The sequence below is a fragment of the Artibeus jamaicensis genome, unplaced genomic scaffold, assembly GCF_021234435.1.
Source record: "Artibeus jamaicensis isolate MK-2021 breed Jamaican fruit bat unplaced genomic scaffold, CSHL_Jam_final contig_241, whole genome shotgun sequence".
Classification (NCBI taxonomy): Eukaryota; Metazoa; Chordata; class Mammalia; order Chiroptera; family Phyllostomidae; genus Artibeus; species Artibeus jamaicensis.
The window spans coordinates 7,622,501-7,678,316 of record NW_026521509.1 but is presented as its reverse complement, the minus strand read 5'-3'; the positions used below and the strand labels follow the sequence as shown (position 1 = coordinate 7,678,316).

General features: G+C 36.4%; 1 protein-coding gene across 3 annotated transcripts; it reads left to right on the top strand.

Moving 5' to 3' along the window:
- Positions 1-4,676: 4,676 nt before the first annotated feature.
- On the top strand, positions 4,677-32,407 carry GPR174 (G protein-coupled receptor 174). Of its 3 annotated transcripts, none has more exons than XM_037132195.2 (5): positions 4,677-4,728; positions 6,083-6,139; positions 12,003-12,042; positions 13,150-13,242; positions 26,244-32,407. In XM_037132195.2, the coding sequence occupies exon 5, from the start codon at positions 26,766-26,768 to the stop codon at positions 27,765-27,767; it is 1,002 nt and encodes a 333-aa protein (XP_036988090.1). In that variant the 5' UTR covers positions 4,677-4,728; positions 6,083-6,139; positions 12,003-12,042; positions 13,150-13,242; positions 26,244-26,765; the 3' UTR covers positions 27,768-32,407. The 3 variants fall into 3 exon arrangements, with proteins under 3 accessions (XP_036988090.1, XP_036988089.1, XP_036988091.1); XM_037132194.2 differs by lacking the exon at positions 4,677-4,728 and adding an exon at positions 5,720-5,838; XM_037132196.2 differs by lacking the exons at positions 4,677-4,728; positions 6,083-6,139; positions 12,003-12,042; positions 13,150-13,242 and adding an exon at positions 13,249-13,387.
- The last annotated feature ends 23,409 nt before the right edge of the window (positions 32,408-55,816 follow it).

Here is a 55,816-nt window from a genome sequence, read left to right as displayed (position 1 = left end):
TTTTTTAATACATAATAACACAATCATTTCTTATTTTGGGCATTGTGTTCTGGACCATTTAATTTTTCCTTTATTTCCTAGATAAAGAATAAAAGTTCAGTGGATAAATTCAACTTCTTCACTACATGGGTTTTGCAAATGAGCATGGTTTTGAGTAAACTGGCTTTTTGTGTTTGACCACTGGGCTACTTGTCAGGGATAGAAGAACACTTTTCACCAATTTCCCTGTGCTTTCTTTCTGAATTTAGTGAATTTCTGTAAAGTGAATTCTGTAACTGCACTTTCTTCCATGATCAAGACAAAGGCTCACCTTGAAAGAAAGATAAAACATGCAGACATCAAATATAACAAAACTTTGTCAAGAAAGGAGTGGAAAAGGTTATCTATGCTGAGACTGCCTGAACTTTTGGTACTGAGAGATATTTTGTCATCTGTTTAGGACTATGTGGGAGGTCCCTGAATATAGAATCTCCTTTATGGCATATTATCATAATGCCAAGGTTGTGAGGATTTTTCTCCTGGCCCTGTATATTTCTTGCATCGACATTTACAGGTTTTTATTTCATTATCTGTAGTCTATGTGGACAGCATGTTTGGCCCAAGGCAAAACATGATTAATATAATATGGTTGCAATAGTATACTATATACTTTATCAATAGGCCGACAATAATAGTTTCTGGCTCGAAATCTATCTTTACTTTATTTTCATTGTTAACACTATTACAGATGTCCCCATTTTCCTTTCTTCGCTGCCTATACCCAGATCCGCCCTTACCCTTCCCTCTGGCCATCACCATACCAGTTTTCTGTGTCTACGGGTTATGCATATGTGTTCTTTGCTGGATCCCTTCCCCTTCTTTCATTCAGTGCCCCTCCCTTCTGACTGTCAATCTGTTCTGTGTATCTATGCCTCTGTTTCTATATTGTTATGTAGTTTACTTTGTTTTTTAAATTATTTTATTGTTGTTCAATTACAGTTGTCTGCATTTCCCTCCCATCGCTTCGCCCTACTCCAGCAAAACCCACCTCCCTCCCTTGCTTCCACCCTCCCCCTTGGTTTTGTCCATGTGTCCTTTATAGTAGTTCCTGAAAACGCTTCCCCCCATTGTCCCCTCCCCCCTCCCCTCTGGCTATAATTAGATTGTTCTTAATTTCAATGTCTCTGGTTATATTTTGTTTTCTCTTTTCTTTTGTCGATTATGTTCCAGTTAAAGGTGAGATCATATGGTATTTGTCTTTCACTGCCTGGCTTATTTCACTTAGCATAATGCTTTCCAGTTCCATCCATGCTGTTGCAAAGGGTAGGAGCTTCTGTTAATTAGATTCCACATATAAGTAAAATCTGTCTTGAAATCTCAGTTTCGAAACTTCAAATTAACTCTCAGCATTTATGGACTGTCAAAGCTATATAACTTGGAGAAAGTTACTTAACAAATCTGGGCTTTGTTTTTCAACTATAAAATGGGAACAAATAGTACCTAAAACACAGAATTATTTGGAGGAATAAATAATAAGATTAAAGATGCAAAACTGGTAGTACAACTAGCACATTGCCAACTCACAGATGATAAAGTATTCTCCCCTTCCAGAACAAAAGTAATTTACTTAAAAAAGGATGACTATAATTAGTGCTTTAAGTAGTAATTCCTCAAAGAAAAGAATTTAGGTAACCTGCTTTTAAAAATGTTTTTAATCTGTTAATTGCAGCACTATGAAGTTTTATTGATGATGAAGTGTTAATTCTGTACAATTACATAACAAGGCATAAAGCACTTTGCAAATTATAGAGTGTTAAACAAATGCTAAACATGATTAAATAATAATCAATAAAAATTAAAACTATAGAAAATTCTTGAAAAGGGGAAGCTCATGGTATTTATTTGTTTGTATTTTTCATGTTTACTTAAGTCTCTTACATCTTAAAATGTCACAAAGTATTTCTATTAATTTAGAATTTCAGATTTATGCATATTTAGTTACAAATTAAAATTAGTTCACATGTACTTATAACTTTGCCCAAAATTTACTTTAAAATGATTTTACTGAATACCTGAACATCTTATCTTAGAAAAACACAGTTGAATATTTGTTCAACACTATTATTTTATTCTCAGCATTGTCTTGAAATGCCCTTTCATATTATTTAGGTTTTTATGTATCTTATTTGGACAAATGCACTGTTTCCTTGAAGGTTATTAACTCATGAATCCTGTGGGGTAAATTGCAGATGTGATGGGGTAAATATGTTTATAAAAACTATATTAATGATAATTTATATTGTATCATGTCATTTTATGTACAAAACAACAAAGAAAATAAGCCAAAAGAATAATTTTAGAATCATAAGGTAAGCATTAAGTGATTGTGAAACATTTATTTAAAAGAAAATTATCCGGGGGAGGCTGGGATGGGAGAAATAGACAAAAAAAACTGTACTTGAAAAATAACTAAATAAAAATTTTTTAAAAAGCTATTAGAAAAAATGAGAATAATACATCATCTCTGTAGTATTCATTCTCCCCAGTAATGCATAACATTAGTTTAATCATGAAAAAATATCAGATTAACCCAAATTGAGGGTTATTCCACAAAATTCCTGAAGTAGTCATCAAAAGTATCAAGGTCATAAGAGATAAGGGAAGACTAAGGTTACATTTGAAAAAAACTAAGGACTTGTGATCACTAAATGCAACATGGTATACTGGATTAGATTCTAGAACACAATAAGGACTTTAATGGAAAAAAACTGGTCAAATCTGAACAAAGTCTGTAGTTTACTGAATACATTGCACTGATGTCAATTTCTTATTTTCAATTGTTGTCATGTAAGATGTTAACCTCAGGGGAAGTGGAATGTAGGAAGGGCATTAGAGGAATTCAATGTACTCTATCAACTATTCTGTAAATCTATCATTATTTCAAAATAAAAAAGGTTTTAAAAGCTAAAAAAAAGAAAATTATCTCCTCAAACCAATAATAAAAGCTCAAACATTTCCTTCATTTCCATTTTAATATATTTTTTAAAGATTTTATTTATTTATCTTTAGAGAGGAAGGAGAGAGGGAGAGAAACATCAATGTATGGTTGCCTTTCATGCACCCCCTGCTGGGAAGTGGCCTGCAGGGAACTGGTCTGCAACCCAGGCATGTACCCTGACTGGGAATCGAACCATGATTGTCTGGTTTGCAGGCCCGTGCTCCATTTTAATATTTTTTACATTTCAGAATTACACTACTGAAAAAAGATAAAGAATCATCTTGATCTGTCTATATCCTTAATTTGAGTGGGCTTTACCCTTTTCTTTTTAAGTAGACCTAAATAAGACAAATGTCCACCTCTTTTGTGTGTAAAGACAGAACCATAGAACTTAGCTTTTGAGCCTATTGTTATTTGACCTTTCCTCCCTGGGTAAGACAAAGTCTTGTCACCAATGATATAATGGCAAATAAACCATCTAGTTCATAGATGTAATGCAACTGGCCAGAAGGAAATGACTTTTGTGAGGATATTATTCTCTTAAAAGAAAAGAAACCTGGGTTTAGATCCCAGCTTTATCATTAACTCACTATATGATACAGGAACCAGGTTCCTTCTCTCTTACCTTCTTCATCATTAAAATGGACGCTTAGACTAAATCATCACTCATATCTCTTTCAGTTATTATGTACTATTATTATTATTTAGCCAATTTGTAGTGGAATTTAACAATGTTGCTATAAGGGTGTTCTTTTGATTTTAATCAGGCTAATGTTCCTTGACCTAAATAGGAAAGATAAATGCAGTCTAGTTCAGGAAATTTCACCATGGGGTGTTTTATTTCAAAATACATGATCATTGTCTCTTAAAGCACATTTGGAGGAAGCAGACAGGAAGAAAATGAAAATAGTAAAAGGTGAGCTTGTACAAAGCAGCAATATTTATGGGTTCTTAGAAACTTGAATATCATTATTTCTTTTACTTATTAAAATGCTGCTTTTCTTAACAAGTTCAGTCCAAACTCTCCTACTCCTGGAAGACTTGTCTGACTTCAACCCTGAAATTTCACTCTTTATCCCAGTCCTGTAGGATCTCTGACCCCCTTTATGAAATCTTGCAGTGCTAGATATGACATTATTAGGAGGCCCTTACCACATATATGTTGCTTTATATTTGAGACAATTGCATAATGTCTTATCCACTTATCTAGCTTCTAAAAAGCTGCTGGGAGGTGACACCCTTTCTTTTACCATCACCCCCTCCCACAGTTTTTCCCGCATTCTCTCTTCCCCAATTGTATTTGATTCAGTTGTCTGTTTTTAGCAGCGATTCAATAGATGTTTGCTGAAAGGAGCTAAGGCTGTGTGAGGGAAGAGAACATCAGAATAAACTCTAGACACACCAAAAGCAAGTGGGAAAAATTCTTTAAATAAACAAAGCATCACCCACATGTTCTGCCAGAACCAAGGATACAGAATAAAAAGACAAAGCTCAGGCAATATAGTTTAGTCTATTGTCAACATGTCTGACCAAATGCAAATTCAGATTAATTTACATTTTCCCCATGTATTTTACCACACTTACTCAGCACTGTTCTCACCATAACTAGAGTAATACAAAATTATTAAAGATTGCTTTGGAAGTTCAGTTTTCTTATCCTGCGATCTCTTCAATTTTCCTTTAGATCCTGCTCCTACCATCTACTCCCATCTCTCCAATTTTAATAAACCCAATCACACCAAGGTTTTCAAGTAAGTATATTTCTAGGAGCATCAGGATTTGAAAATCAAGACTAGGAAGAAGGGAATGCTTACCTCCAAATCACTGATGTTTCAGGTACTAGTGAAGGAAACATTTTGAGGCAGAGAGCCTTACAGGTACTCTTTATAATATACCACAGAGATATGTCCTAGTATGAGGCTGGACATATACTAACATACTTCTTTGTCCCATGGTCTGTTTGAAAAATACTCTTGTTCTGATCTAGAAGTACTACTCAAGTCTTGAGAATTGCTTCAGCTGCCTTCTGCTCATCTTGTAGCAGTTCTGGTGGGGTGTTAGGTGTCTAATAGAGTGTAGTGCTGAGCTCTGGGGCTCAGAGGCTCCTTGGAACACCATCTTCAAGAGGCTGTGGCTACGGGTCTAGGCTACAGGAAACCAGCTCATTTTCACTCAATCCTCCCTAACCACTGAGAGGAAATGGGAGCTTACCTACACTTCCTTGTCACAGGGACTCTCAGGGGAAGGCAGAGTGAGTGAACAGGAAGTTGGGGGGGTGAGTTTAGATCTCCAAATTCCTCTTAAAAAGTAGGGTATTTATTTCATTACCATGAATTTGAAGGTATATACATGAAAAAAATACCCTAGGCAGAAGTCTACCCTGTCTTGACTTCTTATAGTGGGAATTACCTAAGCGATATCCTTAAACAAGGAATATCCAGTTTGCTACCTAAACACAACAACTGAGGAGTATGAGAAAGGATCATAATCAAGACTGTAGTGGTCCACGAACTGTGGAAGGGACCAGAGGGCACTTAGCTTAAACAAAGGGCTCCATAAATAAATATAGTGTGTGTATTATTACAAACTCAATGCTCAGTGCAACCACAGGATTGGAAGATAATATCTGCTAACCCTATAAATATAAATGAGACTTTCCTTGCTAAGTGTGAAGATTTTCAGGTTCAATGTACAGCCCATAGTGTAGCCCTGCACCTTGCATCATTAATGAGAGAGAGAGAGAGAGAGAGAGAGAGAGAGTGCTGCCCTCTGGAAAACGGAAATGTTCAGTGTGCACAGAGTGGCTTGCATATTTCACTCTGACATCTCACTACCATGTTTTTCAACATGGTAATGGTTAGGTAATGCTGATAATTTTATTTCTTTTTTTCCCTTTTGTTTTCTTTATTTTTCTTTTGGCTTCCTTTTTTGTTTTGTTTTGTTTTGTTTTACTCTTTTCTCACTTCCTCTTTCTCTCCCTTGTTCACTCCTTTCTTTCTCCCTCTTTCTTTCTTTTCTTTTCCCGATAGTAAAGGGAGATTAGATTGGTTGTTCTCAGAACAGGGAGCTGGAATTGATGTACAGATCAGTATCATCCTTTTGCAGTGGCTGTCAAATGAATTCTTTGGAGACCTATGGAGAAAACAGAAAGAAACTAAAACGGTAGGTTCTAGTTTTCAAATGCATAATTAGCATTTTCTGTGCCTTTTTACCCTTGATATCTGGAATTTGCCTCTTCACATCAGATTCTGGGTAACGTGTCAGATCTATGGGTGGTATGAATATAATGAACCCAGACCATCCCCATATGTCATTTCCTTGGTATTTGCACAAACAAAAATAATTATACAGTTGGTTGCCTGAGATGGGAGAGGGGAGGTAACTTTGAACTTGGAAAAATGTAAGTTTGATATGAAGAGGTTTTTTCATGATGTTTCACTCAATTCATATTAAATAAGATAGGCCTGTGAACATTTGTAATTTAACCAACTATGTTAAGTAAAGTTACTTGCATGAATATGTAGGATTTAAAAAAATCTACTCTGCTATAATTCTTTAAAATTGATGTTTTTATTTTGGGGGTGATTAAAATGGTTAAATTGATGTTGTGTCATTTTGAAAACGAGCTCTTATTTAAAAAGAATAAGAAAGCAGTAATATCACAGGACCTTTATGAATATGAATGCATGTTTTTATCAGCTGTATAACTTACATATTCTTACTATAAAAGTGAATTGTAATTATTGTTAGCAAACAGAATCTGCTTTCAAAGAAAGAAATCCAAGGAAAAATTTATATTGAGAGAGAGAAGAAAAAGAAAAACAGCAGACACAGTTGCTCTATTTCTCATGGATAAGCTATATCAGAATAAATGAGTACATTAAAAATCAACAATGAATAAAATGATATTAAGTTAAATTGACATTTTTGGTACTTATAATTGACAGGTTATTTTAACAAAATGTAAGTGAAATTATTTTCTGATTTGCATATTGTTTCTCTTCTGTGCTCAAAGAGAAAATATTAAGGACGTTTTCTTCTAACTTTTAACTCAATGATGAGGTTATCAGTGTCATGATAAGTGTTAAGAGTAGCGTTCAGAGATTATAAAAAAACGAAGGGCTGGATTTTCATGGTATGACATGACCAAGTATTAAATCTCAAGTAATAAACAATTTTCCTGCTCCTTTCTCTGTTGTCAACAGTGGTGTGCACGAACTTCATTTTATACTGCTCTAATCTTTGTAGAGAAGCAAAAGGTTATAATTTTATGCAATTAGCAGAGTTACTATTTGTTAGAGAGCTTTGGTCATTCAGCAAGGAGTATTTCTTTTCTGCAAATCTCAAATATGGTAGCAAAGGTATCAACCTTATTGATAGTATTCAAATTTTTAAGCCCAGGGAAAGATTCCATCGGCCATACTAGCAAATATTTGGATTACGTTAAAGCCCCCTTCCAAGAAGGTTGTGTAAGGGGGAGGGCATTTCTTTTAATTACATAAAATGTTCTTTACACTTGTGAACACATGCACTGCTTTGCTTTACTAAATGTTTACAGTAACATTTCTGTGAGACAAGAATCATCTAGTGTATTTACTCCATTGAGGCCAGTGTAATATGGTCCTAAATATTGTAAAGGTGAAAAAACACAAAGTAGGACATTGACTCCTCCAAAAACCTCGCTGAATTTCCACCAAGAGACTCTTAGGAATGAATGAACTCAATTATCACCATTTGCTCTAGGTAAGCTGAAATGCTTTTTGCCTTACTCTCATAGACACTTTTGGCACAATCAGATGCCCTGAACCAAAAAGGGAATTTAACTCCTCTGACAACTACATATTGCTGTGAAAAGGGATCACAAAATAGTTCTGTTTCCCTTGCCCATTAAAGTGACCACCCAAAAGTGTTCCTCTTGTGTCCCAGGTCTCAAGACTCAGTCTCCATATCCCTAGTCAGAGGATAAAAAAAGATTAAAAACGATTCAAATCCTTCCACTCAGAGGAGCAATGGCAAAAAGGGTCTGAGACTCTTCTATGCTTTGGAAAGTGACATAGATTGACAGTTTTCATTTTACAATTGGAAAAACTGAGGCTCAGGGTTGAAATGACTGGGCCAAGTACCTCTGTGAATCTGTGGCAGAAAAAAAGTTAGAACCTAGATATCTCGATGTCTCAGCCAGTGCTTCTTTTTCGTCTCCTTATTGAATAACAATGCTTGAGGATTAAGGAAGACATACATTATTCATTGGCAAATGTTAAAAGATGTCATTTTGAAATTACTCAAGAACCTCTCAATACCAGGGGCATACTTCAGGCTGTTCCTAAGGACCCCTGATAATGTAGCAAACTGTGATATGGAGGTTTTAGCACTGTTTCCTGCAAGAATAGGAGATAATTGTTTCTACTGTGCCCACAGAAAAAAATCCCAAAATGCAAATTGATACACACTAAATGCTGTAATACAACAATATTACATACTGGATGCTGTAATTACACACCAAGATTTTTTAGACATACGTTTAGTGGTTCTCAAGTCCTCCTTAAATCTCAAGATGTGAACTTTAGTCAGGGCCAAACTCACCATGGGCTGCGGGTCAACACTAGGTTTAGGCCATCTCTGAGCTATTGATTTTCTCCCCCAAAGAACTTATGCCTTACTCTAAATTGAGTATCTTCCTAGTAATGACTCCAGAAAAAGCTTTAAAAATATCTAATCAGTTGTAATAGCATAATCAATGAAATATAAGTAAAAAATAAATGTCTAATAAGTTACAGAGAATTTAGCATTCATCAGGTTTTGAGAGCATATCTAATATTGGCTCTAACTTTGATTTTGGATTCCCTAATATTAATATTTGAAGGCAATAATGATTCTTATTTACTGTATACTTATGAGGTACTAAGCATTTGGCAAAATCTCTTATATTTTGAAAATAACTCTATTTAATTTCATCATTTATAGATAATAGATGAGGAAACCAATGTGAAGGAAACAAATAACTTTCCCAAAGTTGCACAACTGCTTTTGTTGACTTTGAAACTCAGTTCTGTTTATTGCCAAAGCTCATTTCATCATGCTATGCTGTCTCAATATCATACAGTCATGTTTCACTATATTATCCTTTTCCATTTTAGAATCGAGAGATTTTATAATAGAGGGAGTCAAAAGTGCACTTGTTTAAAAATAGGAACTGTTTTTATTAGATTTAGTCTGGGTGACCTAGGAAACGAGAGGGCGATAAAACACATATAACACCAGGTAAAATGGATAATCAGGGGAATCATAGATAAAACATTTTAATTATCTCTAACCAATATTTATAGTATTTTATTATTTTCTAGTACAGAAGGGGTAATAATAGGAATTATATAATGTACAGCCCCAGCCCTCATGGAGTTTATTTACTTGGGGAGGACAAACTAGAACATATTAAATATGACTATAAAATAGGAATTTAGAAGAAGAATGTGACTTAATGACACGTTTTGTCTTAGGGAGTCATAATCCCCATTTACATACCGTAGTTGATATGATGCAAAAAGGTCATGACATTAGATACTAATACCTACTAGGTGCTTTGCATTCCTTTGGTCATAGTTCCTCTGTACAATTTGCAAAATGCCATGGGCAATTGCTTTTAAATCACACTTGGAAAATTAAGTTGTACCTGCCTCACACTTGCCAAGTTCCCTTCAGCACTTTGGAGCATTATGTGTGGTCAAGCTTGCAGCTTAAATGTGTATAAGGAGCAGAATAGTTATAAGGCTTACAGCTGAATACAGGAGAAGAAGTAGGATTTTTATGAATTAGTGAAATCACTGCCTTTAGAAATGCCAGATGGACTGTCCCAGCCATATTAAGGTTTGTATCTTAAATATATGGCAGCTTTCTATAGAATTTAGCATTTCACTTATTCAGTTTAGCAACTGATTTTACTCATTTCTCTCTTGCCTTTATGTTGTATCACTGCTGCTAGTCTATAAGTATTCAAGGAGAAAGGCCATCTCCTTTCTTTTTATCTCCAGTGATATCCAGCATAGTGACTTGATTTACAACAAGGTATTGCTCATCTCTTCATTTTCCCCCCTAGATTGATAGTTTACAAAACTGTAGCAGTGGGAAAGAGCCAAAAAGGAAAAAGAGCATTTATCCTATTTTGGTTATTTTCTCCCAGTCTTGCATGACAGTGGAAATAAATGTCTGTGTGTCTGTGTCCCTGTATGTAAGGGAGGGTGGTGAGGGAGAGAGGTGGGAAAGAGGCAGAAATAGGTGTTGATTTTTTCTGCACATAGTAAAAACAATGGCTTCCATGCCATTGCAGAAAGAAAATGAAGGACACTTGTTTCCAGGTATTTGTACACTGATGTTTTAGAAATTTGACATAATTTAGTAACATAAACAAAGCTTATATTCAAATGATATGACTATAGATTGGAAAGAGAATTATCCACATACATATTAGAGAATATGTACTTGGGAGGAAGTGTGATCTGGACAAAGAAACACAAGGCTTTTGAATTGAAACTTAGATTCTAGTCCTCTTTCTGACATTAACTTGGTATGTAATCAGGATGAATTCCTTCCTTTCTCTAGGTCTCAGTTACGTTCTTTGTAAAGACTAAAGATCAAAAGAGATTAATATATTATTAATAAAAATTTAATAAATATTTCCCTGGCTGGTGTGGCTCAGTGGATTGAGTGCTGACCTATGAACCAAAAGGATACTGGTTCGATTCTCAGTCAAGGCACTTGCCTGGATTGTGGGGTAGGTCCCTAGTAGGGGGCACTTGAGAGGCAACCAGACACTGATATTTTTCCCCATTTTTCTCCCTTCCTTCCCCTCTCTAAACATAAATAACATCTTTAAAAATGATTTAATAAATATTAATGAAGTCCAATATTTGTTTAAATGCTCAATCAGTTCTGCCAGCAATTGAAACATTATTTAAAAAGCTCACTGAACCATTATTTATGGCAACTTTGGGCTCACCTATGAAAACAGCACGCTCAATAGCTTCGCTCTAACTGAATTTGTCGCTGTGTAGGTTGCTGAGCAGTCTTCAGTGTATGATATGAGAGATCCAACCTGTTTATAACATTTCCCTCACTCTCCTCCCAAATCACTGTAATCCTTTTTGCTTGGGTCTGCAATGGTTCCCATTATTTCTTAAAATAAGTCTTCTGGGAAAATGTCTGCACACATCTTTGAAGGCCTCGGCTAATATCTTCTACTTCTCTGTCATCAATGCATTAGCTTAAATGAACTTATTAAAATCTCAGTGGTTTTGAGAGCTTAAATGTAGACATATTGGTCCAAAGGAATGTTTTAATGGGTACAGGACAGGAAAAATTCTGTACCAACCAGAAAAGGCTTCCCGAGACTGTGGGTTTGGATTGGATATTAAGATTAGGCATTTTGGGTTGTGGTATGAGAATTCTTTATCAGACCTGAGATGATAAAGCATTGGAAAGGAAAGACACATATTTCTTTATATATTTTTCAAATTTTATCTCAAATTGTGCCAATTTACCAGTTCAAAATTTCTACAAGATTTAGACTATTAGAACTCAAAGGAACCTGAAGGATAACTTAGTCCAACCTCATTTTGCAGATGAAGGACTGAGGCCCAGAGATAGGAGGGACTTTCCCCAGGTAATACTACTAATTAGCGATAAGTCTAAGACTAGAAGCTTATGTCTTTGACCAGTGCTCTTTCCTCTACAGCCTGCTTTCTACCAAGAGGCCTGTGTTGGGAATTGAAAACAAAAACAAAAACAAAAAACACAAGTAAAACACAATGTCTTTAGTGAATGCATTGGCTGTTCCAAAAGAAGTTGGTAAAGTAACCCCCTAAGCCAAACCCCATTGTTTGAACTTGCCTGACTCCTATCTATGAAATATAATAAATAAAATGACTTATAGGTTGTTGAAAGGACTAGCTTGAAGCAAATTGGTTTAGATGACAACTATTATGTTGGCTGCTTGTCTTTTATTTTATTTGCCTTCTTCTCTCTTTTCTAGAATTCCCTGCCAACACTTATGATAAAATCTGGATTTTCAGGTAATCTTACTATGTTGCAACACTTAAGACTGTCCCCCTCAAGGTTCCTGCACGTCCCTTATTTTACCAAATAAGATGTATCTTTCTTGTATTTCATCCCACTCTCTTTCTATGGTGAAAACTAGTTTAGTGTAATGGATTACAGTTAATGGGTTAATGTAAAAATCTTCCTTGTAGTATTTTTAATTTTATTAGAAGATTGTTGGAGACAAAGTTCCTTAAAGTATTGTATTTATAATGGAATATTTCAGGAAAGGTGGCAAGCCTGTACAAGAGATCATTGGGTAGAGTGAAGCAGAGAAGAGCGAGGTGTGGTGTTTTGATGCCCCTAAATCACCCCACATAGGAAGCCATCTACAAGCATTACAAGGGGACCTATATGGCAGTTTTGTGTAGAAGATAATTTACCTCTTAGCATCAGCTTTGCTGACAGCCAGTGGCTAGTTGGGTCTCCATCCATGTATATTCACTAACTAATGAAACAATTGCGGTTGTGAGAACTCAGAAGAGATACCCAACTGAGAAAGAGGCAATTTCTACCCTCCAGCTGTGCTGTGAATTTGATTAGAGTTGTGGAATTTTTCTGAGATATCTCATCATAGTTAAGAGCTGCTGGTGGCTAGGGAGTGACTTGTGAACTCTGCCACTGACATTCCTCCCTTCTCTCACCCTTCCAAAGTCTAACAAGTCAAAAAGAAATGTGAAATGGTAAAGGAATTCCCACTCATTCTACTTTGCTACTACTAAGGGCTGAGTGTAACTCTCTCCATACTCTCTTTTGCTCATGGTATTACTTTGGGAGATTTCAGCTTCCACCTGTTGCAATTTCCCAGCCCTCTGTAAAAATCTCCTTCAAGATTCAATTGGTCAATCTGACAGTGACCAGAGGCGAGGGGGGAATAAAGGGAGGGAAAGGGGAAGGGTCATCAAAGAACATGTATAGAGGACCCATGGGCATGAACGACAGGGTGGGAATTGACTGTGGGAACAGGAGGGGTGGGCAGGACAGGGGAGAGAAATGGGGGGGTAAATTGGGACAGCTGAAATTGAACAACAATAAAAAAAAGATTCAATTGGTCACTGTTCTTCTATTGTATGTTCTTTCAGGAATGAATAAATTGATCCAGCCAGATTCCCCATGGCTTCCTCAGTAAACCCTATTACTCTGATTAAGAAATTCTACCAGCACTGGAGAAAACAGTTAAGTAGTCAAATATGGTCTTGACCTCTGTTTTGGTATCATCCCTGAAAGGGTGCTGTTTCACTCTGTGGGCCCTGGGCAGGTACCGAGAGCCCTCACTGGCTACCAGTCACACATTTGCTTGTCCACTTGATGAATTACCAGGTAATGACCAGGTTTTTACAGTCTATGAATATCATCCTATTGAACATGAAAGCCTGTTATTTCTGGAATATTTGGCAGAATGTGGTATTTAATACTGTCCTGTGAGTCATATTAAAGTTTGAGGGAAAAGGAAAAATTAGTCATACTGATCTTATGTTTATTTACTGTTTTGATATTATGGCCATCATAGATTTGCATTAATTTTGATTTAAAAAAATATTGCACTAAAATATTTGTATCTTTATTACTGAGTTCTTTGGCAACTCCTTAAATTTTGTGTTACTCACCTCACCCTAATTTTTTATTGGGTCTACATACAAATTATACAGTGATTTCAAAGCTAAACTTTACACACACACACACACACACACACACACACATATATATATATATATATATATACATATACTACGCACACACACACACACACATTGGCCACTTTAGTCATACAGTAGAGAATAACATGTGAGTTTGTGTGTGTGCTGAGGAAGGGGATGCCAGTTAGGCTACTGTTCACTGATTAGCCAATGAATCTAAGGTTAAGGACAGATTTGAAAGTTATAGATTTGGGAGAAGGGGAATTATTTGTCATGTTTGCTTTTGGTTCCTTTGTATGGGTGCCTATAGTTAGAAGAAGTATATTACCATTGCACCAACCTAGATATCTAACCATTGAAAGGGACATGTCGAATACCTTAAGCTTAGTTTAAAAACCCATGAGCAAAATGACTGCATAGATTACTTAAACATGAAGAAAATAGTCACATTCAGATTAATCCCTAATCAGGAGGTCAGGGTTTTAACAATTAATACACTTCTTTATAGTGCAATGCTCTCTGTATGTGAATACAGAGTGCTCATGTTTAAATTAAATATTTAGTATAAGGGTTTATGCATATCCAGAAGCCAAATTTAAGCCACTCCATTCTTTCTTTCTGTTTGCATTTTTTCATAAAAATGAAAAGAGCCTCTCTTCAAGTCCACTCAAGATATTTCCCCCCTGATGTAATCAGGATGAGTATAGCTGAAGAGCTCAGTGAAACAAGGAGAAAAAAATCAGGCACCTGTTCAAAACATGTTATGCTTGCAACAGTCATAAACTAGTGATTAGTAATGGATGGAGTAGACTACAGAGCTAAGGACATACATCTATTGTCAAAAGTAATTATAGGTTGGCTCAAATAAAGTACTATACATCCCTTGGAGGTATTAACAAATGGGAGTGCTGATTGAGCCTGAATTTCTGTTGTGATATGAAATTCAAATAATTGGGGGAAATTCAAATGCATTTTAATTTATCGATAGCTATGAAAGTCCCTAATCAAGATACAACCTCAGACTTAAGAGAAAGATAAATATGATTCTAGTACTACTATCAAACAAACAAGAAAGTGAAGCAAAACAATACAAACATTTTATTAATAAAAATGTAAATAAACTTCTGTAATTTGTTTAAATGATTTTGTCCAGGAAACATTAGCTGGCAATCTTTTTTTGGCCACAGCATTTATGTATGCATATAATATATGTAATAAAACATTTAAAAACATATGATAAACATATAATTAATAAAATTTTAAACATATAAACAATTAAAAAGTTTTAAAATCAAGAAATAATAAAATTTCAACTCATTGATAGAGTCCAGGAAGATAATGTGTTTGTGTATGTGTATTATGTTGCTTTGTGTTTCTTGAGTGATTTTTCCCAGATGTAGAGATTCCAAATAAAGAATACTATTCATTCTTCAGGAGAAGAATACTGTTCTAGTGATGAATAACTTGGCGAGATATGTAGGATATGTTGATGGCATAGTTGGAGCAGTTGTGAGAGTTATTAAGGAAGTCAGACAGAGCTAGAACTAAGACAAAAATAATGTAGATAAGAACAATGTACAGAAAAGATCATATGAAACAAGTAACAGTCTATGTAGGAGGCAGAGAAGAAAAGCAGGGGCAAGGAAATTAAAGAAGATTTTAAATTGGAAAGTTTAAGTTATTAGTGATATCAGTGATATTCTCAATATTGGGAAAGACAGAAAGAAGAAAGTTCTCAGTTTTAGATAAATTTACCTTTAAGTTTGCTAGTCATTTGTTTTAACCTTCTTATAATCCCACCTGTGATGCCTTCTCTAAATGACTGATATATGGATAGATAGATTATAGGTAGATAAGTGGTCAATCACAGAATAATGAAAGAGCATTAACAGCATTAACATTGATGGTCATCTTAAAAAGAATACCCAGACTTCACATACCATCAATTACTGTGTTACTGACATCTATCACTGAAACAATTGGCTCTGAAAACTGTCAAAGAGTGATTTCTCCAATCTCTTTGTACCTGACATGTACTTAAGTTGGTAAATACAAGGAGTAGGAGACATCTAAATTTGAACTTTTGTCATCTCTTCAAGCAAAATGTCATTGTTATAACACTTGATAAAATGTCACTAAGAAAAACAAGAGGAAAATGCAGTGAGCTCAATGTAACTGAATTTTGAGAAGTGGCTAGTCATTTAGTTATTCCAGTGAAATCAAGAGCCATCAAAATCTAAGCAAATATTGCTGATAATTTCATTTTTATTCAGCTTTGTAGTATCCACTGGAATATTACTTAGACATTAAAAAAGCATACAAACTTGTCATTTGCCACAGCATGGATGGACCTAGAGGGTGTTATGATAAGTGAAATAGTCAGACAGAGAAAGACAAATACCATATAATGTAAGAAATGCCTTATATGGAATCTAAGAAACAAAATGAATGAACAACCAGAACAGAAAGAAACTCATAGTTACAGAGAACAAATTGATATTCACCAGATAAGAAAGTAGTTGGAGAGATGGCCAAAAAAGGTAAAAGGTGCTAAGAAGTACAAAGTGCCAGTTAAAAAATAGTCATAGGGGATCGAAAATACAGCATAGGAAATATATTCAATAATATTGTAGTAATTATGTATGGTGCAAGATGGGTACTAAATTAATCATGGTGATCACTTTCAAAGATACATCAGTGTCTAAAACTAATACGATAGTATATGTCAAGTATAATGAAAAAATAAATGAAAAATAATAGTGCTGTTCTCTGAAAAAAAATCTTTTTATTTATTGTCACTAGTTTGGGATTAAAAGCACCTTTTTTTCTTTAGGCTTTCACAAAATGCATTTAAGGGAAAGAAATTAGAAATGAATAAATAATAAGCTTATGCTTAAATTTTGCCTAGACTTACCCTAGGCCAAATTAATCCTGTAGGTTTAAAGACGTCCAGAAGTCCAGCTTTGTTCTCTGAGTAGATATGACATAGAAAGGTAAGCTCTTAGACTGTATCAAAAGTAAAAGTGCACAAACCAGCAGGTAAATTTAATTATATATGTATAATATATATATAATTTATATATATGTATATATATATATATATATATATATATATATTATCTTTTTACAACAGCAGGTTTGGGGGACAAGTGCCTGTTTAACATATTTTGGGTACTTTCTCACTCCCCTGACCATGGTAGGGGAAGGACTTGTCATTTCCTGCCATAAGAAGGCAGCAAGCTGTGGTAAAGGAAGTAAAAATAGCACCACATTGCCACAAAGAATTGTGCTGTCCTCCATTTTGGCATGTGTGTATGTGTGGTGGGGATGTGATATGTTTTAAAACTGACCTTCATTTGTACTTCTTTTGATCACAATACAATGTAGCTGCTTAAATGTATATTCTCAACAGTTTAGATTTCTTTTAAAAAGGGAAGGAGTGTGTTTTGAGTCTTGTACTATACCTTAGATCATTGACTGCAGATAAATATGGGAAATTTGTAGTTGGGTAGTTTTTAAAATGTCAAATGGACATTAAACTTGTGGGGACCACTGTTACTGTGAAGGATGTGTTTTCTCTTTGATTGTTTCTGAAGTTTCTTTGATTTTATTTCGAAACACTTTTAGTGAATATGCAGTGATTATTTTGGGAAAAACGTGGAGGAAATCTTAGTTCAATGGGATGGTATTCAGAGTACTTATTTTATTCATTGGCAAATTACCAATAAGGAAGAGCAAATTTTCCTGTTGAGAAAAAAGATAATTTTATAAAGAAAAGTATGTAATTCTTAGTAAACAAAAAGGAAATGTTCTTCAAAAAGTGTCCTCTGTAATCTCCAAATGCTTTACAGTGCTGAATCTCAATGATTAAAACAATAGCTAGAAATTACTATATGTGCTTAGATTTTATAACTTGAAAAGTCTTTAAATGACATGTTGCAAAAATTACACATAACTAGATCATTTAGAAAGTGGTTCTGAAAACATACTGAGACATTTGTACTATCTATTTAATAGATATTTCCTACATTTCTGCTAAAGGACACTTATTTAGTATAGGTCTATTCTAAGTGTTGTGAGTGATACACAGATGATTAAGACAAAGTCCCCACTCTGAGATAACTAATAATCTAGTGGAAATATAGACAACTAATTATACCATTGGACAGGATGATACACATCAGGCTACAATAGAGGTACAAATAATGTGCTGTGGGAAGTCAAAGGAAAGAAAGGTAATTTCGATTTGAATGACTCAAGGAAGTCTTGGAGGAGGATATGAAGTAATCCAAATTATCCTTTATATCAAGGATTTACCTATGAAAGTGGGAAGGTGGATATGGGGAAACAGAACATAAAAACATTCAAACTAAAATAAAAGACAGAAACATAAAGGTACATGATATATTCAAGGACAGCCTGGCATTGCAAAAAGCCTAAGAGACTTTGGAAGGGTATAGGAGACCTGGCTAGAAAGAGAAAATAGAGGTTTGAATTTCAGAATTTTAGTCCATCACAATGTGGACACTTGGAAAATTTTGCACAAGTGCATGATATGCTTGAGCCTGTATCTGGTAAAGACATCTGCAGAAATATGTTAGTCTAACATAAGAAAGTATGCTATTTAACATAATAAAGGAAGTATGCTCATTACTCATGTCAAAGAGTAATGTGTTATAAACAGAGATAAACTATGAATGTTTGTTCCTCCTTCTGAAATACTGCTAGATGTTACTGATACTGTACTGGAAAGGTATAAAAACTTTTCATTTGCCCAGTGAGATTTCTTATTTGCTTGCCTGTTTATTTTAGGTAGGAGTTGCCACCCTGTCCTTGAGTCAACCCAAAGTAAAAGCTCTTAGTATTTCTGTAAGAGCATCTGCAAAAAGTTTGGTAAGAGGGGATTTTGCAAGCTTCATACATACATTTCAACTCATACTATAGACTGAAAAAACTCAAGAATGGGTATATATTGTACTTTTAAATACAAAGAACAGGATCTCACAACGGTGGCCTGTCCAGTCCTCCTTGATTATATCCCAATCTTGAATTGTATTACTATTCACTCCAGTAAAATAAAGAGTTATCAAAATGAACCAAATGTAACAAATAATGCCACTCATTGAAAAATTACTTTATTTAGTAATGGAGCATTAGACAGTGAACACAAGTATGCAAAATTCCAGTTAAATATTGCCTTACACGATAAGCTCCAAGGTCTGACATGATCCCAGGTTTGACTTAAATTGGGTCTGTGATTTTTAAGAAGACATCTCAGTCTTGTCCTATAGGAGAGTAAAATTTCCTGGTCTTTGAGAATCTATTACCTAAAAGACAGGTGTGGGAAGAAGAGAGGGTGTCATAAGAAATGGTCTCATCAGACTCAATTTTTACCATCTCCTTTCAATCAATATACTTGATGTTATCTCATAGAAATGTGACAACAGTTCTAATGAGAACCTACAAAATAATTTGATGTCTGATGTTTCATACCTGGAACATTAATTATTCCAGACTTGGGCTGTAGAGACTTCCAAGTAAATATATCATGACCTGGGTTCTTGAATCATTAGTACAGTGGATTTGGCACTAGAGTCTTTGAGGTTAGTTTAGGACATTTCCTATTGTATCTCTGTAGCCCTGCTTTTGGAGACAAATCCAAGGCAACAGACCCCTCCTACTCTAACACTTCATAGTTATAACTCTTTTCCCAAATATAGTGGCTAACAAAGTAAGAAGAGTCTGTGTTAAAAGTGATGTGCCACTCTATCTGCTTCCACCTAAACCAGGAGGCATGTGCCTGTCATTGAGTTTCTATCACTGGTGGAAGATTAGTCAAGGAATCCATCCAGTCATCTTTTTTTTATGACACTTTAGTGCCAGTAACCAGAAAGATGCCTCTAAGGGTCAAGTTTTCAGAAGACTCAGTTTGCTTCTACTAATCAGGAAGTTTGTACTGCTGGAAGGAGAAGTGTAGGACTGCAGTAATGGTTCCTGGCATGTGATCACTTCTAAAGCTGTGACTCCAGGACTTGGGAGGTTTACATTTTGAAGAGATGAAGAAAACTCTGGATAACTTACAGGATCACTTTCCAAGCACAGAAAACATGGTAGAAGATTGAAAAGTAACCATCCAGAATACTGTTTGGTTGAAATACCAGATGTCATGCTGTAAAGAACCAAAAATCAAGACAGGTCCAGTGAAGACAAAATTTCTATGAGGGGAATCTTATATTCAATCACCTGGAATAACAGTGTTCAGTGTTTTGTACCCTTTGCCCATGTCTGATTTGAAGCCTGATCTAAGGACAGAATCTGTTATCTGTCATCTAAAATCCAAGAATGAGATCCCCATATTTTAGATTAATTGTCTCTCTTTTGGGGTATTAATGTTCTATGGGCATTTTTAGAGTAATTATTGAGGATTCTGTGAGTAGTTTTTAGTGTAATCACTAAGGGCTAACCACTTCTTTTTGCCACTTGCACTTTAGTATTTAAAATCTTAAATTTTAAATAATTTTTGTCAGGATTATGTAGTTTCTGAAGATCCTACTGTCTGCCAAGAGGTTCCACATTACCTTTTTGTTGCTTAAAACAAAGTTTTATAGATTTGGGATGATACAGTGTGGAGAAAATTGTCTAAATATAAGTAAACCACAAATAAATATGGCAGGCGAACTATTAAACACCAAGACAGAAAAAGCTTTTATACTAACTGAGCTGAAAGGCAGGGTATGCAGAAGCTCTGGGATGTATTACACATGATCCAGAATTTTTGAGTTTGTAAAGGGTACTGACATTATTCAAGAAAAGTGGCCAAGATTAAGTGGCGGGATTCCAGCTTTAAAAGTGGGACTCTGCCCTGGCTGGTGTGGCTCAGTTGATTGGGCTTTGTCCTGTGAACCAAAAGGTCAATGGTTTGACTCCAGGTCAAGGCACATGCCTGGGTTGTAGGCCAGGTCCTCAGTTGTTTTTCTCCCTCCCTTCCCCTCTCTAAAAAAACAGATAAATAAAATCTTTTTAAAAAGTGAGAGTCTGGTATTCCAAGCTTAGACTCTCTCTGTAGAGCAAAAGACTTATACATAAGAAAAATGAATTTAAGCCCCAGTCAACAAGTGCAAAGGAACTTCTGTCTTTTTTCTTTTTTAAAAATTATTTTATTGTTGTTCAACTACAGTCTTTTTTCTTAAATGAGTTTTTTTTGGCAACTCTTGAAATCACACCATGTTAAGTAGCTACCTACACTCAAAATCAAGACCAACACAAATGTGAGGACCCAGAGACTGGTTTAATTTTTCAATCCACTCTTGCTGTTTTTAACCAGAATGTATAAGGTTGTTTTATATCTCCACTTTTTAAAAAAGATTTTATTTATTTATTTATCTTAGAATGGGAAGGGAAGGAGAGAGGGAGAGAAATATCAATGTATGGTTGCCTTTCTTGTGTCCCCTGCTGGGAACTGGCCTGCAACCCAGGCATGTGCCCTTACTGGGAATTGAACCTCCATCCCTTGGTGTGCAGGCCTGTGCTCAATCCACTGAGCTACACCAGCTAGGTATATCTCCACTTTTGTGTTCTCTTAATCCTATGAAGCAGTAGAAAGGGCTCACTCAAAGAAAAAAGTGCAAGAACAGGACTGCAAAACAGTATAAAGGGCCATAAGGACCTGATTATCTTGAACCTTAGTTTATTTGATGTAATCTTGGAAGCTTATAACTTTCCTGAGAAGCCCTTTTATTTTTTAAATGCTCATGTCTGGTCTGAGACACAAGGTTAACATTCAGAAAAACTGCAGAAAACTTCCACAGCCATGTCAGCACCAAGAACAGGAAATACTACTACATGCATTAGTTTTCCTACTATAACATAACATAATTTTCTCATCACTTCTACCAAGTGAAAATACTAGAAATTTAATGTGGAAAATGGAACTTTGTACATGGCAACTTGTATTTTTGATTAAAAATTAAAATTCAAACACCCAAAGTGGTAAAAACAGGTGACACTGACATCCAGATATCTGGCCACATGTAATTCTAGATTGTGTGCTATCAAAACTTATTTATGACTTTTTTTAGTATTTTATCTATGTATAAATAACTATTTGATATCCACTATGAATCATGAGTTAAACAATAGTAAACAACATGGAGCTATATTAAATTGTTTACAAAAAGGAATCATCCTGTTAGATTGAGCTCTGCTCTAGATGTTCAAAAAACTTAGTTGAGTTGAATCTACTTGAGTTCCTACTGCATACAAAGCAGTTGAGCATTTTAGGGGTAGGAGATTATAAAAGTCCGTAAAACATAGAACACATTCTTAGCAGGTAAGGAACTCACAGTTTTGTAGGATGTAGTATAAGTATATTTCTAATATAAAGTACTATGGAAAACAATGAGAGAAAGATACATCAATCAACCAATTATCTTGAACAAATAGTCAAGTAGTAGAAAATACCAATTAAGATCCTTTTTAAAAAGTTTTAAATGTTATTTTTCAATCACAGTTTACATTCAACACTTTTGTATTAGTTTGAGATGTACAGCATAGTGGCCAATCACATGCTGTACTTTACAATGTGGTCCCTCTGATATTAGCAGTACCCACCTGGCACCATACATAGTTATTACAATATTATTGACCATACTCCTCATACTGTACTTCAAAGTCCTATGACAATTTGTAACTACCAATTAGTTCTTAATTCTTTCACCTTTTTCACTTTGCCCTCCAACTCCCACTCCTGTCTGTTAACCATCAGTCTGTTCTCTGTATGTCCTGTGTTCTCTTCATTGCATATTCCTTTATGTAAACTAACTCCTTTATGTAAATATCCCCCAAATTCTTTTATTTCTGCTTGTATGTTTATGAAGATTATAATTATCTTTTCAAATTAAGATAAGATCTCTTTATAGTTTTGATCAAAATTTTATTACAAGTTAAAAGTAGTTTGGCAAGAATTTCAAGTCCGTATATATTGTATTCTTATCCAAAAATAATGCATGGCTTTAAATTTATTGATATACTCTTTATGGCTTTCAAGAAGTTTGTAGTTTATTTTTATATAGATCTCACATATTTCTTGTTCATTTTTTACTAAGTACCTTATATTTGATATGAGTATATAACTATACTTCAATTATTTAATACTAGTACACAGGAAACTTATGTCACTTTCTTTACAGCCACTTATTGAATTTTCTTGTTAATTTTACTAATGTTTCTGTTTATTCTTTTGAATTTCCTAGCTATGTAATCATATTGTTCATAAAACTGATAATTGTATTTCTTTCCTTATATTTTTACTTTTGTTATTTAACTTCTATTTTTGATTAAATTGTATTGGTTAGATCTTTCAAAAAAAAGGACTATGGGAGTTTACAGGTAGGTATGGTCACAACTAGGCAGGGAATAATGAAAGCTTCATGAAGAAGGTAATTTTTTTGTATTGCCTTTGAAGGATAGGCAGGATTTCATTAGGTAAAGATGGGGTAGGACATTCTAAGCAGAAGAAAAATTAAGAACACAGGCAATGAAGATAATAAAGGACAGGAAATACATGCAAGGATCTAATTTGGCTATGAAACTTTACAAAATAAATTGATATTGGTCTTGCCCTTTATAACTCAAGAAAGACTCTCAGATTTGAATGCTCTCTGATTTGGTTCTCTGGAAAGACTGTTATAATGTAGACAGCTTGGCTCCACTCTTTGGTAATTAAGATTCAGTACATCTGGGATTTTCACTTTAATATGCACTACAGTTAGCCCAGGGACCACATTTTGAGAAACCCTGTTTAAGAAAAAGGAAAATAATAAAAATAGAAACCTCTAAATCAAGTGAATGACATCAAGACCCTGAGAGATGAGACCTGTGAAAGAACAAACTGATGAACATATTTTTAAATAAGTGGTAGGAGCAAGGAAGTGGGTAGGTATTTAAAGAACTTGTTAATTATCGGTACAGATTTCAATAGCCTCTGGAGTTACCAGTCCTGAAAACCCATCGGTGTGCCCTGGTCTCCAGGATATGAAATAATTACAAACTAGGATATCTGAGGAATGGCAGTGTGACTGAGCCTTATTCACTAGGGATATGAGGTCGAGTGATGCCCATCCTGGTATTTCCAAGTAATTAAAAGAGTACTGTTCAGAGCAAAGGAACAAGATGCACCACCTGCTGGAAAGGAAATGGGCTTCAGGTCTCAGTGGAGATGTATTGACTCAGCTAAATAAAAGAATTTCCTGGAACAATGACACTGTTCACAATAACTACATTGCCTGTTCACACATAGGTATTTTCTCCCTTCATGAAGTTGGCCTATGGGGGAATCATAGAAGGTGTCAAAAGTAAGGGAAACTGGGAGTCTGAATGAATGTGGTATATGGGTAGAAAACCACCCTTTCAAATAAAAAAAATTCTGATGGAACATTCAGTGGGACAGAACTGGCGAATTACCTAGAAGAAGTAACCAGGCAAAGACATTCTCTACTATTTTATGACTATGCTGTAGTCAGCTCTTTACCTTGAGGCAATTACTGGACAGGTTTACTGGAAATATTGTAAGCTAATTGACTTTGAAGACTTTCAAAACTGAAAAGGAAGTTTTGAGATTTTTATGTGTACTGATCAGAATCAAGAAAAATTTGTTCTACTTTTCCCTATCCAATATGTACACACCTTGTTCAGCCCTGTATGATTTCAGTCACTTGGAACACTAATGCTACTTTTTCTTGGCTTCCCAAAGTGTTTACCAAACCAGAACTCCAAAATAAAGATGGATTTTGAGTAAGTGGTTGCTTATGGCTTGTAATCGGACAGTTGCTCAACAGGGTTACATATCCAAAAATATAGTCTCTACTTGCAATTAATATGTCTCAAAGAGCAGCATCAAAAATTAGGTCATTTGATGATGTAGCATTTTAATAACTTACTTTCCTTTATTAAAATACAGAAACACATTTTGATTGGGGAAGTTCTAACATCTTTATAGATAATAACATTTTGCTCAGAGCAAGTAAAAGATAACTTCGCTTTAATAGTTACAGTGAATTTGAGATGATGATGAAATATCCAAGAGTAGAGGTCTTACATATAATTGGAAAGAGAGCTATGGCTCAGATGAGATGATATAGATTTAAGACTCATTGGCTGTGATAGGAGAAGTGAATAGATGTTCAGTAGAGGTTGACTAGACAAACATTTGTAAACTTCTAATGTCTAATCAGTGACATTAATTGGCAATGCCTTTTGTATAAATAGTTAAAAAGGAAGTTCAAAATCCAGGGCTTTTCACTTTTTGGTATGCTACCTACCTAATTTGTCCCGTCATCTACAGCATAATCACTACCTCTGAAAATATTTTAAAGAAGTATTTCAGTTTGGCAGCTGAAGGACCTCTAATTTTAACCACACTTTCAATATTGAAGTTCTTTACAGTTGTACTTCCTTGTATTTTACAACACCATCTCTATACTTCCTTTACTTCCCTATCTGAGAAACCTCAAAGTGTTTAACCTGAATGCATTGTTCATGGTATACATCAGAACTTTAATTAAAGTGAGCACCATATCGCTGAATAAAAAATGCTCTTTTACTTAATAGGAAAGAGTCAAAATAATAACTACAATGCCTTCAGAGTTTGAATCAAGCACTTTAAACCACATGGGTTTTATAGTACAAACCAGGATGTTTCATAATTTCTATTTCATTTTTTTCTTCCCCCATATCTTTAAAGTCAGTTAAGTCCTTCTGGATTTCAGTGGCCTTGAGGCAACTCTCCAAGTCCCTATGCTAAAATTTGTTTACCTCAGAACACAGGTCATGGACCCAGCTGAGTCAACTTTTGGGGAATTTTGATTCTTTTACTGGTGCTATGGTTTGTTGTTTTGGATAATTGAGAGGTGACTAAATGACCCATGTAAATAGAAGCATTTAAAGAGAGGTTGGTTGCCCATTTCTTCTCAGACATCTGGGAAGGATATAGATCAAATCAGTGGCCCTTTAATAATGGCTCAAAGAGAAATGTTGGGTTGCTGTATTTGAATCATATGGGGAGCTTTTAAAAAATACAAATTTCAGACCCTATATGTTGGATCAGAATCTCTAGAGGAGACACCAAGAAAGCTATGGAAAGGTTTATTTTTTTAAAAATGTCCTTAGATGAGCCTGATGATTGGTGGGGTTTGTGAAGCAATGGTTTAAATCAGAGCCTCACAAATGCTATTATGCAAAACAAAAACCTGTAGTAATTGTTAAACTGTAGATCCTAATTCAGCAGATATCTGTTGGGGCAGGAGGTTTTTCTGTATTTGTTCTGTATTTCTAACAAGCTCTCAAGTGATGCTGGTTCAGGATGACATTTTGAGTAGCAAGGGGCTAGATTACCTCTTAGAATCCTCCTAGCTATACTTTCCTGTGATTCTGAAGTGCCTTGTAGAAACATCAGAACTTCCTATGTAAACTAATATTTTTTCTACATATAGGCTTTTTTTGAAAAAAAGTATCAGACAATAATTTTTTCTTCATTTTTTTAGCTTTCAACACATAACAGAAAAACTCCCAGAAAAGGTGGTGTATCTACATTGATCATCTCTGAAGAGCTGCAGACCTACTGAGTACTTAAACAAACCTTTCTTTTATGTGAACCATAAAAAGGAAAAACAGCCTGCCAAACACCTGTAAAGTGATGACTATTATCATATGAAAGTTAAAAGAACTGCTATATGACATGTTCATGATTCAAACAAGAGAGAATCAACTGTTGTGATGTCCCAGAAGGCCTTATGACGAAGTAAAGAAAGGGGGAAAATTATAACAGCTTGTCATCTCTCTTTGTACATTAGACTTCCATGTAGTTACCGTAGACAAATCAAAGCAAGCATGAAAGTAGTTCTTTGAAAATCATATCTAGAGGCTGAGATCTACACATAAGAAATTTATCTTATATTTAGCCTATCCAGCTCATCAATAATTAATCTTTAAGAAAGAGCAGCAATTGATCGTGAATATAGGTTTTGAATTGCCATTTGGCAAAGACAGTTTCTGTGGGAAGAAAAATGCCTACTAATGACACATGTGCTGAGCCAGATGGACACATTACAGATTTACGATACTTTATCTACGCAGTGACATACACTGTCATTCTTGTGCCAGGTTTCATAGGGAACATATTAGCCTTGTGGGTATTTTATGGCTATATGAAAGAAACCAAACGAGCTGTGATATTCATGATAAACTTAGCCATTGCTGACTTACTACAAATTCTCTCCCTGCCTCTGAGGATCTTCTACTACTTGAATCATGACTGGCCATTTGGGTCTGGCCTCTGCATGTTTTGTTTCTACCTAAAGTATGTCAACATGTATGCAAGCATCTATTTCTTGGTCTGCATCAGTGTGAGACGATTTTGGTTTCTCATGTACCCCTTTCGCTTCCGTAACTGCAAACAGAAATATGACCTATACATCAGCATTGCTGGCTGGATGATCATCTGCCTTGCCTGTATGCTCTTTCCTCACCTGAGAACCAATGATGACACCTCAGGCAACAGAACCAAATGCTTTGTAGACCTTCCTACCAGGAATGTCAATGTGGCTCAGTCCGTTGCCATGATTACCATTGGCGAGTTGATTGGGTTTGTCACTCCTCTTCTGATTGTCCTATATTGTACCTGGAAGGCTGTTTTATCACTGCAAGATAAATATCCTGTGGCCCAAGACCTTGGAGAGAAAAAGAAAGCCTTGAAGATGATTCTAACTTGTGCGGGAGTATTCTTAATTTGCTTTGCACCTTATCACTTCAGTTTTCCTTTAGATTTTCTGGTCAAGTCCAACAAAATTAAAAGCTGCCTAGCCAGAAGGGTGATTCTGATATTTCATTCTGTTGCCCTGTGTCTTGCTAGTTTGAATTCCTGCCTTGACCCAGTCATATATTACTTTACCACTAATGAGTTCAGAAGACGGCTTTCAAGACAAGATTTGCATGATAGCATCCAACTACATGTGAAATCCTTTGTGAGCAACCATGCTACTTCTACTATCACAACCGAATTATGCTAAATAAAAAAATAAATGTGGCTGGAAATGAAAAAATATCAGAATACATTTGTAATGTCCCAAGCTACTAGAAAGTAATCACAGGAAGCACTCACAGATTTTTTTGTTATGTTCTATCTTACCTATGTGAGGAATTCACATCTTTATATCAGAACCTATTTAGAGCATTATACTCTACCATCGTTGATGTCCATGCAGTAATTTGTCACCATGTCTTTAAGACTTGAACTATAAAATTTCAGTGACATCCTGTACACATATGCTCTCAACTAGAGTTAGTAGTTTTATCTGTGAACCTAAGACACAAAGAGACAATTACTTTGGTGTCATTATAAGCACTTAGTTTGTTACAATGGACACAGTATTTAGAGGCAATGTAGTTGTCTATACTGGTAACTACAGTTTATATTCCAATATCGTATTTTGGTTATATATTAAGTAGGATGGACAATATATTATTATGTGAAAATAAAGTGTTACAAACATGGGATCACTTTTACCTCCCATGTGTGATTACACTCTAAGGTTTGAAGACTCAAATAGCTATTTTATTCACTTCAGTGTCAATATGAAACATCATCTGTCACACCTATTCATAGAATGAAAATCTGAACTTGGGCCTTTATTATGTTAATAGTAAGGACAAGAAACAGATTCACCTAAAATAACTTTCTAAACTGCCATATGAAATCCACCCAGGGCAGATAGCTTGTCAAAGTCCATACAATGTGACCTATATAAATGTGACCGAAATTACCTCTATAATTCAGGAGACAGCAGATAGGTCACAATCACAATTTGGTTCCCTTAAATTATTTCTGAATATCACCTCTGGAAATGCATGTACCTGCCTTGTAAAGGGCATTTCCACCATGCTTCCAGAGTGATGTTGAAGTACCTCTGACAGATTACTGCATTTTTGAGCCTATGAAATAAGCAATGCATTAATTAATCACCAAGCTTAGATCAGAGGAAAAAGAAGTAGAGTGGGTAGAGCTCTTAAAATCCTTACCATATTGTATTTCTTCTTTTAAATTAGGTGGCAACTGTTAAGCTACATCCATTAGCAAGAGTTGGGTTTGAAAGCAGCTAGGCATGTGGGTCCTAGTCTTCAGTAATTTGTCTGGTCCACCTTCACCTCAGTGGTACCATTCTGAGGTCAGTATAGCCTACCTCCCTGCAGCTAGAGAAGTCATTTTTTTCACCTTTAAAAAAAAGTGCATAAGATTAATTTTGGCAGCATCGGACACTCCTCACAATGCCTTGCCTGCTACCTGTTTGGTACTAGTATCAGGAAATAGAACCAGGATGTGAATAGTAATTAAACCTGAGATCTTAAATATTTCAATACTATAAAACATGTTTTATCAAAAAGCTCTAACTTAAAAAATGCTCTACTCAAAAATGTGTGCTGTATAATAAAGACACATGCTACTTTGGAAGGACTATGGAAGTTAACCCATGGTTTCATCATATTTAGAAGAAAGGAGTTGTTTTAGGCACACAGTTATGATACTAATATGTTTAGGGGAGGGAAAGTGGTGGAATATCTAAGATAAATAGAAAATTTTCTAATGTTTTCTCTGGACAAGAGTTGGTATTGTTTGTACTTTGTTATTAAAATAATACCTTATTAGAAGACTGATGTTGTGCTGCTAGCAGTAGTGTATCTATCTCCTAATTATAAATTGTAAGGTACATATTTTGATGTGTTAAATAAGTGTTGTGATTTTAGAAAGAGTAACTATGTCTGGTCTGTTTGCCTTAAAGTGATTTGTGTTTGGATATAATTTAGTGTTGTAATGGGTTCACAATTAAGAATTTGTGGGTACTTGGAATGGAAGAGTCTTGCCTATAGTATATGTTTTTACTATTTTCTACATAAGCATGAATTATTCTTCTTATTGTCATTTTGTGAGATCAGTAACCCTATTTTATTAAAATATTAATTTCTCTTTAAACATATCATTTTTAAAGGGGAGGGTAAATATTATCAGGGGATTATTAAACTTTTTAGAGAAATGGCTGAGGTTGAAGCCCACTTACTAGACAGCCAGAAAGCCCTGGCAGATCATTTACATCATTCAAGGAGATAAGTGTCCAGTATTCTTAGGCTGCTTAGCTATGACCACCCTTTCTCTTCAGAACTGTCCATCTGAATTTGTATTCATTGCTCTGATTTACTTTATCTACTCCTCCTCCCCATCAATATGTTTAGTCTTCTGTCTTATTCCTTTGTTCTGCATATCAGTAATCTGGTCAAATTATTCACACTAAGATGCTAATGTGCTAATGTTAGCTTAGTATGAATTTTCCAAGGAATATCTAAATTTTAGGCCTTGGAAATAAACCTTAACTCAAACTATTAATCCCTCACTTTTAATGGAGGGAATTAAAAACATTGAAACAGAGTGGAGGAGAAGATACTTTGAAGAAGTGGGTTTTACAGCACTGTTTTTCAGATTATATATGTAGCAAGTGTTCACCTACTTGGTTTATCATAATGGGGATGCCAAATTCTAAGACATGGATCTACAAGCATGGCTATCAGTTTCTCAGATCTCTGCTTTCTTTCTTTTTAACTTTTCCCTTTCCAACTCTGGACCTGATTTTCAGGGGAAAATCTAAACTAGGAGAGAAGTACTGCTATAGCTGGTATCCAGACAGCAGCTTCCTCTCTGAGCTTCTTTCCTTGGAGAAACTTTTCTCTGAACCTCCATTTATCACTCTCCAGGTTCAGCAAAATCAGGGTACAAAAAGTTAATATCCTGAACTATAGTAATATACAATTCAAGATAAATAAGCTCTCATTTTCTATATAAAGTTATTTAAGTTCTGATTCCACATATATGTGTGTGTATGTATGTATGTAATTATTCCAACAAGACAGATTTTGAATATGAGGGATTTATATGTTACCATTATTCCCATTATTATAATTATTATTTTATTCATATGTTTTATATGTTTTCATTTTTACTCAGTTAAAGAACTAATTCTATTAACCTATAATTCTGTGAGAAGAGCCATCTGCCATAGGAACAACAAATCAAGTTACCTTGGTCTGAAACGGTGCATAAGCAGAAATCTTGTGCAACTTCACTTTTATTTTATATTTTTGTTTTTTACTCCCAAGACACTGTAAAAATGTTGCACTTGGTATCTAGTTATTTATGCCTATAATTTAAAAATATACATTTTAATAATAAAGATGGTCTCTGTAATTATATAGACGTTTTCTGCCTCCAGAAGTCAATTTGTATTTAGTCACTTCTTAAGCTCACTGATATACATGGGGATCTTTGTCAGTGTTCTCACACATGGATGAATACTGTGAGGTGCTACTCTCCTTTTCTCTCCCTGAAGAGGTTAATGCTTTCCTCCAATGGAAAGATGAGCCATTTCCCCCATCTTACCCTACCATTTATCCATACCTTGCATAGATAAATTCATTACCATCCATACCCTACTAAGATTATTCTCCACTGCCAGGTTTTGACCAATTTCATTTGAATGACTTAAAACCCTATATTTTCTAGAGTATACAATCTGTGGGTAGAAAAGGAGATGAGGTGACAGAGGAAAGGTTTTTTGCTATAGTCTTAAAGCTTGTTAACAATTAAGTATCTGAGTTTTGTTGTGCATTGGCAGAAAGAAAAATCTATTCCCTATCCCTGTACTTTACTGTCCCTGTCTCTTCTTCTGAAAACAGTTCTATTTTTTTAAGTGAAGTCAAAACAATTGTCTCTGAATCTCTTTTCATCTTAGTTATCTTTTTGGCACTTTGTATCCCCAGTAGTTTCAGATATCTTCTGTAAAAACCAATATGTTAGGAATTATGCATTTCGGCTGTTGCAGAAAGATTTTCCTAGGAAGTGGTAAATGTTTTCCTAAGGAGAAATTTCTGATGTGTTGGTAGATCTGAAAAAAATAGTGGGATATAAATATGGGATCTGCTCCATGCTCCAAATGTCCTCAAATCATATATATGCCTCTTCTGTGCGTTCCCAAAAGTAACTTTACTATATTCACTATCATACTTGGGTGAGGGGAGTGAGTAAGAGATAAACTGTCAAGTGAATGTGACTATTTTAACTCACTTATTCCTCAGTTGTTAAAGAATGTAATGTGTGTTTGGAGAGCAGGCAGTTATAACTTTCTTAAATTTCACAGACCATTTCCTCAGCAGAATTTCCTCAGCCTTAACCACTCATTTCACTTTGCCAAGATCATATTTCTTCTATTTGTTGACTAAGTTTTCTTCATGTAACCCCTTACTGCACATTTGCTGGTTCAGCTATAGGCACACTACTTCCTTAAAGTCTTACATTTTCCTTCTTGGATCTCTTCAAACAACAGAGAAACTGCCCTTTGGGGGGTGGTGTCTGTTGTTAAGCCTATCTCCTTGACCCTAGTTTCTTCTATTTTGCAGGAGCTTCAGAAGCAGAACTGAGGCAGAACTAGGATCTTTGGTCTTCAAGTTTAACTCTGGCCAATAATTGAGAGATTTTTTCCCAGCCTTTTCTAAACAATGCTGATTATACACAACTTGTACAAAGATTGGTATATTTCATACCTTTGAAATATAAATCTAATCAGGATAAACATAGACAACTCAAAATAACAATGGCCCAAGTTTTAAGTTCAGGGAATAAATGCATGAAGTAATTGGTCTATTTTAGACTTTAAAAAAATTTATTTTGAGTTTACATTGAATATTATCTTGTATGTTTCTTTTAAAATTTTTTTATTTAGTTATTTTTCAAGTGCAGTTTTTTGTCTATTTCTCCCATCCCAGCCCCCCCGCCCCATGCTCCCCGCCTCCCTCCCATTTCCTCCCTCCCTAGTCCTCATCCCTGTGTCCTTCATACTTGTTCCTCCAAATCCCTCCCCTTCTTCCCCCTTAAATTCCCTTCCCTCTCCCCTCTGGTCACTGTCCCCTTGTTCTCTATTTCAGTGTCTTTGTTTTTATTCTGCTTGCTTGTTTGTTTTGTTGTTTAGCTTCCTGTTAAAGGTGAGATCATATGGTATTTGTCTTTCAACACCTGGCCTATTTCACTCAGCATAATGTTTTCCAGTTCCATCCATGCTGTTGCAAAGGGTAGTCACTCCTTTTTCTCTGCTGCATAGAATTCCATTGTGTATATGTACCACAATGTTTGATCCACTCATTTATTGATGGGCACCTAGGTTGCTTCCAACTCTTGGCTATTGTAAATTGTGCTGCTATGAACATTGTGGTGCATAGGTTCTTTGAAATTAATGTTTTAGGATTCTTGGGATATAATCCTAGAAGTGGAATTGCTGGGTCAAAAGGCAGGTCGATTTTTATTTTTCTGAGAAAATTTCATACTGTTTTCCATAATGGTTGTACCAGTCTGCAATCCCATGAACAGTGAACTAGGGACCCCTTTTCCCAACACCCTCTCCAACATTTGTTTGTTGCTTTGTTTATGATAGCCATCCTGACTGGTGTAAAGTGGTATCTCATTGTGGTTTTAATTTGCATCTCTCTGATAGCTAACGATATTGACATCTCTTCATGTGTCTCTGGATATTCTGTATGTCCTCTTTGGAGAAGTGTCTGTTCAAGTCCTTTTCCCATTTTTTAATTGGGTTCGGTGTCTTCCTAGAGTGGAGTCGTGTAAGTTCTTTGTACATTTTGGAGATTAAACCTTTGTCTGAGGTATCATTGGCAAATATGTTTTCCCATACAGTTGGTTGTCTTTTAAATTTAATATTGTTTTCTTTAGCCATGCAGAAACTTTTTATTTTGATGAGATCCCATTTGTTTATGCTTTCCTTTATATTCCTTGCTCTAGGGGACATATCAGTAAAAATGTTGCTGCTTGGAATATCTGAGATTTTCTTGCCAATGTTCTCCTCTAGGACTTTAATGGTGTCATGGCTTATATTTAAGTCTTTTATCCACCTTGAATTTATTTTGGTGTATGGTGTAAGTTGGTGCTCAAGTTTCATTTTTTTGCATGTAGCTGTCCAGTTCTCCCAACACCATTTGCTGAAGAGGCTATCTTTACTCCATTTTATGTTACTGCCCCCTTTGTCGAATATTAATGGACTGTAGAGGGTTGGGTTGATTTCTGGGCTCTCTGTTCTGTTCCATTGGTCTATGTGCCTGTTTTTATGCCAGTACCAGGCTGTTTTGATTACAGTGGCTTTGTAATACAGTTTGATATCAGGTATTGTGATCCCCCCTACTTTGTTCTTCTTTCTCAAAAGAGCAGCTGCTATTCAGGCTCGTTTATAATTCCATATAAATTTTTGAAGTGTTTGTTCTATGTCTGTGAAATACGCCATTGGTACTTTAAAAGGTATTGCATTGAATCTGTATATTGCTTTGGGTAGTATGGACATTTTGATGATGTTAATTCTTTCAATCCATGAACACGGTATATGTTTCCATTTGTTTGTGTCTTCCCTGATTTCTTTCTTCAGTGCTGTGTAGTTTTCTGCATACAGGTCTTTTACCTCTTTGTCTTTTTTAGATAGGCCTGTATTGCTATGAACTTCCCTCTCAAGACTGCCTTGACAGTGTCCCATAAGTTTTGGGTTATTGTGAGTTCATTTTCATTTGTTTCCAGAAACTTTTTTATTTCTTCTGTAATTTCATTCTTGGCCCATTTATTGTTTAATAGCATGCTATTCAATCTCCATGATTTTGAGTGTTTTTTATTTTTTTCTTTGAGGTTGATTTTTAGTTTCAGTCCCTTGTGGTCAGAAAAAATGGTTGATATGATTTCAATTTTTTTGAATTTGCTGGACCTTGTTTTGTGTCCTATCATGTGGTCTATCTTTTAAACTGTTCCTTGTGCATTTGAAAAGAACGTGTATTTAGCTTCTTTGAGATGAAAGGCTCTCTCTCTACATATATCAGTTAAGTCTATTTGATCTAGGACATTGTTTAATGCTGCAATATCTTTGTTGATATTTGTACAACTTTTATATCTAGTCATCTATCGATGGGCATTTGAGTTACTTTCAAATTTGGGGGATTGTAAATAATGTTGCAGTGAACATAGGAGTGCATATATCCTTTCAAATTAATGTTTTGGATTTATTCACATATATACACAGAAGTAGAATTGCTAGGGGATATGACAGTTCCATTCTTAATTTTTTGAGAAAATTCCATACTGTTTTCCACAGTGGCTGCACCAATCTGCATTCCCTCCAACAGTGCACAAGTGTATCCTTTTCTCCACATCCTCTCCAGCACCTGTTGTTCGTTTATTTGTTTATGATAGCCACTGTGGCAGATGTGAGGTGATTTTTCATTGTGTTTTTAATTTTGCATCTCTCTGATGATTAGTGATGTTGGCCATATTTTCACATGTCTATTGACCATCTTTATATCCTCTTTGGAGAAGTGTTTGTTCAAGTTTTGACCATTATTTTATGTCAATTTCAATTGGATTTTTTGTTATTTTTGTGTTGAGTTATATATGTTTTTAAATAGATTTTGGATATAAAACTCTTGTCAGCTGTACCATTAGCCAATATCTTCTTCCATTGCATAAGTTCTCTGTTTTGTCAATGGTTTTCTTTGTTGCGCAAAATTTTTAGTTTGATATAGTCTCATTTGTTTATTTTTTCATTTTTTTGCCTTGCTTGAAGAGATACATCAGAAAAATAATGCTATGAGGAATCTCAGAGATTTTGTTGTCCATATTTTCTTCTAGAAGTTTTATGACTTTGAGTCTTACTTTTAAGTCTATAATCCTTTTTGTGTATAATAGTTTAAGGAGTTAGCCTAGTTTTACTTTTCTGCATGCATCTGTCCAGTTTTCCCAACGCCATTTTTTGAATAGCTTGTTTTTACTCCATTGTATGTTCTTAACTCCTTTGTCAAATATTATCTGACCACATAATTGTAAATTTCCTTCTGGGCTCTCTGTTCTCTTCCAGTGATCTATGTATCTGTTTTTATGCTGATACCATGCTGTTTTCAGTACTATAGATATCAGGTAGCACGATACCTTCAACTTTGTTCTTCTTTCTCAAAATGGTAATGACTATTTAGGGTGTTTTGTGGCTCCATATAAATATTTGAATGATTTGTTTTATTTCTGAGAAATACACCACTGGTATTTTGATAAAATAGTCTTGAATTTATAGGTTGCTTTGGATGGTATGGACATTTTAATGATGTTAATTCTCCTACCCATGAGCATGGTATATGCTTTATTTATTTGTATCTTCTTCAATTTCTTTATTCAGTATCTTATTATTTTTCTGAGTGCAGACATTTTACATCCTTGGTTAAATTTATTTCTAAGTATTTTTTAAAATTTTATTTAGTTATTTTTCAAGTATATTTTTTGTCCATTTCTCCCATCCCAGCCACCCCCACCCTGTGCTCTCCACCTCCCTCCCATTTCCACCCCCCCTAGTCCTCATCCCTGTGTCTTTCATACTTGTTCCTCAAAACCCTCCCCTTTTCCCCCCTTAAATTCCCTTCCCTCTCCCCTCTGTTCACTGCCCACTTGTTCTCTATTTCAATGTCTCTGTTTTTATTCTGCTTGCTTGTTTGTTTTGTTGTTTAGCTTCCTGTTAAAGGTGAGATCATATGGTATTTGTCTTTCAGCACCTGGCTTATTTCACTCAGCATAATGCTTTCCAGTTCCATCCATGTTGTTGCAAAGGGTAGTCGCTCCTTTTCTCTCTGCAGCATAGAATTCCATTGTGTATATGTACCACAATTTTTTGATCCATTCATTTACTGATGGGCACCTAGGTTGCTTCCAGCTCTTGGCTATTGTAAATTGTGCTGCTATGAACCTTGTGGTGCATAGGTTCTTTGATATTGATGTTTTAGGATTCTTGGGGTATAATCCTAGCAGTGGAATTGCTGGGTCAAAAAGCAGGTTGATTTTTATTTCTAAGTATTTTTGATGCAGTTGTAAATGGAATTGTTTTCTTAAGTTCTCTTTCTGATAGCTTATTAGTGGTTGTATAAAATACAATCTATTTCTGAATAATAATTTTTTAATTCTGTTTCTTTACTGATTTTTCCTTATCAGTTTTAGTAGTTTTTTGGTTCAGTCTTTAGGGTCTTCTATTACAGCATTGTGTCAATTGCAAATAATGGCAGTTTTACTTTTTTATTTCCAATGTGAAAAACTTTTATTTCTTCTTCTTGTGTAATTGTGGCTAGGACTTCTACTACTTTGTTCAATTAGAGTGGCAAAAGTGGACACCCCTGTTTTGTTCCTGATTTTAAGGAAGACAGTTTTTCCTAGTTAAGTATGAAATTAGCTATAGGTTTTTAATATATTGCCTATATTATGTTGATTTATGTTCTCTTTTTTCTCACTTTGCTGGAAGTTTTTTTAAATTCATAAATGGGTGTTAAATTCTGTGACTGTTTTTCCAGCATCTATTGATATGATCATATAATTTTATACTTTATTTTGTTTATATGGTGTGTCACTACCATATTAATAGATTTGTGGATATTGTACCAATTTTACATCCTAGATATAAATACTACTCAGTCATGATGTCTGATCTTTTAATTGTATTACACAATTTTGTTTGCTAATATTTTGTTGGGGATTTTTGTATCTATGTTTATTGGGGATATTGACATAGCATTTTCTTCCTTTGTAGTGTCTTTATCTGGCTTTTGAATTAAGATAAGATGGGCCTTATAAAATGGGCTTGAGAGTCTTACTTCTTGAACTTTTTGCAATAGTTTCAGAAGGATGGGTGTTCGTTCTTCTTTGAATGTTTGGTAAAATTTGTCTGTGAAGCCATCTGGTCCAGAACTTTTGTTTTCTAGGAACTATTTGATTACAGCCTCAATTTCATTAGCTGCAATCAGTCTATTCAGGCTTTCTGATTCTTTCTGATTTAGTTTTGGAATTTGTATGGTTTTGGAAATTATCTATTTTTCCCAGGTTCTAATTTTTTGCCATATAGTTGCTTGTAATATTTTATTATAAATCTTTGTATTTCTGTAGTCAGTTGTAACTTCTCCTCTTTCCTTTCTGATATTATTTATTTGAGTCCTCTCTGTTTGTTTTCTTAATGTGTCTTTTAAAGTTTTTCAGGCCTGGCAACATCAGCTACCCTAGCCACGGTTTTCCTGGTGTAGTGCATGGAGGACTCAGCAGGCTCAGAGGTTGGACTTAAGTGCGGGTCAGGAAGCAGTACAGGCCGGCGGAGCACCAGGCATGCCTTACTCGTTTTGATATGCAGATGATCTGCAAGGATGTGGTTCTTAATAGCAGACATTTAAAACAGTATCAGATTGGAGGGAAGATGGTGATGGAGTAGGACAGAGTGGATTCTATTTCCCCATACCCATGGGAGAAAATCCAGGCTGATCTATGGAGGAACAGCGCAAACAGCCAACAGTTCCCCAGCATATATGAAAATAAGAGACCAGAAATTGTAACGAACACTGAAAAACCAGATGGTAAGGAGACAGCTGCAGGACAGTAGGATCTCAGGGACTGGAGCAAAGACAGGAGTAGCAGAAGCCTTGGCCAGCACCCAGCATCTGGTGTGTCTACCACAGACTCTTTGAGAGCCCTGGGCCTGTTGAAGGGACTTTGAAAGAGAGCTGGGTCATCAGCTCCCTCCCTTTCTGGCCAAGCAAGGTTGGGCAATACTGGGGAGAGACCTGTTTGCTTCAGTTTACAAAAGGGGTGATAAGAACAAAGGGCCATGATCAACCTCGGACTTTGTGATAGCCATCTTGGGAAAATTGAAAGGCACAGTATTGAGCTCTGACTCCGATAGTCACTGATCTGGCTGGGGGATTAGGCTGTGCTGAGAGGCAGGCTTTCTTAAGGACAAATTTTTTGGAAAGTAAACTGAAGGATTCTCCTGCGACAGCTGCTTGGCCTGCTCCCCACCCAGCATGGCAGTGATCCTGAGGTTGGGCGGAGGGCCTGAAGTTCCCCCACAGAACTGGGACAGGTCTGCACCAGATCCCTGGGGACCCAGGCGTGCACGTGCCCACACCCCAGCCCATAATGAGGACCCCCAGGGAAAGTGCTCTGAAAAGAACCTAGATCTCCTTTGTGGGGCACTGGGGAGAGGCGCCAGGTTAGCTCTTGGGAGAGCGCTCTTAGAAAGACCACAGGAATCACCCCTCAGCCTGCTGCAGCCAGAAAAAATGGCTTGGCCAGTTTGAAACCAACAAGAGTTTTTTTTTTTTAAGTAATCTTTTATCTTTTTAATTTTATTATAGTTGTATCTTTCAATACTTTTTTCCTCTATTTTCTTCTTTCCTGTTTTATTCCTTCTTCCTTTCTTTCCAAACTTAGTGCTTTTGCCTCCCTTTTCATGTTTTTTTTTTTTTTTTTTTTTTTTTTTTTACCCACCAATGACACAACTTGGAACTGTGAAAAGACCAGTGTTGGACCCAAAGAGGGGACATCCCAACAGTAGAGACAGAGAAAAATTTTACTTTTCTATAGCTGAGAAGCCACAAGTTGCCGCATATTTGTATTATTATTTTTCATTATTCTCACTTCTTTTATATTTTAATAATATCTTTGTATTTCTCCTCTTTCTGTATAGGCTTCTTTGCCTTGGTTGGTTATATTCTATCATTTGACAGGTTTCCCCTGTTCTCTTCTCCACAGTGTATTGCTAGTTCTCTAAACTTCACACCACTTGTTTTCATTTAGCACATTACCCAAAGCTCTATACCCCCTATTCTTGTTATCCAGAACACATAGAGTCTGTCATATGATTGGCTCTCTAATATTATTGTAAATAATAGCTGTTCTATACAACTGTAAATTCTTCATGACACATCTCCCAGATCTCAGCCCATTTCAGTTTCCTGAATTCTATTACTGGAGTGATTAACTCTATTCGCTCACACACTACACCTATTTACTATCATTTACTCTCACCTTACCTCAGAATCTGACCTCCCGCAACCTCACCGCTTTCTAGATCCAACTGACAAGCCTTCCCTCCCCAATAAGACACTTATCTTTTGTCCATCCTTTCTCAAAAGTGGCAAGTTGGGTGGAAGATTACAGTGAACACTATATATAGCACAAACATCTTCTATCCCTTGTCCACCGGCTGTGACTATGAATATCATAAAATACGCTCCCACTGTCATGAACCATTTTGTCTCCCCCTCCAACTGATCACAAAAAAAGGAGTAGGTGAAAGCAGAGAACACCAGGATACCCAAAGGAGACTACACCACTGGATTTCTCAGGTATTCTACCACAGAAGTTCACACCATAAACCCAAGGAGTAAGAACGGATCAATTTAAGAAGCTGAGGCTAACAAGAAGAGTCTCACAAAAAATGGAAAGACAAAGAAACAATCCCCAAATGAAAGGAAAGGGGGAAGCCTCAGAAAGAATGTTAGATGAAATAGAGGTAAATCAACTTTGAGATATTGAATTCAAAGCACCGGTTATCAGGAAATTCAAAGAGCTCACAATGAGCTACCAGAAACTACAGAAGAACTATAATGAACTCACTCCAAACTATATCAACATGAAAAAGGAAATAGAAATTACCAGCAAGGGCCAAGAGGAAATGAAGAATACAATTTCTGAACTGAAGAACACAGTAGAAGGAATCAAAAGCAGGATCAATGAAGCAGAAGACCAGATCAGTGAGTTGGAGGACAAAGTAGAAAAATACACCCGGAAAGAGCAAGAAAAGGAAAAGAGGCTCAGAAAGAATGAAGAGGGATTAAGAGAAATGCAAGACAATATGAAATGTAATAATATCTGAATAATAGGGATACCAGAAGGAGAAGAAGAAGAACAAGGTATAGAAAACCTATTTGTTTTTTTTAATATTAAATTTTATTTAGTTACTTTTCAAGTACATTTTTTTATCTATTTCTCCCATCCCACCCCCCCACCTGGTCTCCCCCCTCCCTCCTATTCCCCCCCCCCCAGTCCTCATCTCTGTGTCTTTCATACTTGTTCCTCAAAATCCCTCCCCCCTTTTCCCCTTAAGTTCCCTTCCCTCTCCCCTCTGGTCGCTGCCCACTTGTTCTCTATTTCAGCGTCTTTGTTTTTATTCTGTTTGCTTGTTTGTAGAAAACCTATTTGAAAAAGTAATGAGGAAAACTTCCTTAATTTGACGAGAGAAAAAGTCGCACAAATCCAGGAATCACAGAGTCCCAATCAAGAGGAACCCAAAGAGGTCTACTTCAAGACACATCATCATTAAAATGGCAAAATTCCAAGATAAAGAAAGAATCTTAAAGGCAGCAAGAGAGAAAAAAGAAGTAACATACAAGGGAACCCCAATTAGGTTAGCTACTGACTTCTCAATGGAAAAATTCCAAGCAAGAAGAGAATGGCAAGAAATATATCAAGTAATGAGAACCAGAGGCCTACAACCAAGGCTACTTTACCCAGCAAGGCTCTCAATCAAGATAGATGGCCAAATAAAGAGCTTCCAAGACAAAAGAATTCTAAAAGAATATGCCTCCACCAAACCAGCTCTACAAGAAATACTAAAAGGACTGAAGGAAAAGAGAGAGACAGAGAGGAACACAGGCACAAAAATGGCAATGAATAAGTACCTATCAATAATACCTTAAATGTAAATGGATTAAATGCTCCAATCAAAAGACACAGAATAGCTGCATGGATAAGAAAGCATGACCCTCACATATGCTGCGTACAAGAGACCCACTGCAGGGCAAAACACCATCACAGACTAAAAGTGAAGGGCTGGAAGCAAATTTTTCAAGCAAACAGACAAGAAAAAAAACCAGGGTAACAATTCTCATATCAGACAAAATAGACTTCAAAAAAGGGGCCATAAAGAGACACCCAGAAAGTCACTTCATAATACTCAAGGGAAGAATCCACCAAGAAGACATTAACATCGTAAATATATATGCACCCAACATAGGAGCACCCTCATATATAAAGAAAATCTTAGAGGAATTCAAGAACGATACTGACAGCAACACAATTATAGTTGAGGATTTTAACACCCCACTATAAAAAATGGACAGATCTTCCAAACAAAATATCAACAAAGATATTGTGCATTAAACAAAACCCTTGATGAAATGGACTTAACTGATATATATATAGAGTCCTTCATCCCAAAGAAGCTAAATACACATTCTTTTCAAATGCACATGGAACAGTTTCAAAGATAGACCACATAATAGGACACAAAACGAGCCTCAACAAATTCAAGAAAATTGAAATCATACCAAGCATATTCTCTGACCACAAGGGACTGAAATTGGAAACCAACCCCAAAGGAAAAAACCCAAAACACTCAAAATCATGGAGATTGCATGGCATGCTATTAAACAACTAATGGGTCAAGAATAAAATTAGGGAAGAAATCAAAACATCTCTGGAAACAAATGAAAATGAACTCACAATAACCCAAAACTTATGGGACACAGTCAAGGCAGTCCTGAGAGGGAAGTTTATAGCAATACAGGCCTACCTAAAAAAAAAAAAAAAATAGAAACATTTCAAACAAACAACCTAACCGTACGCCTACAAGAACTTGAAGAACAACAACAAAACAGCCCAGAGCAAGTAAAAGAAAGGAAATAACCAAGATCAGAGCAGAACTAAATGACATAGAGACTAAAAGCACAATTCTAAGGATCAATGAATCGAGGAGCTGTTTTTGGAAAAGATACACAAAATTGACAAGCCTTTAAGTAGGCTCATCAAGAAAAGAGAGAGGACTCAAATGAACACAATCAGAAATGAAAGAGGAGAGATTATAACTGACACCATAGAAATAGTAGGGATTGTAAGAAATTACTATGAAGAACTGTATGCCAAGAAATTCGAAAACCCAGGTGAAATGGACCAATTTCTAGAAAAATATGATCTTGCAAAACTCAATGAAGAAGAAGCAGAAAGCCTGAACAGACTAATAACAGCAGATGAAATTGAAGTAGTAATAAAAAAAAAAAAAACTGTGATCACACAAAAGCCCTGGACCACATGGTTTCACAGGAGAATTTTACAAAGCATTTAAGGAAGAACTAACTCCTATCCTTCACAGACTATTCCAAAAAATCCAAAATGATGGAAGACTCCCAAACTCCTAATGAAGGCAACATACATCACCCTAAACCCCAAACCAGATAAAGATACAACAAAAAAAGAAAACTTCACACCAATATCACTGATGAATGTAGATGCTAAAATCCTCAACAAAATATTGGCAAACTGTATCCAACAATACATTAAAAAGATCGTACACCATGACCAAGTGAGATCCTTCCCACAGATGCAAGGATGACCATTCGCAAATCAGTAAATGTAATACACCACATAAACAAAAGCAAAGACAAAAACCACAGGACCATATCAATAGACGTGGAAAAAGCTTTTGATAAGGTACAGCACCCATTTATGACAAAAACACTCAGCAAAGTAGGAATAGAGGGAGCATTCCTCAATATAATAAAGGCCATATATGAGAGACCTACAGCCAACATCATACTCAATGGGGAAAAACTGAAATCTTTTCCACTAAGATCAGGAACAAGACAATGTTGTCCACTCTCACCACTTCTATTCAATATAGTATTGGAAGTTGTAGCCACAGCAATCAGACAAGAAAAGGAAATAAAAGACAACCAAATAAGAAAGGAGGAAACAAAACTGTCATTGTTTGTAGATGACATAATAGTGTACATGGAAAACCCTATAAACTCTACCCAAAAACTGCTTGGCCTAATAAATGAATTTGGCGAAACAGCAGGATACAAAGTCAATATCCAGAAATCAAAGGCATTTTTGTGTACTAACAATGAAACAGCAGAAAGAGAAATCAAGGACAAAATCCCATTTGATATAGCAAAAAGAAAAATAAAATATCTGGGAATAAACCTAACCAAGGAGGTAAAAGACGTGTATACAGAAAACTACACAACACTGAGGAAAGAACTCAAGTAACACATGTAGAAATGGAAACGTATACCGTGTTCATGTATTGGAAGAATCCAATGAATTTTGATTAGCATCATAAAAATGTCTATACTACTCAAAGCAATTTACAGATTCAATGTGATATCTATTAAAGGCATATTTCACAGACAGAATAAACACTTCAAAAATTTGTGTGGAACCATAAACACCACCGAATTGCAGCTGCAATTTTGAGAAAGAAGAACAAAGTAGGAGGGATCACAATACCTGATACCAAAGTGTACTACAAGGCCACTGTAATCAAAACAGCCTGGTACTGGTAGAAAAACAGACGTGTAGACCAATGGAACAAAACAGAGAGCCCAGAAAAAAACCCAAGTCTTTATGGGCAATTAATATTCGACAAAGGGGGCAGTAACATAAAATGGAGTAAAGATAGCCTCTTCAACAAATGGTGTTGGGAGAATTGGACAGTTAAGTGCAAAAAAAAAAAAAGAAACTTGAGCACCGACTTACACCATACACCAAAATAAATTCAAGGTGGATAAAAGACTTAAATATAAGCCATGACACCATTAAAGTCCTAGAGGAGGACAGTGGCAGGAAAATCTCAGATATTTCACACAGCAACAGTTTTACTGATATGTCCCCTAGAGTAAGGGACATAAAGGAAAGAATAAACAAATGGGATGTCATGAAAATAAAAAGATTCTGTGTGGATAAATTAAACAGTATTAAAATAAAAAGAGAACCAATAGTATGGTAAAACATATTTGCCAATGATACCTCAGACAAAGGCTTAATCTCCAAAATATACAAAGAACTTACATGACTCCACTCTAAGAAGACAAGCAACCCGATTAAAAAATGGGAAAATGACTTGAACAGACACTTCACCAAAAACATACAGAGCATCCAGAGACACATGAAAAGATGCTCAATATTGCTAGCTATCACAGAGATGCAAATTAAAACCACAACGAGATACCACTTCACACCAGTCAGAATGGCCATCATAAACAAAGCAACAAACAACAAATGTTGGACAGGTTGTGGGGAAAAGGGGACCTTAGTTCACTGTTGGTGGGATTGCAGACTGGTACAACCATTATGGAAAACAGCATGGAATTTTCTCGGAAAAATAAAAATGGACCTGCCTTTTGACCCAGCAATTCCACTGCTAGGAGTATATACTAAGAACCCTGAAACACCAATCCAAAAGATCCTATGCACCCCAATGTTCATAGCAGCACAATTTACAATAGGCAAGAGTTGGAAGCAACCTAGGTGTCCATCAATAAATGAATGAATTAAAAAACTATGGCACATTTACACAGTGGAATTGTATGCAGCACGAAGAAAGAATGAGCTCCTACCCTTTGCAACAGCATGGATGGAACTGGAAAGCATTATGCTGAGTGAAATAAGCCAAGTGGTGAAAGACAAATACCAAATGATCTCACCTTTAACAGGAAGCTAAACCACAAAACAAACAAGCAAGCAAAATATAACCAAAGACACTGAAATACAGAACAGGCTGTTAGGGACCAGAGGGGCGAGGGGAGGGAAATTCAGGGGAAAAGGGGAAGGATTCACAGGAACAAGTATAAGGGACACATGGACATAAACTAACAGGGGTGGAAATGGGAGGGAGGTGAGGAGCATTCGGGGGGTGGGAGGGGATGGGAGTAAAAGAAAGAAAACTGAATTTGAACAATAATTAAATAAAAAAATTTAAAATTAACGGTTTTCAATATTGTTTATTTTTACAAAAAACAACTCTTAGTTTCATAGACATTTTCAATTGCTTTTATACACTTTATTTCTGATCTGGTCTGTATAGTTTTTTTCTTCTACTCACTCTGGGCTTTGTTGTTCTTTTTCTAGTTTCTTTAGATGTAAATGTAGAATTTTTTTTGAGATTTTACTTATTTCCTCAGTTAGGCCTGTAATGCTATGAATTTTTCTCTTGCCTGATTTTAATGTGTCCCACAGTGTCCTTGTATTTTCATTTTCATTCATTTCAAGGTAACTTTTTATTTTTTCCTCAATCGTATTTTTAACCCTTTCACTGCTTAGTAACGTGTCATTTAGCCTCCATGTCTTTGTGTGTGTTTCAGGTTTTTTAATTGTAATTTATTTCTATTTTTATACCATTGTGTTTGGAGAAGATTCTTGATATGATATCAATTTTATTAAATTTATTGAGACTTGTTTTGTGTCCTAACATGTGAAGTATCCAAGAATGTTTCCAGGTGCACTTGAACAAAATATGTATTTTCTTCCTTTGGGGTAAAATGATATAAAAATATCAATTAAATCCATCAGGTCTGGTTTGGTATTTAAGAATATTCTTTCCTTGTTGACTTTTGCCTGGAAGATCTATCCATTGAAACCAATAGGAAATCAACATATTCTACCATGAGAGTATTACTGTCTATCTCTCCCTTTATGTTAGTCCAAATTTCCTTTATATATCTAGGTGCTTATATCTTGGGTGCATAAATGTTACCAGGGTTATATCTTCTTGTTGAATTGCTCCTTTACCATTATAAAATGCCCTTAATTGTCTTTTATTGTAACAAAGTTTTAAAGTCTATTTTGTCTGGTACAAATATTTCTACCCCAGATTTATCATTACTAGTTCCATGAAATATATTTTTCCGTCCCTCTACTTTCAGTTTGTGTCTTTTATTCTGAGGTGGGTCTTTTGTAGACAGAATATATATGGGTCTTGCGTTTTTGTTCTTCAGCTACCCTATGTCTTTTTATTGGAGCTTTTAAGCCATATACATTTAAAATGATTATTGATAGGTATATACTTATTGCCATTTTATTTTTTGTAACTATGTTCCTCTGTTTTTCTTTTAAATCTTTTCCTTAAAGAAGCCCCTTTAACATTGTTTGTAATACTAGTTTGGTGGTAATAAGCTCCTTTAGCTTATTCTTCTCTGGGAAACTCTTTATTTTATTTTATTTTTTTCCATTTTAAATGGTAACCTTACTGGGTAGAATAGGCTTGGTTGTAAGTCCTTGCATTTCATTTCTTTGAATGTTTTGTGCCATTTCCTTCTGGCCTGAAATATTTCTATTGGGAAATCATATAATAAGGGCTTGGTGATGATGAACTCCTTGAATTTGATCTTATCTGAGAAGCACTTTATCTGTCCTTCTATTCTAAACGAAAGTTTTGCTGGATAGAGCAATCTTGATTGTAGGTCTTTGGATTTCATGATTTAGAATACCTCTTTCCAGCCCCTTCTTGCCTGTAAGGTCTCTTTTGAGAAATCCGCTAACAGTCTGATGGGGACTCCTTGTAGGTGACTGTCCCCTTAGCTCTTGCTGCTTCTAGGATTCTCTCCTTCATTTTAATTTTGGCTAATGTAATTATGATGTGCCTTAGTGTGTTCCTTCTTGGGTTCAACTTCTTTGGTACTCTCTGAGCTTCCTGGATTTCCTGGAAGTCTATTTCCTTTGCCAGATTGGGGAAATTCTCCTTTATTATTTGTTCAAATAAGTTTTCCACTGGTGGCTGTGCCTTTCCCTCTTCTGGTACCCCTATAATTCGGATGTTGGAGCGTTTAAAGATGTCCTGGAGGTTCCTAAGACTCTCCTCATTTCTTTGAATTCTTGCTTCTTGACTCTTTTCTGTTTGGCCATTATTTGCTTTCTTCTGGTCCACTCCATTGATTTGAGTCCCAGTTTCCTTTTCATTGCTATTGGTGTCCTGTGCAATTCCATTCATTTCAATTAGTTTCACCTTCATATATTTGTCTAATTTGTGGCTATAATCAATGAGTTCTGTGAGGATTCTGATCACCAATGCTTTAAACTGTGCATCTGAGAGTTTTGCTATTTCTTCATCGCTTAGATCTATAAATCAGCTGACAATCTTATGGGAACCCTCTACTGGGTAAAATAATGGTGTTTCTCTTGCTGCTTTTATTTTTAATCTTTACTTTTTAAAGAAAGATTTTATTTATTTATTTTAGAGGTAGAGGAAGGGAAGGAGAAAGTGAGGGAGAGAAACATCAACATGTGGTTGCCTCTTGTGAGCCCCCTGCTGGGCACCTGGCCCACAACCCAGACGTGTGCCCTGCTTGGGAATTGAACTAGTGACCCTTTGGTTCTCAGACTGGCACTCAATCCACAGAGCCACAACAGCCAGGGCGACCTTTGCTTTAAAAAAAAATGATGCGTCTTGGTATGGGCATTTTTTTGTTTGTTTATCTTGTTTGGGACTCTCTGTACTTCCTGGTCTTGTGTATGTTTTTTCTTAACACAGTTAGGGAAGTTTTTAGTAATTACTTCTTCAAATAGATTCTCAGTCTCTTGTTTTCTCTTTCTTTTTTTTTTTTTTTGCTACTTCTGATACAGATGTCATGCTTGATGGTGTCCAACAGGTCTTTTAATTTACCCTCATTTTTAGAAAAATTCTTTTTTTCTATTTGCTGCCATATTTGGATGTCTTCTGCTACATTTTCTCCCAAATTGGTGATTTGATTATATGCTTTTATCTAATCTGCTGCTAATTCCTTCTAGCATAATTTTCATTTCAAATATTGTATTTTTTGTTTTGATTAATGATTTTTAATGGTTTTGATGCCCTTTTTATACTTACTATTCTTTCTTTTAGTTCTTGCCTAGTTCATTTATACTTCCTCTAAGTTCATTGAGCATCCTTATAACAATTGTTTTGAACTTTGTATCCAGTAGATTGCTTGTCTCCATTTCATTTAGTTCTTTTTGCAGGGATTTCTACTGTACTTTTTGGGGGGTCATGTTTCTTTGTCCATTTTGGTTGCCCCTCTATGTGTTTCTGTTTGTTAGGTAGATCTGCTAGGTCTCCCAGTCTTGGTGTGATGACTTCATGTAGTAGATGTCTTCTGGGTCTCAGCACTGTAGTCTCTCTGATCACCTGAGCTAGATGCTCCAGGAATATCCCTTGTGTGATTTACATGAGCTATTTTGTTGTGGCTGATTCTTGATTGCTGTTGGGACATCCATGGGTGGGATTGACCTTCAGGCTGGCTGATTATGAAGATCAAACCAACCATAGTGTGTACTGGAGCTCCTGTGTAGGGGCTTACCCAATCAAGCAAATTTTCCCTAGCAGTGCTTGATATCTGATTATATCTCTCTTTGGGTATGCTGCTTTTGGAGCTATTTGGGTAATTCTCTAATGTGGTCTGAAGCCCACCACCAGGTGTATTGTTCTGGGGCCTCTTGGGCCTGAAATATCTGTTTTAAGCTACAAAGTGATCCACAGTTAGTGACTAACTCTGATGAGCCTGGGTGTGTGTGGAAGGGGCCAAGATACACACCAATGCCAGGTTCTACTAGCACTGAGCCCAGAGGCACATCAGCAAAAGGCCCAAGTCACACCAAGATCTGCTATTGCCTGCTTCCATTTGCCAGCTGCCTGTTAGGCTCAGTCACTGAAAAAGCCTTGGTGATACAAATTTGGTCAGATAGGTTCTCAGTGAGTCACCAGGTAGGGGTGTATGGTGTTCACCAAGTTAATGCAGATTAAAATTTGACACCAGTGCTGTGTTTGAGGCCACCCAGCAAACATTCCAGGGTACACTAAAGCCAGTCTCTATCTGCCAGGTGCCTACAGAGAGTTGTTAGGGTGAGGCCATCAGAATTTATCAGGTTCAAACAGACTAATATTTGGCTGTGCAAAGGGTGGCGTCTGTGCAGAAATGATGGTATTGGTCATGTGTGTGATGAAAAAAAATAACCCCAGCTGTACAACCACACAACTCAGTCCAACCCAAGTCTGACCAAACCTTCTTGAGAGCATTCCAAGAAAGCCTGCATCATGGGCTCAGGCTGGCAGCAGTAAGCTGACTCCTCTGTAAGGTGTGAGCTCAACAGGGTGGGGCTATTGGCAGTTTGGATGGTGGGGCTATTGGATCTCCTATGGAAGGTGGCACTTATCAGGTTTGGTAGGGTAGGGATCAGGAAGTTTGTCCCACTCCAGAGCTATACAACTCCATCTATGTCACTCCCTTAGTTTTCCTATTCCTCCTGAAGATCCCTCCAAGATAGTGTATGTCCGGGGCCCAGGAAACAGATTTTCCTTCAAGGTGTGAGTTCTGCAGGGTGGGGCATCATAAGTATGAGTATGGGAGGGTGGACCCAGTGGATTTTTTAATGCTGGTACCATGTGGAGAGGCATACTTGACCCATCAAAGATAGCATCTGTGGGCCATGTGGGTAAGGGACTGAACCTAAGGACTCTGGCAGCTGTCCCTTCAGCTCTCTCCCTGGAGCCACAAAACCCAGTCTCTTCTCACACAACTCCAGTCTGCTCTGAGCTTCCCTCCTTCTTCAGGAACTCAGGGTGAGTGGGTATAAAAAATATTTTTTGTATTAGCTATTTTAAAGGGTTCTTGAGTTTCTAGAAGACTTCCACTACTCCCTGGAGAATCCAATTTCTGCTGACTTTCACAGCCAGATGTGGGCACCTCTTCCCAGCTCTCATGCTCTGAGTAGGGAACCTTGGCATGTATTTGAGACCCGATGCGATGCAGAATCTTTGCAGCTGAGATATCTCTGTGGATTCACGACCACTGCAAGTGGGTACTGGGCCAGCACTTTTCAGCCTCTGCCCTTTGTACCAGTTTCAATGTGGCATCTATAAATCCTTGGTTATAAGACTTTTGTTCAGAGGGGAGGGGTGGGTGCTGTGTGAAAAGGTGAAGGGATTAAGGAAAAAACCCTCACAGAGATGCAATAGTGTGATAATTACCAGAGGGAAAGGAGGTGGAGATAGGGAGGTAGGAATAGGTAGGATTGGGTAAAGAAGCACATGTGGGGGGACTTCTGCCAAGATGGAGGCGTAGGTGTAAACACTTTTCGTCTTCACACAACCAAATCTAAAAATAAAGTTTTAACAACAATAAACACAACCAAACCACACAGAAAATCGAATACGGAGTCCAGAAACAACGGACCACTCAGCTAATCTGGTGAGAGGGGCGAAACCAGCAGCAGAGCCAGTCGGGCAAAAAAGATCCAGGTGGTGCACAGGCAGCCAGGGCGCGAATCCCAGGTGTGGGCTAGCTATGGGCAGAACCCAGGGAAGAGGCACTGCTGGCTGTCTGCAGTTGGTCATGCATTTGCACGCAGATAAACCAGGGAAGAGGCGAGCGTTGAGACAGATCTCACAGGCCTCAGCGACTGGCACAGGGTGGCAGACTCACACATTTGCGCTCGGATGAGCAGGCGGGGGCAAGTGGTGAGGCAGACTGGGCGAGTGGAGAGGGCTGCCATTGCTCTCTCTCTGACCCCGCCCCCACATACAGCATCACAAACCTGCAATCTGGGTGGCCCCAGCCCGGTAAACACCAAGGCGCCTCCCCTCGTGCGTAACAGACACAAACACATCAAAACATGGCTCAAGAACAACTCAGAGCCCCAGAGCCAATAAATCTAAGTGATGAAGAAATAGCCAAACTTCCAGATGCACAGTTCAAAACACTGGTCATCAGGATGCTCACAGAACTGTTTGATTTTAGTCACAAATTAGAGGAATATATGAAGGCTAAACTAATTGAAATGAATGGAAATGCACAGGAAACCAATAGTAATGGAAAGAAAACTGGGACTCAAATCAAAGGAGTGGATCAGAAAGAGGAAAAAAATGACCAAACAGAAAAGGATGAAGAAACAAGAATTCAAAAAAATGAGGAGAGGCTTAGGAACCTCCAGGACATCTTTAAACATTCCAACATTTGTATTATAGGGGTACCAGAAGGGGAAGAGGAACAGCCATGAGTGGAAAACTTATTTGAACAAATAATAAAGGAGAATTTCCCCAATCTAGCAAAGGAAATAGACTTCCAGAAAATCCAGGAAGCTCAGAGAGTCCCAAAGAAGTTGGACCCAAGAAGAAACACACCAAGGAACATCATAATTATATTAGCCAAGATTCAAATGAAGGAGAGAATCCTAGAAGCAGCAAGAGCTAAGGGGACAGTCACCTACAAAGGAGTTCCCATTAGACTGTCAGTGGATTTCTCAAAAGAGACCTTACAGGCAAGAAGGGGCTGGAAAGAAGTATTCCAAGTCATGAAATCCAAAGACCTACAACCAAGATTGCTCTATCCAGCAAAGCTTTCATTTAGAATAGAAGGACAGATAAAGTGCTTCTCAGATAAGATCAAATTCAAGGAGTTCATCATCACTAAACCCTTACTATATGAAACGTTAAAGGGACTTACCTAAGAAAAAGAAGATAAAAAAGATGAACAGTGAAAGGACAGCAAACTCACAGTTATTAACAACCACACCTAAAGCAAAAGCAAACTAAGAGGACAGCTAGATCAGGAGTGGAACCACAGAAATGAAAATCACATGGAGGGTTAGCAACAGGGGAGTGGGAGAAGGAGAAGGGGGAAGAAGGTATGGAAAATAAGTAGCATAGACAGTAGATAGAAAATAGATGGGGGAGGGTAAGAATAGTGTGGGAAATATAGACTCTAAAGAACTTGAGACATGTGTTCATGAACTAAAGGGGGGAGAATGTTGGGGGAGGGGTGTGAAGGGTGGAGGGGAACAGAGGAGGGGAAATAGAACAAATGTAATGGCATAATAAAAAAAGTTAAAAAATAAATAAATAAAAATAAGCACATGTGCCCTGGCCAATGTAGTTCAGTTGCATGAATGTCTTCTTGCAAAGTGAAAGGTCACTGGTTTAATTCCCAGTCAGGACACATGCCTGGTTTGCAGTTTTGGTTCCCAGTCAGGGATGTACAAGAGGCAACTGATTGATATTTCTCTCTCACATGGATGTTTCTCTCCCTTTCGTCCTCCTCCCTTCTCCTGTGTCTAAAAAAATGAATACAATATTTTTTAAAAAGAGGAGATAAATGGCGACATAAAGAGACTTGACTTTGGATGGTGAGCACACAATACAATATACAGATGGTATATTGTAAAATTGTACACTTGAAGCCTATATAGTTTTATTAACTAATGTCATCTCAATAGATTCAGTAAAAATTTCTTTTAAATCCTTCTGTTCAGCTAGTGTTCAGTTGGTTTTTCAGGGAGATTGTTCTATAATTTAGTTGTAATTGCAGTTTGGTATTGTGGAAAAGTTAGTGAAACTTCCACTTACTCCACCACCATCTTAGCTCTGAAGTGATTGTTCTTACTCTAAACTGACCACACCATACCTGTTTAAGTTAAAACATGTAATACTGGGTTAAAAAATGGCCCTGGCTGGTGTAGCTCACTGCATTGAGTATGGGTCTGAGAACCAAAGAATTGCTGGTTGCATTTTTAGTCAAGGCACATGCCTGGGTTGTAGGCCAGGTCCCCAGTAGGGGGTGTGTGAGAGGCAGCCACACATTGATCTTTTTCTCCCTCTCTTTCTCCCTCCCTTCCCCTCTCTCTAAAAATAAATAAAATATGCCTTGGCTGGGGTAGCTCAGTGGATTTACCGGGAGCTTCAAATCAGAGGGTCACTGGTTCGGTTCCCAGTCAGGGCTCATGCCTGGGTTGTGGGCCAGGTCCCCAGGGGGGCCACATGAGAGGTGGCCATACATTGGTGTTTCTCTCCTTCTCTTTCTCCCTCCATTCCTTTCCCTAAAAATAAATAAATAAAATATTTAAAAAAATAAAAATGAAATCTTTAAAAAATGGTATGGAGTTCTCTCTGTTATTAAATAAGTTTAACTTTTTCACTCAGATGCATATATGGGTATATATATATATATATATATATATACATATATATGCAAAAATTCACATATATTAATTCAAAAGAATAACAATTAGTATAATGAATTCTCATATACCCATTATTCAGTTTCAACCAACACATGGGCAATCTTTTTTCTTCTATGTCTGCACCCATTCTTTTTACTCCAGATTATATTAAGGTACATTACACATATAATATAATTCTATCTTTAAATATTTTAATTAGGCATAGAACAACTTAAACTAACTGTTTAATAAATTATCCAAACAGATTAAGGCATAATAATTGATTTTATATGTTTTTTTAAATAAGGACATCAAACTCTAAATTCCAAGAATAAACATTTTCTTGTGATCAGTATGAACACATTATACCTTAGATAAATCATTTATTACCCTGACTTTGTTTTCCTTAACTGAATGAGCCTTCCTTCTACTGCAGAAGTGTAATAAATACTAATGTTGAATTCAGTTCAGGGATTTCTTGGTCCAAATTTATTATGGCTCCCTTGGGAAGAAGTCCAGTACATTCGGCTCTATTAAATGTAAAAATTCCATTTCTGACAGCTTGAATGTCTACATTTTGGTCAAAATACTTCAGTAAAGAATACTCCTAGAGCAGTATTAGAATGCATCTATGTAAATATGCACTCTAAAATTTTTCTAAGAGCTATGTCATAATTTTTTTGAACTCTGAACACTGTTCTTAGTGAGTTGGCTAGATTTCTCTAAAATTTTTCTTGGACATTTCATATTTTTTCTTTGGATCTGTCTTGAGAAGCTGTATTCTATCAGCTTCTCAAGAAGCTATCAGTTTAGCATTGATTAATAGCACTGTGGCTAAAACTAGAAAGACATGTAGGTCTTTTCATGTAGGAGTCTTAGCCAGTTGGAGTTTTTTTTTTTTTTTACAAAGTATTTGAATATCCAGGTTCTTGTCTTGTAACTCTAACATCTACTGAGTGTAGCCTTAATCTGACTGGTTGATCTTAATCACATCAACATTATTGCTAGTAGGATTAGAGAAATGGGGAATGGGAGATCCCTTTTGCTGCTGCCAAGCAAATATTGGGTGAATGCAGAATTGGGTGGACACTCACCCACCAGAGAGAACTTGCAGAAGTCTATACTTCTGAAGAGAAAATCCAACACAACATTGGAGATACATTATTTGTCTTTCAAATCCCATGAAAATGTTATTGTAAATTACTATTTAGGAATCACTGCATACAGAGGGCACATGGACACGTGAAAACATGCTCAACATCGCTAGCCAACCCAGTTGTAAGAAAACAAGCAACCCAATTAAAAAGTGGGCAAAGGACTTGAACAGACATTTCCCAAGGAGGACATACAGAAAATCCAGGGACACATGAAAAGATGCTCAATATCACCAGCTATCAGAGAGATACAAATTAAAACCACAATGAGATACCACTTTACACCAGTCAAAATGGCTATCATAAACAAAGCAACAAACCAGTGTTGGAGAGGTTGTGGAGAAAAGAGAATCCTAGTGCACTGTTGGTGGGATTTCAGATTGGTACAAACACTGTGGAAAACAGTATGGAATTATCTCAGAAAACTGAAAATGGGACTGCCTTTTGACCCAGAAATTCCACTGCTGAGATTACACCCTAAGAATCCTGAAACACCATTCAAAAGAACCTATTCACCCCAATGTCCATAGCAGCACAATTTACAATAACCAAGTGCTGTGAGCAACCTCAGTGCCCATCAGTAAATGAGTGGATCAAAAAACTTTGGTTCATTTACAGAATAGAATACTAAGCAGCAGAAAGAAAAAAGGAACTCATATCCTTTGCAACATCATGGATGGAACTGGAGAGTATTATGCTAAGTAAAAGAACCAGGCAGTGAAAGACAAATACCATATGGTCTCACCTATGAATGGAACCTAATCAACAAAACAAACAAGTGAGAAAAATAGAACCAGAGACATTGAAATAAAAAATAGGGACCAGAGGGGAGGCAGGTGGGGGTAACAGAGAAAGAAGGGGGAGGGGAAAGTCAAAGAATATGCATAGAGGACCCATGGGCATGGACAATGGGGTGGGGATTAACTGTGAGAGTGGGGTGAGGGTGGGCAGGGCAGGGATGAGCAACGGGGAAAATGTGGGGCAAATGTAATTGAACAACAACAATAATAAAAGAACCACTGTTCCATAGGCCTACAATAAGTGCTTCCATTTTCAGGTTCAAGTAGAATAGTGATGAAACTCATGGTTGACTATTAGCTCTAGCAAATTTTCATAAGCCCACAAGTCTAGGTTCAGTGCCCAGAAGAAATTTTCTTTCTAAGAAGATTTGAACACATTTAAAATAATGTATTGTATGGACAAAAGATAAGAGATTATTGGGATAAACCTAAGTAGGCTAGAATCTTATTTTTGAGAATTATTAGCACTGTATTCAGAACCCTCA

Excerpts from the sequence above, each read along its gene's own strand:
- GPR174 (XM_037132195.2), top strand. The coding sequence starts at position 26,766 with ATGCCTACTAATGACACATGTGCTGAGCCAGATGGACACATTACAGAT.